At 30.0% G+C, this 68,140-nt stretch overlaps 5 protein-coding genes across 6 annotated transcripts; all 5 read right to left on the bottom strand.

The window, feature by feature from the left end:
- Positions 1 to 16,254: 16,254 nt before the first annotated feature.
- LOC109816914 (transcription factor RF2b) lies at positions 16,255 to 19,096 on the bottom strand. The gene is made up of 4 exons (XM_020382073.3): positions 18,499 to 19,096; positions 17,886 to 18,018; positions 17,152 to 17,236; positions 16,255 to 17,019 (listed from the first exon to the last, which is right to left on the bottom strand). The coding sequence occupies exons 1-4, from the start codon at positions 19,020 to 19,022 to the stop codon at positions 16,652 to 16,654; spliced, it is 1,110 nt and encodes a 369-aa protein (XP_020237662.1). The 5' UTR covers positions 19,023 to 19,096; the 3' UTR covers positions 16,255 to 16,651.
- Positions 19,097 to 24,781: 5,685 nt separating this feature from the next.
- On the bottom strand, positions 24,782 to 28,114 carry LOC109810125 (uncharacterized). Its single transcript, XM_020373511.3, has 3 exons — positions 26,906 to 28,114; positions 26,223 to 26,326; positions 24,782 to 25,168 (listed from the first exon to the last, which is right to left on the bottom strand). Exons 1-3 carry the CDS (start codon positions 27,413 to 27,415, stop codon positions 24,937 to 24,939), a joined length of 846 nt encoding a protein of 281 aa, XP_020229100.1. The 5' UTR covers positions 27,416 to 28,114; the 3' UTR covers positions 24,782 to 24,936.
- Positions 28,115 to 28,430: 316 nt separating this feature from the next.
- LOC109795166 (B3 domain-containing transcription repressor VAL1) lies at positions 28,431 to 36,242 on the bottom strand. 2 transcript variants are annotated; one of them, XM_020354593.3, is made up of 12 exons: positions 35,590 to 36,242; positions 35,336 to 35,477; positions 33,290 to 33,371; positions 33,072 to 33,173; positions 31,816 to 32,402; positions 31,566 to 31,662; positions 31,235 to 31,409; positions 30,908 to 30,984; positions 30,412 to 30,777; positions 30,209 to 30,258; positions 29,682 to 29,749; positions 28,431 to 29,179 (listed from the first exon to the last, which is right to left on the bottom strand). In XM_020354593.3, the coding sequence occupies exons 2-12, from the start codon at positions 35,446 to 35,448 to the stop codon at positions 28,785 to 28,787; spliced, it is 2,112 nt and encodes a 703-aa protein (XP_020210182.1). In that variant the 5' UTR covers positions 35,449 to 35,477; positions 35,590 to 36,242; the 3' UTR covers positions 28,431 to 28,784. The 2 variants fall into 2 exon arrangements, with proteins under 2 accessions (XP_020210182.1, XP_082919959.1); XM_083063833.1 differs by lacking the exons at positions 35,336 to 35,477; positions 35,590 to 36,242 and having other exon boundaries at positions 28,434 to 29,179; positions 33,290 to 33,646.
- A 2,532-nt stretch (positions 36,243 to 38,774) lies between these two features.
- On the bottom strand, positions 38,775 to 39,251 carry LOC109810117 (uncharacterized). The gene has a single exon (XM_020373502.1). The coding sequence runs from the start codon at positions 39,249 to 39,251 to the stop codon at positions 38,775 to 38,777; it is 477 nt and encodes a 158-aa protein (XP_020229091.1).
- A 16,427-nt stretch (positions 39,252 to 55,678) lies between these two features.
- Positions 55,679 to 59,318, bottom strand: C4H (cinnamate-4-hydroxylase). The gene is made up of 3 exons (XM_020379031.3): positions 58,458 to 59,318; positions 57,725 to 57,858; positions 55,679 to 56,551 (listed from the first exon to the last, which is right to left on the bottom strand). Exons 1-3 carry the CDS (start codon positions 59,240 to 59,242, stop codon positions 55,953 to 55,955), a joined length of 1,518 nt encoding a protein of 505 aa, XP_020234620.1. The 5' UTR covers positions 59,243 to 59,318; the 3' UTR covers positions 55,679 to 55,952.
- Positions 59,319 to 68,140: the final 8,822 nt, after the last annotated feature.

Below are 68,140 nucleotides of genomic sequence, written 5' to 3'. Positions count from 1 at the left end.
CTAATAATAAATTTTGGTGTGATATAAATACATTTTTAGTAACCATTATATATTAGTCATTAATATTATATATATATATATATATATATATATATATATATATATATATATATATATTAACTACGTGTATAGAGACATAGACACTTATGTTTAATATAATTGACGTACAAGCAGTTTTGTTCGAGTTCTGCCGTGGGTTTAGGGATCAATGACAGTGCCCTTCACAAGGGATTGTCCCAAATATGGTCATACCAAATTAAGGACGCTGTTGTTGTGGAAGATCTTCTGATGCCATTGTGATGCCAAGTTTTGTTTTGTTTTTTTTTTTTCTATAACACGTGAATCAGAAGCCACGCAAGTATCACAATCATGAAGGGCCGGTAGGGCTCATCCACTGAGCAGAATATATATATATATATATATATATATATATATATATATATATATATAATTTGGTACTAGATATTCATAAAAGAGGAGCGGAATATTAATATTAATAAAAGAAAGAGGAGCTGAATTTTAAAAGAAAATAAATTCGTTTATTAAGGGTTCTATATTTTCAGTAAGAGTCCTTAATGTTTCAAAATTATGGATAATATTCTCATATTCTTCATCAGAGCGCCAATCTTCAATATAAATTAATATGGGAATAAAATAAGAAATTCAATGTAAAAAGAATTTTACAAAAACACGATAATCATGTCTAAAATAATCTTCATACAAATATATCCAAACATAACCATCTTCAAAATATATTATCATTTATACAATAAAACTTACAGAGAATTTTACAGACTCGGAGTCAGGGTTCTTAGCTAGGAAGGAGACTCAAAGAGAGGTAGAAATTTAAGGCTCGGAAGAGCTGTGTCTTTCTCCTCTAGATGAGAGGCCTTTTATAGACAAAGAACTAGACTTTATCTTTCTGATAACACATCTTATACATACACGTGTTATCATCTAAACAAAAGTAGTTACAACTGGCAAACCTTTACTATTTAGGCTGCTGACACAAAAGACAAATACAACTGGCGAATCTTTACTTTAGACCGTCGACGCAAAAGACAAAATACAAAAGCATCTTTTGGGCGACGTGGGAAACAAGGGACCCACGACTTCTTACTCAGATGCCATAATTTTCACAAGTCTTCAGAAACATTCCATCTTTGGTCTTCATCTACAACTGTTGTTAACTTTTCCAAAATGGCTCCTATACGATTTTCAATTTGATTTTTTACCTGCAAAATATCTTCGGTGATTTTCTGCTTGATTTGAACAATCTTTTCATTTGATTGCTACAAATTAGCAAAATCAATATCTTCATTTACTGGAGCTTGAGCCATCTGTATGGTATAGCAGTCTTCAATTTCTTCTTCGTCAGATTCTGTTCCTAAAGAGGACAAAGCATCTATCAATTGTTTTTTCAATAGAGCCTTTTCTTCTTTAGAGGAAGGGAGGTTTTCCAAGATATTCTTTGTAAGGGGCTTTTCAATCTTCGGAATGGGCTGGGCCTTAACTGGTGATTGAAGACCCAAAGTTTTCCATTTCTGAAACCTATCTTCAACATATTTGACTTCGAACTTTTTCCACCAAAAAACTTTGGTTTTTCGACAAATAGATTTTGGATAAGTATCTTCTTTATGCTGGTGGATTTCAAGAAGATGGGCCAAGAGCCAGCTTATGCCCATAGTAGAACAAAATTTTATGAGACGTAGGTGGGGTGGTTGATTTGGGGTGAGGATCTTATATTTTTTGTATATATTCAAGACATTGTCAGGGATTATAGACTGGACTGGGCTTATTTGAAAGAACCAATCTACAAACCAGTTTGGTATTGGAAGGGGTAATTCATTTTTAAAACTGATATACCAAGAGTGTTTAGGGTTTTCTTCTAATAAAATATAGGTCCAGGCCTTTTGATAATCAAAATATGAATATGAAGGAGGATCAAAAGGTCTAGAAAAATTCTTTTCGGTGAAAGGGTGTTGCTTCCAATCATGGTAAGACAACACTTTTGCTATTTTTAATTTAGAATAATTTATTATAGATGGGTTCTTTGAATCTGCTACTGGGGTAATTTTTACGGATCCTGTATCTATTAAAATAAATTGATAAAAAAATTTGTTTTTCTTCAAATTTTCATTTTTTGGTATCCAACTCCAATGAGGAGGAGCTAGACTTTGTACTATTTTCCAGGGATCTTCCTCTTGCCAATGGTCTTCAAGAGTTACCACATGTTGACACTGTTCAAGGATATGAAATTCTTTTGGGATAATTTTAGAGGTAGAAGAGGTGGCTTGTTCAGGGGTATTTGGGCTATGAGCCAATACTGTGAATTTGTTTTCAAGGGGATTTTTCAAGGTATTGGGTAGTTTTCAGGTTTGGGAGGCTTTTGAGTATGATGGAGAGAAGTCATCTATTGAAAGACTAGATGACCCAGGTTTTTCAGAGGGATTGGGCTGAGAGCCCATTTTCTTTATTGGGGTGGACATGGGTGAAGCCCTGCAAAAATTCTCTTGTCAAAAAATCTGGAATTGAATTATTCTTTCCTTTTATGAACTCAATTTCAAAATCAAAACAAGATATTAAACTTTGCCATCTGGCGAAAATTTGTTTCGAAACCAAATTTTTAACGTCTTTTTCTAAAACTTCTTTTGCTGATTTACAATCTATTCTCAAAAGAAATTTCTTGTTTATTAAATCATGCTGAAATTTTTGCATACACAACACAATGCTTAAAATTTCTTTTTTAATAGTACTATATTTGGTTTGACCTAAATTCCATATTCCTGAATGATATTTTACTATTTGTTCAGGATGGGTTCCTATTTTTTGTTTAAGTATCCCTCCATATCCTTGTTCTGAAGCATCGGTTTCTACTATTAATTGGGCCTCGGGATTTGGGATTCCTAGACAAGACAATGATTTTACTTGGGCTTTTACTTCTTGAACTATTTTGGTTAGCTCAGGAGTCCAAGGTTTTGGATTTTTTCTAAGCCTATTATAGAGGGGTTTACATAATATTCTAATGTTTGGGATGAAATCTGCTATATAATTTACACAACCCAAAAATCTTTGTAATTGATTTTTATCTTTTATTTCATCGGGAAATTTTTCTGAAAATTCTATACTTCTTTTTATAGGGGTAATGGTTCCTTGATAAATATCATGTCCCAAAAATCTAATTTTTGTTTGTGCTAATTTAATTTTCTTTTGTGAAATAACCATCCCATTTCTTTTAATTACATTTTTAAATATTTTCAAATGTTTTAGATGTTGTTCAATTGATTCTGAAAATATTAACACATCATCTATATAAACTAGTGCAAATTTTGAATATGGGTTTAATATTGTATTCATTATATTTTGGAATTCGGAGGGGGCATTTTTTAGTCCCATTGGCATTACATTCCATTCATATTGGCCAAATGGTACTATAAATGATGTTTTGTATTTATCTTCTTCTTTTACTTTTATTTGATAATAACCACTTTTCATATCAAACTTTGAAAATATGGTAGCATTATAAATTCTACTTATTAGTTCTGACTTATTAGGAAGAGGGTATCTTATCCATTTTAATACTTTATTCAATGGTTTATAATTAATGACCATTCTAGGTTCTCCCCTTTCTATTTCTGAAGCATTTTGTACATAAAATGCTGCACAACTCCAGGGAGATTTACTAGGTCTTATTAACTTTTTATCTAAAAATTGTTGAATTTCTTTTCTACAGTATTCTAGAGTTTCTTTATTCAATTGTACTGGTTTAGCTTTCGTAGGGATATTCTTTTCCACAAATCCTTCTTCATATGGTAATTCTATTTCAAAATAATTTTGTTCCCAAAATGCAGTAGGAACATCTGAACATATTTCTCTTACTATTTCTTTTTCAATATTTTTGAACTCTTTTTTAATCTTTGAATCTTGCAATTTTTCTTCAATTTGTTTATATTTTATTTCATTTTTTAAATATTTTATTTGTTCTGTTTTTGCTTGTATTCTTGTTATAAAATTTTCTTCATTTATATCTTTTACATTATGTATTGCTTTTGTTGTTGCTGGTTTTATAAATTCAAATAACAATTCTTTAAATTGTATTCCTTCTGAAGTTACTGTAAAAGGATATATTTGAGTTAAAAAAGGTGTTCCTAAAATCATTTCTTCACTTATATCTGGAGTTAAAATAAACGTATTTTTAAAACAAGTCCCCTTATTACAAATATATGCTTTCGAAAGTTTATATTTTACCTTTAATCTATTAGAGTTTGCTGCTCTTAGGATTTGAACAGTTTTTTCATAATATTGAGTTGGTATTAAACCTTCTCTTATACAATTTAAATCTGCTCCCGAATCTACTAAAGCTGTAAAAGTTTTATGATATGTTTTTCCAATTTTTAATGTAGCTTTTATTAACCATTTTTGCTGTATTATTTTTATCTGTCTTATAACTATATTTTCTTCTGAATTTATTGACGTGGATGGTTTATCTTGTTCAAGGATTTCTTTTATTTGTTCATTTTGTTGATAAGTTGTTTGTTTTATTTCTATTAATTGGGTTTTTATTATATTAATTTCTTCTTTTAATTCATTTATCTCTCTTTGCAAGTCTTTAATATTTACAGGTTTCTCTTTTATGGAAGTTTTCTTTAATATTTGTGAAAAATCATATCCACTAAATTCAAGAGTCGTAGATTCTTCATGGATTTTGTCTTTTAATATTAAATCTTTTAATTTACTTAGATATTATAGTTTTTCTTCTTCATTTGGAAGTTTTTCTACTATTTCTAATATTAATTTTGTTTCGGACGTAATTACATTTATGCTAAATGAACATGAACAAGGATTTTCCTCACATTCACATTCACTTTCTTCTTCACTACTTGTGCCTATATTATCTATATATTCTTCACTACTATATATATATATATATATATATATATATATATATATATATATATATATTCTGAATCGTGGTGTTTGTACAGAGCTGGTGAGATTTTGAAATGCAGTAGTAACATATAGGTCACGCAATACAATATCTTTTAGTGATGAAGTTCAAATACTATATACAGAATTTTAAATTTAATTTTCATTGTTATCATTATAATTTTAAAAAAATCACACGAAAGTTGAATTGTTTTAAAGAGAATCTGAATTACTGAAAATAAATAATAATCTTTTATATAAGTCAAGTGCATATAATTTTGTAAAGATAATAAAGTTGATTAAATTCCTTTACTCATAATAATTAGAACTTGAGATTAAATATCACTTCTTTTGTTGCATTATAATAGTATAAACGATTTATATTTCTATTAAAAATCTTTAAAAAGGATAGTGGTTGTCTAGTTAGCCCTCTCCTTATCTTAATCTAAACTTTTTGTTAAAAAAAAGCTTATAAGTACTATAATTTCTTTTATTTTATGTTAAAATTTGAAACACTTATCCTATTTTCTTTAACTTGAGACCTAGATTTGTCTAGGATTTAACTTATATTTGTAAAAAGTTAACTTTAGTCTTTAACTCACATTAATAGGTAACTTACAAATTTTTTGTTATTATTTTGTAGTTGAGAAGAAGGTTGGAAAACATTGAAAAAATTAAGTGACAATTGGTGAAGATTTAAGAGATAAATTTTGTTTTGACTAAGTTTCCACATTTAGTCTCTCAACCTGACATAGAGTCATTTGAGTAAATTAAACTCTCACATTAAGCATGGAAAATTAAGGTTGAGCATCACAACTTTAAATGTCATTTTCTTATTATTTCAAGTCCTATGTTGAGTATGAGGGCTCATGTTTATTGCTAGAATTACTAACATGTCGTTATTGAAATGAGATAAAAAGTTTTATGACCTAAGTGGGGGATATTAAAAAATGATTAAATAACCTTTCTTGGAGAGTGTGTGACAACTGGAGAACTCTTCTACCTTCAAAATCAAACTTTTATTTTCTTCATTATTTATAGTGTTTTACATGTTTATGTAGTTAAACTCTTTGAGTTTGCATAAACCTAATACATTCTCATGTATACTTTCTAAGTTATCAATCTCAATTGTTATTTAGTTTTATTGTTTTATCTTCTTTACTTAATATTTGTTATGGTTTGATCTCCTTTAACTTGAACTTTAGATTTTAAAGTGATTGAAAAATACTTGTGGACTTTTGAACTAAAGTAGAGTAACTAATGGTACTTATCTCTAGGAATGGGGTAAATGTCATTAATCTTTCTAAAGCTCTTGTTCTTAAAGTTGATTTCTTGATTAAGTTAGTTAAGGAATTGATAAATTAATCAAGGAACTTAGATTTCAACTTTTAGAAAATTTAGGATTGGTTATACTTGTGAGTGATTGATAAATTCTGAATTATAACTATAGTTTGAACTTGTTTATAAACATGAAAGAAATGTTTAGTGAAGTTGGACCCCAACATCTTTTATTATTGTGTTAAAATTTGTTTTTGCATTCTTAATATTTGTAAAAAAACTAAAAAAAAGATACATTTAAGTACTTTATTTCCTATAACCAATCAATATTTTTATTTCTAATAGTTCAGTTTAGTATAATTAGTGATTTTTTGTCAAATGTTATATAAGTCCTTTAAAAAATAATACTTTATAAATGAATTTTCAAAAGTATATATTGAGAGATTAAAAAAAAAAAAAAAAGAGCTCTAGTACTTTAGTCTTTTTAAGCTTCGTTGTGCTTGATTTTGGATAATGAATTTTCAAAAGTATATATTGAGAGATTAAAAAAAAATGAGCTCTAGTACTTTAGTCTTCTTAAGCTTCGTTGTGCTTGATTTTGGATAATGAATTTTCAAAAGTATATATTGAGAGATTAAAAAAAAATGAGCTCTAGTACTTTAGTCTTCTTAAGCTTCGTTGTGCTTGATTTTGGATAATGAATTTTCAAAAGTATATATTGAGAGATTAAAAAAAAATGAGCTCTAGTACTTTAGTCTTCTTAAGCTTCGTTGTGCTTGATTTTGGATAATGGTCTTGCATGGACATTAAGGACACAATAATTTTTAAGGTTGGCAAGAAAATTACGTAATCCACTAGTATTTTAACATTTACGATTCACATGATAAATATTTATTTTTATATTATTAAATTTTATAATAAATAAATATCTGAATTATTTTAACATTAAAATTTAATAAATAAAAAAATTAACATATAAAATATATTTTAAATTTATAATAAATAATATATATATATATATATATATATTAATTATGATACAATATTATTTTTAACTATTAATAATATCTGCTAAAAATTATTAAACTTTAATTTATAATCAAAAAATAAATAAATAAAATAGATAAAATATTAAAAAATGTCTAGAAATACTTTAGTTGAAAAAATCACAACTAAAAATACTCCCCTTTAAAATAACTATTTCTAATTTATATTAATTATTTTAATTTTTTAAGAAAATTATGCTCAAAAACACTTCTTAAAAAGCAAGTTTTAATGTGAAGTTGTGAACATATCCCACCATAATTTATTGCCCGATTTATTTATCATATTTAGTCTCGATTCTAATGTTTTATGAACCCTATATGATATAATAGATAAGAATCCATTATATATAAATATTTTATAATTTAAATACGTATTATATATCAAGATAAACATATAATCTCAATGAAGTTATTGAAACATGTGAAATTGAAAATTAAAGTTTATAATCTTAACTCTTTAAGTCCTTTAAAAAATGTTCATAAATATTTTTTTATTATATATTTTTATTTTGTTTTAAAATGATACATAATTTTAAATATTTATATAAAACTATATATATATATAACATAAATTTTAATTTTAAAAATTGACTATCTAATCACGTAATCTTAACTTCATTCCTGAACGGAGAGTTTATCTTATTCTACTATTTCCTAAATATGATAAATCGTTTGATAAGAATATTATATAGAACTATCATACAGATTCTTTTAATTTTTTTTTAAAAAGAATGTTATATATTTAATATAAAACAATTGTTTAAGAGGACCGGCAATATACAAAGATAATTAATATGTACCTTCATATAAACCAAAAGTATAACTAAGTTGTAACATTTAAATATAATAATAATAATAACTTATAAATAATCAATAAGTTGAAGTGTTAAAAAAAATTATTAAGAGGAGCATTTTTTTTGCTGGCGAAAAAAAAAAAGAGAAATACTTTTTTATTCATAAAATTTGAATTTAGTACCAATAAATTTAGAATAATTTACACACACTACCTAAATAGTTGATCTAGTCCCAGAAATATAAAAGATAAATATATTTGTTAATAAACTTATTACCATAAGTGATTCTGATTTGAGAAGATATGTATATCAAAGTATAAGCAGTAACATTTAAATGTAATAATAAAAATTTAGAAATAATTAACATGTTCATAGTTTTAAACTATATAAATTAATATATTAATTTATTAATTACATGAAATTTAGTAATTCTTTTTAGGAATAAATCTATATAGGAGGAGAATTAAATTTTGATAGGTAATATATTGTATTTATCAAAGTTTGAGTTGTAAGAAATTAATTTTAATTAATTACTTTTTAAGAGTTAAGTAAGATTTTGGGATGATAATTTTGTTTTATTACATGAACGGTAGCTATTGATGTTTTCTTCTCTTAGTTTTAGACAAGTAAATTTGTATTTATAAGTAATATTTAAACCGGTATTGACTTTGATGAAAAATATTTAGTTTGATAAAGCATAAATATGAATATAGATACAGATAATATTCAATTTATTAAAGTAGATAAGAGGATGAAAATATATATATATATTTTATACGTCTTGTATTTGTATTTAACTGTCTTAACTTTAAATTTCTAAAAACTTAAATTCTTTTTAGAATTTACTAGAGATTTTTGTAATTCTTACTCTATTTTAAATTTATGTCAAATAAATATTAATTAATGTAATTTCATAATTTTTATTTTATGTTAAAATTTCTATTTTTTTAATATATTTTTTACATAAAAAATAATTAATTTCTGAGCAGATACGAGTATGTCTTATACTTGATAGAGACGGATATGAGATACAAATTTCATACTCATCAGGTATGACAACAAATATGAGAACAAGATATAGGACAGAGATATTGAAACCCGCATTCGTTCCAACCCTTTGCCATTCCTAGATGAACATAGAGTTGACTCAATATATTGGAGGTCTAAAATAAATTCTAAAGTATGTCTTTTTAAAATTAATAATAATATTTTTTAATAAAAAATAAAAATATTTTAGATATGAATCTTAAAAAAATAATTATATTTATATATCTTTTAAAGATAGACCTTTAAGAGTAAAATTTTAAGAATACAAAAAAGGACTTTAAATTATAAATATTAAAAAAATTATATAACTATATTAATGTAAGATATTTTTTTTAAGGAGCAAAGTGTGACAACTGGGATCGCGACGGAACGGCAAAAAATAAATTGAAAAATACGAGTCGCCACCAATGTTGTTTTTAAGGAAAAAAACATTGGGAAAACCATAAAATAGAAAATAGTCTACGAAAACCAAATTTTTGAGTTCGGGAGTCGATTACGTGTGACGAAGGTATTAGCATCTCACAACGTTCGTCCTAAGACGATTACCTTTAATTAATTAAACTAATTATTTATAATTTATAAAATATTTATCTCACTAAAATGCTCAAATATATTTTATTTAACTAAACTATTATTGTATATATATAGAAAAATGTTAAAATTATTATTGTTATATAAAAAGGAAAATAATATATTTTTTATTTTTTGGCTCGACAAGATTTAGTTCTTGCTCCTACGTATCTTTATGTGTAATGAAGAATCAGAGTCACGTAATTCTTTGGTAGAAAATATTTGTGTGTTGATATTTTTTAATTAAATTTTATTTTTGTTAAATATAGGATTCTTGAACTGTCTCAGCTCATTCACCCTAAAAATATAAAATTAACTAAGGTGTACACCAAAGTCAATTCAATAAAATTTTAATTATAATTATTGCTAGAGATGTTATGATCTTAAAAAAATTCTTGGTTGGACATTTTCGTTTTTGGAAAAAAAATTTAAAGATAAGTTGTCACAACTTGTACTTTAAATTCAAAGGTTAAAAAGATGTCACATCTATAGTTAACCATTCCTCCAATAAAATTTTTAATACAATAATTTTAAATATTTATATTGAATATTGTAACACTATATTTTGATATTTAATCATATTTTGAATTTAAATAAGACTTTAAGATGATAAATAAACTTCTTAAAATAACAGATATTATTAATAAAAAATAAAATAAAAATAAATAAATAAAAAGAAAGTGAGTTCGATATATTCACTATTCTTCGCTCAAGAAGTGATAACTTGTTAGTTTCTCCTTTTGAGCTCCCTCTAGTCCAAGGTGGAGATGTGTGTGTGTGGGTGCCCTTTGGGAAGGGGAAGGGCCGCTATTTATAGACTTTCAGGAGGGACCGGAACGGCCCATTCTGAATCCGGAACGGCCCGTTCCGGGGTTGCAATTTTACTCACAACGACCATTTTTGGAACAGGCTGTTCCAGTTTCGGAACGGCCCGTTCTGGACTAAATTTTTTAGGTATTTTGGTAGTTCGGGAACGACCATTTTGGCCTAAAAACTATAGGTTTTTTTTGAAAATTGGAACGGTCCGTTCCAATTTGGGAACGACCCATTCCAGTTGTGGGAACGACCCGTTTTGGGCCAGAAATATTAGGGCATTTTGGAAGGCTGGAACGGCCTGTTCTAGTTTTGGAACGGCCCGTTCTGGACTTCTAAAATCATATGAAAATTACTAAATTACCCCCCATAAAATATAAGAACTGAGGTGTTACATTTGGCTTCCATATTTTTGTCCTTTTTTATTCTTTCTTGTACATACCATTTTTGCTATTTTTTTTAAACAAAATTAACATTTCTCGGACGAAATTGGATTACTACACAAAGCAAGAGCCTCATTAACCTTATGCTCGAGCCAACTCTAGATGAATGTGAAAAAAAAACAAAAAATTACTTCTACCTATAATATTTAATATAGGTAAAATTTAATTGCTTATAATTATTTATTATAAATATAAAATCTCAAAAGTCATTAATTCGGACAATGAATCAGAATTCAAATATTATATAATAAACACCCATAAGAATGAATACTATCATATATATATATATATATATGTCTGTCCTACCATAAACGGTAGAAAAAAATTGTATTTATATTATTTGTCAATATTTGTTAATTTAAGTTACTCATTTATTATCCTTAACAAATTTTATCTATGAACAAAATTGATCTTGACATTTCATGGATTCGAGGCGAAATAATAAGTATAAAATTTTACATACAAATATTTTAAAATATAAACATATATAATATAAAATAGATATATAAATGATTTAATTAAAGCTTAATATATCATTTGATTTATGAAGTTTTTTGAGAATTTTTAATTAATTAGGTCTTAAACACAAAAATTTATAATTTGTTTTTTCATTTATTTATAATTTAGTCTTTACGATTAGAGATTCGTTTATAATTCATGATATTTAATTTGACATATGTTTCCTTGTACACACATAACCATATTAGATTGCTATTTAATGTCACCATTCATGTGTATTAGGTTTTAAACATCATTGGTTAAATTTTTTTGTTATTCTAGAATTGTTATGATTAAAGAGATAATGAAAATTCTTATAGGTAGATTAAAATTTGCTAAATATGTATGATATGAAATAATAACTTGAGGCAACTCTATAGGTATAAAAATATAAAAAAAAATGTCATATTTTACGAAATATAAATAAATATCTAGTTTTAAGGACTAAACTACAAAAACAAAAAACAAAAAGATAAATGAGTCGATTACAATTTTTGAAGTTTAGAGATCTAATTAAAAATTTTCAAAAGGTTCATAAACTAAACAATGTATTAAATCTTTATTTAAAAATCACATGTTTTATTACATTAAAGAAATAAAAATTATAAGTCTAAAATAGATATACTATATTTTAAATCAATTTACTTTTATACTATCATTTATTATAGAGTATTATATAAATAACTTTAAACACCAAAAGTAATGCATCTCCAAATTAGAAGAACAAAAATAAATTGAGAGACTAGAATCAAACTTAAATTTTTTTTAGAGGGATCAAAAACATATTTTATTATTTTATAAATTTAGTACATAAAAAATTAACAATAAAGATAACATAACATTATAATTTTATCACTTTACATTTAAATAAAAAATAAAAAATGATAATTTTAATTTACTTTTTTAAAATAATATAAATAATATAAAAATTATAATACACTTGTATAGTTTAAAAATTTGAACTCCTCTTAATCATGAGTCTTACATAGTTGCACCTGCAAACAAGATCCAAAATCGACCCTACTAGTAAAGTTTTTCGCCATCTCAATTGATCACCACAAGTGTCATATCATTGGTGGTGGATTTAGGACCTTGGATTAGTGGATACAATTTATTTAAAAAATAAATAAATAAATAAATATATATATATATATATCAATACAGAAATATTACATGAAAAACACTTATTAAGAATGAAAATAAACTAAAAATAGACCAAAATATAAAAATAAATTAGCCTATACAAAACAAAAATTAACAAATAAAAAATTAGGATCAAAGTGGGTAAAAATATAAATTTAGAAAGAGCAAAAGACTTATAACTCAAATCACATACATGTATTATCTTAAAAGTTAGGGGATGTAAATACACTCCCTCAAATGCATGTAAGTTCATTATCGCATATTAGTATCTCGATGTTATTTGTTCCACGTCAACAAAATTATTAAATTCATGATTAAACTGTGTTCGATTGAAATTTTAATAATCAAAATCACACACTTGTAAAAAAGTAAAAATGCATTAATTTTTTTTTTTTACAAAAGTAAATTATATCATGAATCTTGAACTAATATCCTTATGGTAATAATGTTAAATTAGAATTTATCTACCATATATCTAATTATAAAATTTGTAACACCTCCCAACCAGCACATATTCAATGTGTTTCTTACCAACAGATCAAATTTCCAAATTTTAATTAAATCTTTATCTTTTTTGGTATTATACCAAAATAGAGAAGTCTTTGAAGAGTGATAACGTAATATTAGAAGTTCATGGGTTAGAGACATGTGCTATATATATATATATATATATATATATATATAATACACAAGCAAGTGCTATAAACTGGAATCCAGTGAGAGTTTTGGAGAGGCACTAATAAAGTTGGTGCAATGATGAAGAGCAAAGAAGAGAGGGAGTTGGAGAAGAAGATCAAGGAGGCCAAAAAGAAGCTTGGTGAGCAGAAGGAGGAGAACAGGAAGAAGGAGCTTCTCCTTCGCGTGTTTCAAGTATATACTGAGACAGGTAATTTTCTAGAGCTACAGAAATTTACCCCCAGTGAGCTGAAAGAAGTTTTGGAATTGATTGATGTGCATTTGAAGGAAACTAAGCAAAAGATAGAGGACTCAAAGAAGAATGAACCCACTGAGGACCAAGCCACAATGGTTGATGATGGAGCAACCGAGTGCAAAGGAAATGAACCTGTGGTTGTGAAAGGTGGGGAGGGCTTGGAGATGATCATGGAAGCTGTTGATGAAACAAAGATCAAAAGAAATGTTTAATTAATGACTTTATCAATGGTATGGTGGGATTAGTTGTTGCAAATGTGGTGGTGTCAATCTCCATAACAAATTACCCATTTCATGTGTGTGTGTTTTTATTATAAGTTTCGTTGTTGGTTTTTTGCTGTTTGGTTAAATCCATGTTGTTTTGGTGTTTTGAATAAGACAGTATCAGATAATACTGAAGGGTTCAAATCCATGTGAATCCTTAAGAAGGGGAGATTTCTTTTCAATACAAATTTCATTCCTTGGAGTTGAGATAAAGGAATCTCGAAGAAGACTAATAATATTTGGTTGGAGTCATTGATACCATTTTTTCTACTAATATCACCTTGAAGAGAATTCAAAGCAACATAATCATTAGAAACATCAATTTTTATATTGATCGTCCAATCACATCACTAAATTTAGGCATCAATCCTGCATTAAAATAGATGAAAAGCACACTAGACAACTATCCAATTAGCAACCCAAAATTGCATTTGTTTTAAGATTCCTCTTATGAGCCTAGGCAAAGGACCGCGGGTTACCTACATTAATATGAGAAAGAGTGTGAATAATACACTCTCTAATATATTTATCATAATATTCTTATTTTTATTGGCTAAAATTTATTGAAAATTATAAAATGAGAAAGTATCATTAAATAAAATGTGAAATCCACCAAATTTTATATTTTTCAATAAATTTTAACTAATTATAAATAATGTATTTTAAAGTATGTTAAAGAGTGTATTGCAATCATATAAGAAAATAGAAAAAGAAGAACCACATGAAAAAAATTATATTTTGCAATCAAGAAACACACATCAACTGCACCTCCACGAATGAAAATTTGACTATAAATATCTGGATTATAGCTTCGTCTGCACCCAGTTTCTTCACAGTATACGTTGCACAAACTTTGGATTGAAACCATTCCTAATTTCAACCTTAAGAAGGAAGGTTTCGTCAACCAATTCTAAGATTTCTTTTGGAATTTCAATTGCACCAGCAAACTGTAAATATTTCAATGAAAATTTAGAAATTTATGATTAAAGTAATCAAAAAAGCAAAAAATCATATACACTTAGAATAACATAGAATAATATGGTATACTTTATCAACTAATTTTACCGATGCCAAGCATGACCTCTGAAGGGTCGGACAATTTGCACAAAGTCCTAGATTCTAATATCACTGTCTATTATACACGCAAAAAAATCTTGTTTTGGTTAAAAAACAGAATCTTATTTAAGTACACAATTGATAATTTTTTTCATGTACAGAAATAAATGATGTCATGAATCATGAATTATAAGCCTAACGATAACAATGTTAACATATGATTTTATCTTGGATGCATCAACAGCAAAGTTTCATAACAGGTACCAACTACTCAATATTGCCTTAATTGCTTACATTGCAGATTCCTTGATTAAAGAAATTTGTATACGTGGGTGGGCTGAAAGTTTTTCAGACCAACCCATACAGTAAAGGTTATTTACCTAAATCTTGTCAACCCCCCTCTTTCACTCACACCTAAAAATATTATGCAAAGATGGATGTAGGATCAAGATATAAATGTTCATGCCACTACCAATGTGATATTACTGATAGATATCATGTGATTTAAACATGTGGTTAGAAGTTCAATTTTTTTAGGTCTGTATATATAAAAGAACATTTGTTAAAGGATATTAACATTTTAAATAAATCTCAGTACAAGTCCTTAGTTCTCCAACTAGAGGATACCCAGTTCCCAGATTCACAAAAATATGTACAAGTGGCTGACAGAAAATAAAGATGAATAAGATATGATTGCGGAACTCAACTGTTACGTGTAGGAAAATATCCAATCATTCCGTTAGGAATTTTTGTTTTGCTGAATGGATGAGACAATAGATTGCGACATTTTGTTGAATTCTACTAAAGTCCACATGCGTGTGAAAAAAGAACCTCTGCCTCTGGCATGATTAACGCTGCATGTTCAAGAAGTTTTAGCGTGGCCTAATATCACGGAATTTTATCCTTCAACAGAACAATCCAACCTATCAATGCTTTTTCATACCACGTAAATAGCAGAATTGACAATTCCATTTTTAATTGTCTTGCGTTTTTGTTTAACTCGGATTAATTATATATTATTATACGATAGTAGGGCTAAATACAAATACATCAATGTTCCACTTTCTACTTACCATATTATCTTCTCACACTCGGCTTTTGAATTTGATTTGAATATATCGTTATGCTTGACCAACATGTACAAGCCACCACATCACCTAATATAAGATTCATCGTTCCATGTTGAGAACCTCAGATCAGAATCACACAATGTAGAGAGAGTGAGGGAGATTAATACAAGGATAAAGATTTCAATTAATTTGTGCATCCTCCATTAGAGTTGATAAAATCAGAGGAGAGAAACTAAGAAATGCCAGTTATTCAAAAAGGTCTGATCTCAGAAGAAGCTTAATAGTACAATGTCGATACGTAACAAAATCTCTTGAATTTTACAACCACTATGAATAAAACTAAAACTAAGTAAATAAATTATAGAAAAAAAGAAAAGAAAAAAAAAAGAGTCCATATTGGATTATCAATGAAGTGAAACACGACAATAAATCACACAGTTTACATGCTATCTTTTAAACGATGATACAAAAGACGAGAGGATCCATGTATATCCCAACATACAAAGATACAATGAGAATGACCCTTCATTCCCAAATTCAACCGCCCAGAAATACCAAATGCCATGCGGAAACATGATTACGTGAACTTTCCAACAAAACCCCAAGGGTGCTTGCCCTTTGTGGTGAGCACCCCTAAGAATAAATAGTTAAGTAGTCCTCATTCCTCAAATCTGAATCATGAAATAAGGTACCTTCATTAGTTGACTAGATGTCAACACTATGAACAATGAATGGCATGGATAAGTCAGCAGGTCAAGCGTTTTCTATCAAATTCAAAATGTGGTGCTACTTTCACTTGCAGAAAGTGAGGGGCCTTCAGACTTCACGAGAGTTGATCCTTTGCTACTAATGTCAAGACCCTGGAAACGACCAAGCTGGTCATTTTGCAATATTTCTGAAAGTGGGTGAGAACTTGTTTGATGCATTTGATGAGTTGCCATTGTGGATGGGGAATGACCAAATGGTGGCATCTGGATATTCTGGTGACCAGGAGGACCTGATTGTGGCGGGATTGGAACAAAATTTGATCCTGTAAATGGCATCTGGTGCATTCCCAGATTAAAGGATTCAGTGTGGCTCATTATCTCACCAGTAGCAACCTTAAGTCTCTCAACTTCCTTCTTCAATGCTTCATTAAGAGCTACAACATATCAGAAGCTAATTTTAGTATAATTAGATAAGCATAATAAAATGCTTTAAAAGTTTCATTAAAAAAAAATAAAGCAGTAAAGCACATATTCTCAATGTATCATAAGAAAGTGACTATGGTTACCATCACGAAGCTGTGCTTGTTGCTCCATAGCTTGCAGACGGAGCTTAAGCTCTGTATTTTCAGTGCTCAGGCCCGTTGTGTCCCTCTGGTAAAGAATCAATAAATATTTTGAGTCATATTCGACATTCCTATTCAACCACAATAAGTTTGTGTATGGATAGAAACTAAAGTCAACCAGGGTGAAGCCTCAAAAAGCAAAGCACCATTATATTTACCACAAATTACCAATGTGATTAAGTAAAATTCTAGAAAAAAAAAAAGGAGGAATTCCAGAAGAGAATACAAACAGAATGATCCAAAATGTAATATTTTTGTAATTAAATTCATTAAAGATATCTATGGATCAAGGAAAATATCAAAATATTTGAAGGTAATAAGCAAAAAGACAGATGGATCTCACAATGAAAATATCTCTGAAACTTTAGTCTTTAATTGAGCCATATGACGACGTGGTGTAATCCATGTAGCCAATCCCACCTAGTGGGATAAGGCTTTGTTGTTGTATAACCAAAGACAGAATATAAAACTATAACCCACACGCAGCAAAAAAGAACTCGGGTAGTATACTAAAACCAAGTTGAAGCAATTTCTAGGACACTTCCCGTGTAAATGTAATGATGCAGTCGAAGTGATTGCACCAAGCAGCATCAGGAAATCCAATCAATTAAACAGGCCTACCCTGTAAAATGGAACTTCTAAGAGTACTTGAGTTTCATCCATACGTCAACACAAACCTGGTACAATGTCAATTGGGCAGAAAGAGTTGTGGCTTCCGTTTGAAGAGTCTGAACCTTGCGCTCAAGTTCTTGTATATATCGTGCTTTTCTCTCTTTTGAACGAGCAGCAGATTGCCGATTCGCAAGTATTCTATTCAATATTCACACCACCACCACCATCAGAAAAATAGTATACAAAAATCAAATCCACAGCAATTACTGAATGAAACAAGCATATAAAATAAGTCAACAAGGCTTTCATAAACTAAGGGGGTGTGATCGGGTAAATTTCTCCTCAAACACATCAATAGTAGGAAAATAAATTAAATAAACTAAAATTAATTTGTAAAAATTCTCTACAATTAACGTCTCAAATCTTATTTTTAATTTATGTTCAAGTTAATTTTAGCTAATAAAAAAAACTTATTTTAATTTTCTTTCCAATTTTATGAGAAGAGAAATTTATCTAAAAATGGCGAACTAAACTAAAAACTCGAAAAGAAACTAAAATGAAAGCTGAAACGGAGAAAACCCTATTGTTTATGAATTTACACGTCACATCAAAACCTAATTAACCACTCGAAACCAAAATGAAAGTAGAAGATGCATTTTCGCGATCGAAATTGAGAACCTCTTGGCACGCTTGGGATCAATTGTCCATAGCTCAGCTAACTTATCAGGAGGCATAGCTTTCTTCGCTTCCATAATTTCCCCGAACGACGAAGAACCATCGACTGAACTACTGTGCCGGTGCCGCGGCCTCGCCGGACTCTTCTCAAGTTCGCTGTTCGGATCTGCGCCGTTTCCGCCGCCGCCGGATCCGTTGGCGCCGCCGAACTTGCCCACGTCAATGTACGTCGAGAACAGGTCGTCCTCCGATCCGATCTCCTCCATGCTCGCCGTCGACGACCCGCCGGCGAACGGATCGGACGGCGACAGGTCCATCATGTCGTCCGGCAGCCGGAAACTTACCTCGGAGTGGGCTCGCCGGTGGTGAGAGCCGCCGGGGCGCGGGAATAATGAGGAGGAGGAGGTGCCGGCGGCGGCGGCGGTGGCCGCCGTGGACGGCGGCGGACGTGGTAATTGGGATGCGGCAGTGGCATTGTGAGGATTGGGATTTGGATTGGAATTAGGGTTTGAAGATGGATCTTGCATCTGTTCTCAATTCCTATTCGTTATTTTGGTCCGATTACGCATCACGAATGTGTTATCTTCCTTCTTTCTCTACTTTTAACAATTCTGCTACATACAAAAATTAAAATAATAAAATAATAAAATCATACAGTAAGAAATGTAGAATGTTGTCGATTTTTATTTTTAATATAGTTAAAATTCTATTAAACATGATTTTGATTAGTTGATAATATAAAATATTTTATATTAACAATATATATATATATATATATATATATGTATATTCATTTAAATAAAAATAAATAGTATTTACAAGCAATATAAAAAATAAAAAATAATTTCTAATTAATTGAAATTATAATTTTTATGTTAATAGAATATTGAAAAATTCTTAAAATAACCACCTTAAATAAGTGTGTTAGATATTTAAAAAGTAGTTAAAAATACAACTAGTTAAAGGTCATGTTATTGATTAATAAAGAGTGCATTACAATTGAACTTATTTTAATGTTTTAATTACTTTTATAATTTTATAAATTTCCTTGTGATCCCCGCCTGGTTGAAATGAAAGCGATATGAAATAAAATAAAATATAGAAATTTGTATATTATATAGTATGTCTTGTTGAGGGCCCAAATGCTATTTATTTCATTGTGTGCGAAAAAGTCGTATTTAATTGGAATCATAGTATTTTTTTATATATAGATTTATGATTTATGTACACCTTTTTCAAACATCACGTAGCACCACATGCACAATCATGTGACTCGGTTGAAAAGGTCAAGTGATATGTCACTATACCCTGCGCGAATTGGTGTTTTGACCTTCGAAAAGACTCTTTTTATAGCTATATTTAAGTGTGTAGGTGAAGAAGTTAAAGCAAATATGAATTGAATGTTTTGATTAATTTATTTTTATTTTTATAAATATTAATATTTCAATTTTTAATACATGATTAAAAAGACATGGAATATTTTTAAAATATGTTTGTATTTAAATAAATAGATTTTCACTTCACTAGTATTCATTTTCATTTTCATTTTAAAATGATGAATACATTAATCTTTTTTTATTTTTATGAAATACCTAACATTTTTAATTTGTTAAGGCATTGATTTAGAACATTGAAAGAGTTAGATAATTGGTGGCATGAGGGATGAGGTTGTGTTTATTGCCAAAATTTCATTAATAAAGTGTATTGTCTACTAAATGCCAACTAACTTTTTAGTAGTTTTTATTATATATGGTTCAAAGAAAAGTTTTCTAACTTATTTTCTAGTTTTAAAATTGCAGTGTGAAGTCAAGAACGATTTAATTTAATAAGTAAAAGTATATTCCAATTTGTAAAATGAGTGTTTTTTTTACTCATCAAAATTATAATAATATATAATATCTTATATATTTTATTTCAAACTCTCAACACTAAACGGATTCTAATAAAATGAGTGTTTTGTGTATTTTTTAAGTGAAAAATAATTTTTAAAGGCGTAATTATATTTTAACATTCGTTTTTTAGTTTGTGTGATTTTAGTTTTCTCTGATATAGTTTGGGTTTAATTTTTAATTAATATGTACTTTAGATTCAGGTTTTTTTTTTTATAAAAAAATTAACGTTAGATAGAATTAATTTTGAATTGTTAATTATAGTTTTTTCTTCAACAATTGTTAATTATAATTGAGATATGTGCTAAAATTAATCTCAAAAATAAATTTTACATTAAAACATACAGTATCTTATAGAAGAAATAATTAGTTATGAATATAATGTTTGTTAAATAAATACAACTAGAAGTGCAATCAAGATATACATGTGTCAATTAAATTAGACATAATGATTCTGTTTAAATACAAGTTTAGAAATATTTTTATATAAAAGTATTTTTATGAAAAAACATTATTTATTTTCAATATAAAAATTTTCAAAAACTTTTATAACTTGTATGCAAAGAGGCCCAATTTATAAACGGTTGAATTTATTAAGAAACTACTTATTAACCAGTGATGGAAACTTATAATGTAACAATTTTATTTTGGTTAAATTACACTTTTAGTTCTTTTAGTTTTGTCAATCTATAATTTTAGCTTCTTTATTTTAAAATAGAAATATTTAGTCTCTTTATTTTTAAAATATAAAATTTTGATCCCATCAAATTTACATATATTAATAATTAAGTTTTAAGGTTTACTTATATTTAAGTGATATAACATTTAGAGATAAAAAGATACTAAAATAATGTAAATAAGATTTATTAATAAAATAAATATCAATCACCTCATTAAAATAAATATAAACAAAGATTTTTTATATATTATTTTTAAAATTTTAATCCTTACATTCGATGTCATTAAATATTATGTTATTTAAATATTGCCAAGTAACTAAACAACTTAAAATTTAATGATAAATGAACATCAAATTGATATAAAATGACCAAATTATTATTTTTTTAAAATAGTGAGACTAAATATTTTTATTTTAAAATAGAGAGATCAAAATTACGAATTGACAAAAATAAAAGGACGAAAAATATAATTTAGCCTTTTATTTATCAATTAAAAAAATTAGTTACATTTTAGTTTACATATTTTTCTTTAGAATTTATATTCAATTTTCTTTTCATTATTTTAATTTTCTCAAGTTTAATTTGATAATTTTCATATAAATAAAAGTGCATTTCAAGTTCCAATTTCTACCCAAGATGAAATCATGTGTATTTCATGAATTTGTTTGAATATAAAAAATTAAATTTAAATGTCCAGAAATATGTTAAAAACAATTAGCTTAATTGAGATGTGTAAAACCTAAGTAAGCTACTTGATTTAAATCATGTTAAATAATGTATAAGATACTTTAATTGAAATGTTTAGGTAATTCATTAGTTAATTAAGTTATTGACTATGCCAATGAATTGGAACAAATTAATGTTATTACTCAACCCTTGCAACCAATTAAGCAAATAAGATGTTCATCTTGCTTCATTAGTGAGGGGAGGTGGGGGAGGCTACAACATAGGAGGAGTTAGAAGGAGGTGGTCATGAAGAGAAAGCCAATGACGATGACGACAGTAAAGGAGGCTGCAACAAAAAATGAAATAGGTTTTACAAAAGCCTAACCTTATAAGAAGGTGGCAAAGAGTTCCATTGAACTTTCAAATTCTACATAACGCAACAATGACATAACATGCATGCAAAGCTAAGGGTGTTATTATCAAAAGTGTTGTTGGACTTGGTTGTTGAATTGACCTCTCCCTTGGAAGAGGAAAAAAAAAAGGTGGATCCTTATAGTAGACAATGCATCAAACGTTAAAGGCAATGGATCGCCCTAGAAGGTTCAAGCATAGTCCTTATAAAATAATCTTTATGCTTCAAATTTAATATTAGTAATAATTAAGCCAAATATGAAGCTCTGATCGCCGGAGTGAAATCATGAAAACTTTCAATTTAATAGAGACTATGATCTATGCCCAAATTTTTTTTTTTTAGCTTGCCTTTTGTGGTTTTTCTATATCTAAAATTTTGATTTTGGTGTTCCTTGGAGGTTGAGTTTGTTGTTCTCACAAGTTATTGCTTTCTGCTTTCAACTGATTTTTTTATATTATAAATAATTAGTTGAGAAAAATAAATTAAATTAATTTTAAACTTAAATATATTTCTAACATTTATTTTGTTTTTGGTTCTTATAATTTTTTCTTCATTTTTTATCCTTCTAAAATTTGAATTTTTTTTTTAATTTCTACTTGTATAATCATTTTTAACTACTTATATATTTATTATTATAAAGTTAAGTGACCATCTCAAGTAATATCATACTTGTTTGTTATATCATATTAATATACGTATCATACTTCTTAAAAAAATTATAAATCATTAAAATAAATGTTATTTTATCTAGCTTAAATGATCATTAGAGAAAAAAAATAATGAATTTAAATTCTAAAAGGATGAAAATAAAAAATATTTTATAGAGATCAAAATCAAAATTTATTTATTTTACAAGACAAAAAATAATGTTTATAAATTTTAGAGGGATCACAAATATTTTTTTTTATAGGAATCAAAATTAAAACACATTCATTTTTTAGAGATTAAAAATATATTTAACCTTATTTTAAACATATTTTAAAAGTTAAAAATAAAATAAATTAAATTAAAACCACGATGAGAAATTTGGATGTCTAATCCCGTTTCTCAACATTAAAAAAAAGGCACAAAAAATTAATGTACATAAATCGGATTTGGAAAGGGGGATCTTTTACTTGCATAATAAAATGTGTTGGGTTAGAAAACAAGTTAATATAGTACATATTTATTTGTTTAATAAAAAAATAAAAAAGTCTAAATTGTAAGATAAGAAAATGGCCATTTTAATACACAGTCAACAAATCATTTTGAAACATAGTTTCTGAAAAAAGTTGTTAAAACTTGAAAGTGATCCAAAGGCCCAATTTCATGCAAGCAAACCCATCTCTTTTTATACTTCATTTTTTTTAAATTAAACAAGTTAAAAGATAAATAAAGAAATCAAAGCTCAACTAAATAACGTGAGACTTGTGATAAGAAAATGTTAGACAATTATCATGTACTACAAGAAATATTACATATAATGACATACAAAAAATGTCACTTTAGGTACAATATATGTAAGTATACGTTTATTTGACATATAGTTACACACAATTTTTAATTTTGAATGAGATTTAACAACATATTTTGTATATCACTATAATTTATACCCACACTTTTTAATAATATGTCAACATATATTTTAGTTATTATATAGATAAAAGTAATTTTTAGTAACATGTATAGTATTATTATAGGATGTGTCACTATATGATAATTTTCTTGTAGAGATGATGTTGTTACAAGTATTTTCTGGGATAAGCCGAACTTTTATCCGGAAAAAAGGAATTTAGATCAATGTTAACGCCTTAGGGCAATTTCCCCACCCAATGATAATTAGAGGACAATTAACCAATGTCATATTCATCCACATGTCTCCCAATATAGATGAGACCTAGATGTAATTAAGGTGTCTCGAATATTTTAGCATATTCTATGAGCATGTTGTCGTTACTATCGTATTTCTTTTTAATATTCTTATCCCCATCTAGTCATACATTAATCTACATCTTTTTGGGGCTATAGAGATAAGATTATGAGAGAACGAGAACATTATGACGATACAAATTAATCTCCATGTGCTCAAGTATAGTACCGATCGACAATAGAGATAAAAAGTCCTTATTATACATAAGGGTTTTGGATCTCTTACCGTTTTGTCAAAAGCAAATGATGATGTTCAATGTATCTCTATCTAAAGTGAAGATGGACGATGAATCTGACACTAAATAGTTTTATATTGGAGATCCTCTTATCAAAATATTGATACCCTCCGTTTAATTTTAATGCCACCTTATTGTTTGGTCGGAGTAACAATTAATGGCTTCAAAACGAAAAAATATTAAGTATTTATGTCTTAACATAGTACTATATTATATATATTTAAGTTTTTTTAGGCAGCTATAAACTTTTGATATACATTGAACATTATTTATCTTTCAATTTTATGTCTACATAATGTAATCAGGCTTTTCTTAGCATTTTGAAAAATTAAAGAGTCTATTCATATGCAAGTTTAATAGATTTTTTTTTTATTAAAAATAAAAAATATTTTTAATAAAAACTCTAAGAAATATTTTGTTTTGTTTTGTTTTGTTTTGTTTTTTTTTTTTTTTGTGGTTCTTACGCGAGCTGTGTGATAGAAACATAGGGAGCTATTCTTTAATTAGGTCTATAGATATATACTAAAGAAGACATGAAGAAAATGACATATTAAGCTTTCAGTAAAAGTAAATGAAGGAATTAAATTAAACAAAAGAAATTGTGAAAAAATATCCAAAAGGAGGAACTGATAGGATATATGATTAGTGTTTTATAAAGGGAGGTTGTAATGAGGCGAGAAAGGAGAAAAGGAAGAGGACATGACAAAAGAGTGTTCATTGGTAGCAATAGCATGATGATGAGGACTTGGTGATCTTGTGCGAGTATGACCATGCCTTCCGCTCCTCCTTGGTCCTTTCTCTGCACACTTGAGCTCAACCTGCTTCAATGTCTTTGGATACCTCCAACTACAGCACCCTACCTCCCCTGCTCTTTCTATATACCTGCATGTTTGTGCCACATTATAGCAGAAGAAATTAATATCCTTATTAAGATCATTAATTTCAAGTTAACTATAGTCTATATGTTACATATGCATGTATATATAAATCTATAAACTGCTGACGAATTTTTTAGAATGCACCACTCATGTAATATTACTTTTTTGTAATGATTCTTGCAATGTAATATAAGAGATATTATTGAAAATAGAAATATGAAATAAGACGAGTGATGTGATGGAAGGAGACAAAAAAAAAATGAATTGTAAAATGTATTGGAAGAATTTGTTGTATATTGCTCTGGATATACAACAAATTTGTTTATTTATTGTCTGTGGGGACTATGCGCGTAATTTTGATAGAGACAAAGTGCAGATGTATTATTTGTTTATTTATTGTCTGTTATAGAAATAATTAACGAGACGGCAAACAAAAGCCTAAATGCCGTCTCAAAACGTAGAGATTATATGTATATAATAATTGGCTTATAGCTAATCAAATGTTGGAGAAGAGAGAACAAGTCAAACAGATTAAAATATATTCATAATTTATTAATTTAATAATAAAGAAATCAAATGAGACAGCCTGAGAGAATTAAACACAACATCTTTTGGCAAGGAAAAAATCACTTCATATCTTCGTATGGCTCTTCATGGATCTATCTTTGGGTGGAGGGTGCTTTCATTTGGGCAGTTATCTGATTTAGCTCTTACATTTATGTTGAATCTATGACTACCCCTTGACCCTTGTACTCAAAAAAATTAATAATATTATTCCTTTGCCTATTAAGATATATAAAAAAAAAACAGGCCAATTTCATTTAATCTGTACAGATATAATTTTCAGTAAACATTTTGTATACATAATTCCTTTCACTATTTTTATGCCAGAAAAGATGTATATAGTTAATTAGTTAGCCCAAAAAAGTTACAATCTAAAACTTAAAAGCGAGTAATGGATCAAACGAAACTTGACTATTTATTCTCATCTGCTACTCAGTTCAAACACTAGATAATTTCCCTTTTTTTAAAAGTAAAACAGTGAATAAAATCGTTACCTTTGGCTGAATCTCAATCCAAGGCACTCAACACACTTTCTTCCTTCTGCCATCTCCCCCATTCCCGTTTCTACACATTGCCTGCAATAAACCCTGCCGCACACCTGCATGCACCAGACCAGAATCATTATATAAGCAAAAGGATTGAATGATTCAACTATATCAAGCTCTCTCTCTCTCTCTCTATATATATATATTATGTTATATATTAGCCATTACAGGTCCCATATATTCCTATAATGCATTTCATTTTCAGTAACTCACACATTCATGTAGATAGATAAATAGATTTTTTATGTATGGATTAACTAATGTTTCCAAAACTCAAATATTCTCAACCTTGTATTGTGTAACTTGTGTTGGTAATGGTTGGTGGTCACTTGACAAGGATTAGACTCATATAGAATAAAGACGCGAGTTCAAATTTCTCTTATAACATTGATGAATGTTGATGGATATATAAGTATTTCTGTATATACAAGCTTAGAATAACTTTTTTACATGGGAAAAATCTTTGTTTATTTTGAATAAAGAAACTCTCAAAAAATTCTTTTAAATTTGTATTCTATCAGACTTTTAAGTTTTGAGATGTTTCTTAGTTCTAGTAGTTCTCACGACTCAACTTACCTCAACCCTCAACATTTATGGTTAATTAAGAAGAAAAAAAAAACTTCAGTACGTACCAGGCATCTAGTCCGGAATATATAAATATAGGTATTGCAAATTGCACAAATCTTAGAGTGAGGAATCCCTGGTCTGCGTCGTCGACTACCTCTTCCCGAAGCAACACTGATGCCATCAAAGCTCATGCCATACCCCACATGACCATCTCCACTGGCCATGCATTGAGGACTTTGTTGCCTTTCTGCACCACCACCACCACCACTTGCATGACTAATAAAATGACCAGAATGACCCCATGGTGTGTCACCATGAGAAGAACGTGCAATGGCAAAGTCTTGTACGTGATGGTGCTCATGGTGTTGACCAGAACCTTGCAAGCCTTTGGTGAAATCAAGACTAGGTAGTTTGCCCAGTGAAGCTGTTGTGGGTTTTTTCTTCTCTGATGTGTTCACCTGTGCCAGGTCCTTAAATGTGAGGTTAACGGATTCGTCTGGGATTCCTTGGTACAACTCTTCAAGATCTTGTAACATTGGCTTTTCTTGCATAGATTTATTTATGTGATCACCCATTACTATTCTCTAGGTTAAGGATAAGATGAGATAAGGCTATGCTTAGCTTTGAGCCTATATGACAGGAATATTTAAGGAAAGGGTGAAACAAAAAGGGACAAGGGTTAGGGTTGTTAATTCGATCCTATTGGAAATAACGACGACCATGTGTGTCCAAGGTTCCGTGTTTTGTGGCCGGTCGAAAAATACATAAGATGTCATGGTAGAGTACATTAGATTCAAAGTTCCCTTTTGGTTGTTGCTTTTGTCTATGAGATATATCCGATTACTCGTTTGAACCATTCAAATGTAGGGCTAGGCACTATAAAAAATTTATATTTTGGAGATGAAGTTGATGTGGAACTGTGGAATCTCCAATTCTTACCAAATTAACTATTTTAAGAGGATATATATCAATTAACAAATTCAGAGTTTTTTTGCTCCACAAAATAAACATAATTCATGCAAAGATTGAGTGCCAGAAGTATTCAATTTGGAACAGCAATATTTTAAGCTATCAAAACTGACACTCAACTGCTCGTTAATATATTTATTAGCTCCGCTCTTCCAAACTCGCGCTCAATCTTTTATCATACGAAAGAATCATCATAAACTTAAAGTCAACAAAATTTATCTCTTTTTTTTTCTTCATCAAATTAAAAGGTAGGGTGTGCCGAAATTTGTTAAAAGTTGAATGTAAGAAAATATTGAACGAGTGTTTAAATTAATGTTTTTTAAAAGAATGATTTTAAAGAAAACAATTTTTTTTTAGAAAGTAGAGAAGAGTTGTTTCTTATAAAAGTGAAAAAAATTGCTTTTTTCCTTTTAAAAAATAGTTTTAACAAAAAAAAAAACTACTCATTTTATTTTAAAAAAATACTTTTTTTAAAAATTTGTTTTTGAAACAAACGGACCCGGACATTGACCGTGCGTTGGAACTTGGACTGAGTAAGAAATTTACATGCAATATGATGATGGCTACACATCCTATTTTCATTTTCATAAAAAAAAAAAAACATTGTTAAACTCATATATAAAGAAAAGGAGAAAGTTCAAACAAACAAGAGTAAAAAATTTTACACGCTTAAATGTAAGAACAGAACTATCTTTTACGACCCTTTAGAAAAGGAAAGCAAACTATATATACTTTGTTTGCATAAGGAGAAATGAGAAATCTAACAAGTATTAACAGATATGGTTCCGACCTTGACTGGATTGAGAACAATAACTTACCTCTTCTATATATCCAGCTTCGAAATAGAAGATGAAGTAAAGAAGACTAATCTAAACCACGGTTGAGAGTTAAAGTTTTAAGCTATTTAATTTGGTCCATATATTATATAATATTATATTCCGACCCCCTAGAGGGTAGTATATATATGTTATTGTTTCATGCATCCACCTGCATGTCTTCGGGATATGGATGCGAATTGAGATCTATTTGATCTCTGGGTGCACCATTTGTGTCTCCTTCATCCCGAGCGAGAGCATCATCATCTGATTGGCCACGTTTCCTCTTACGAGCCATGAGGGTGTTGCACCTGCGCTTCATGGTCACGCAGGCAATGCATGTGCACGTAGGCTTGTGTTTCCCCTTACCACTTGGGGGCTGGCTGCATACGATGCAGCTGCATCCAAGACGGTGCCTCGGATGCTTCGTGGTGGCTCCAACAGGCTCAACAAGGTCATCACCCAAAGCTGCAGCGCTGGCTAGTGCATTCAAGCCATGAGGCTCATGTTCTTGAGCTGTGTCAGGTTTTCTTATGCTTCTTCGCTTTTTTAAATCTGGGGAAGATCACATACAGACAGAAAAATGAAGAGTTATTTATCTAGTAATTACCAAGGTTAAATAGAATACAGAAATTGAGCGAATTTGTAAACATCTATTCCACCAAACTAAAAGGATTACTACTTGGTATGCAAAAAATCTATTATTTCAAGAGAATTACCCTGCCATCCAATCACAAACTAAGATATGATAAGTTTGTTGGCTTTCTAAAATAATTATACCAATGTCTGATTGATTCACAACATATTAGTAGAAACTACACGATTTCCATATATAAGTAAACAGTTTTGGAGTATGAATGTAAATTGCAAACATAGAATTTACAAAGCTATCAATCCACCACCCTGATAAAGTTTAAGAATGTAAAAACTAGCATATGCTTCCAACACTATGAGCATTCAATCAATTGTACAGTAGCGTCAAACCCCTTGTGACAAAGTACAAGACAATTTGTCTAATGCAAAGAATATATAAAAAAAATATATAGTAGCATCATACCTTTGCTGGTTGTCAGAATATTATCTAATTCCTTTGGACTCATTTCCTTTGATGCAGAGTTTAGAGATCTGAAAAGTCATTGTCAATAATAAGAACCATGGTATTAAAAATTATTGTATAACTACTTTTTAAAATTATTTATTTAATCTATTCCACTTACAATAATGATAAAATTGCAATTACCTAAGAGTTCTAGGGCAAAATTAACAAAAGAAAGTCATTTAAGGATAATCCTTTGCAAGTTACAAACAGTCAAACAGCGATTCTTAAGGACAAACGGTTTTCCAAGATTGCACTGTGGTATTACAGCTAAAGCAGAGATTATGAATTTATTAAACAGAAGCTGGATCATCAATGGATAAAATAAATGGATCCAAAAAAGTACGAATACCATCATCGTTTGTCTGAATAAATTTGAAGGCAAGATCAAGCTACATACAACATATAAAGCTGCTAGTGGACAATCAAGATTTTCTACTGAATAAAATACCAAAACAATGTTAAATATGCACTGTATTTAATCTTACCCTAATGGATGTGCATTGATTGCAGTTCTCTTTCCAAAAACCGGGGGTTCCTTAATAAAATCAAGTCACAAAGATTGATTAGCCAGCTAACAGAAACTTGAATATAAAGCTCCAAAGTCCACACTATATCTCAGACCATATTCACCTTGAATTAACAAACCAATATAATAAAAAGATGCACTGCCATGAAGAGTCACACTTACCTCATATTCCTCAAATTCTTGATCCTCAACTTTTATAATACCTGGCTTGACCTTAGGTGGCGGACTAAGCAAGTTCTGTGCTTCTTCCAATGTAACTCTCAACTCCGTAGCGTCATCATTAGGTGGGAGCAACCTCTTTGGCCCAGTAGTTTGAGTCATCCTCTCTGAAACTGAAATTGGTGGCAGCTGCAACAAATCATTGTTTACCATGTCACAATTTTCAGTTTGAAGACTAGCAATGCCCCAACGCAAATGTTCTGAACATCCATTTAAGAAAGCTTCTCTCTTCCTTTTCCAGTTCAGGAGAAGATTATGATAACTACTTCCTGAGCGAAGATTTGCAGTTGCACCAGATAAGTTTGCTTCCTGTGTTGAAAAACCATTAGATTAGAGGCATGGCATCCTGATTCAATAATGACATGTTTTCTAAAGAAGAGAATAACATAGATGTATTATCTAAAGAAGAGGCAACACAGTAAAATGGAAAATAATTCACCTGTGTATCTGTAGAACCTGATGCCCTTCTGAAACCGAAAACATATTTGCCTCCAGGATGCATCTGACTAAATATCACTGGCAAAAAGAAAATCAAATTAATCCATGGTAACTTCAAATTTGCAAGATATATTAGTTTCCCCGTGTATATATGCCCTTAATCACTACATAGCACACAACAAATAATGTACAGGGAAACAATAGGGTCATACGCTGAAAACAATTACAAAAAGTTTATTGCCATGAAAACACATGCACCGTTGATAACATTTAGACATAAATCAGATACCACATAAACATTTTGAACACCAATGAGATGGATGTATACCAGTATCACCAGCATTTAATTGCAAGGCCTGCATGCAAGGGGTTACTCCCTCCAACACATACATTCTACTATTGTTGTTAGGCCAGAATCTGAACTGAAATATCCACTCATTTCCCATAACATCTAGCATCTGCAGAGGAAGACCTTCTGACTGTGTAATAGGAGGAAAGTAAACCTGAAATTTATATGCAAAATTGTCAGATCAGATGTGGTTCAATTACCGGTTGACGATATATTTCTTTTAACAAAAAAATAACTTAAAAGAACTGCATAAACAGAGTCCAATGTGCACAGACAGATAGAGATAATGATTAAATTAACAAAGGCATACCTCAGCACAGGATTTTGGGAGAACAAGACGACCAATTCGACTAGCATCACTGGAACTCAGTGTCTTCTCAAATAATGGCACTACAATAGACTTCATACTGTGATAATAACATCAAGGGAAACCGGAGATGAATCAACCTTATGTTAATGGTCAATGTAGATGACTTGGAACAGACCAAATCTACTACTATATTGTAAACATTTATAATGTATCATACGCTAAAATGCTAGTTAATATATATAAAGGATACCACTCCGACAATTTCTCCAGCTCATGATCAGTCATCTTTGGCCAGTATCGAGAAAGTAACAGACTCTTGCCAATCCCATCAGCAGGTGGCCTGGCAATGCGTTCCTGAGGAGGAATCAGCCCTTCCATTTTCATGGAGAGAGACCTTTGGCCTTGATGAAAGGGAGAAGACAATGCTTTACCCTCAAGTCTCTCTTCCAAACTCTCTAGAGCAGAAGTCAGGACAGAATTTCCTGATGAGGTTCCTATAGAAATATTCAGTGGATGTGATTTGTCCATACTTCCAGTCACCCATGTTGGTCCATTATTTTCTGATGTAGTTATTGCTAATGAATGGCTAGGCGGTTTCATCACATTTGAAAATCTTGTATCATCTTGCTTGTTTAGACCATTGCATGAATCTATCACCTCTCTTTCTGATTGAGGCCAACGGCTGGGTTCACTAGCTTCGACAATTCTACACAGTTGCACCATTTTTCCTTTGCCAGCACCATCCACCATTAGTCTACCGTCAATATGTTCAGTGTGACGATCATTTGCATTATTTTTTATTGATCTAACAGCATTGAGGTTTTCAGTTGCCCGCATCTGCAGCAAAACATTAAGTTATAATATGTCTAAGTGGAGCCTCTTCAAAATTATTGCTAATTAACTACGTCTCACACAATGTCAATCAAATAATGAAACAACTACAGTAACAGGAGATCAGGGCACAGTAACACTAAGAAGAACAAGTTAGCAGAAACAATTTGCTAAACATCATTAGAGAAAGAACTACATGACAGAAGTAGAGACAGGTCCAGAAATTAACAACTACATTATAATAAATATGGATTTTAGTCTTCAAATACATAATTGAAGTCACATTTGTCTACTTTTTATAGGCATTAGGCAATATCAAAAGTTGTACCTCACTGGTAACGGAAAAGGTTATTAGTATTATTGTATTAACAGGCACTACGTTTTCTGTTTTATAACACACAACATTTTGAAGGCTATTAGTGACATGTTTGCATTTGATCCGTATGATTTCAATTTTCAACAATAATATTCTTATATTTGCAACCACTCTTGCAGTGAATAACTAATAAAAATTTACGCATCCAAGCGCAAAAAGTGCAATTCCAGAAGTACAATTTCGCAACAATATATATAGATAAACTAAAATATATATAGATAGCAACCATTAATTACAATGGAAATATACTATAGGCTTGAAAATCATTCTTTAAAAATGAATATTGAGATTATCCTAACCAAACGAAGTTGGGAAGCCTGTGCACAGGTAACACAATCTATACCGCCAGAATCACGGTACTCAAACAAAGACCTCGATACAATGCATCCACAGTGGATAGGCTGCAAACAAAGTCAGAGTGTCAAACAATATACTTCGAAGTCTAAGGAGAGAAAGGCAAGACCTGTATAGAATTTAAATAGAAAAGAAAAAAGAAAAAATTATGTTATCGCTTTACCTTGCCGCAATCGTTGCACTCTCTCCAACCAGCTTGATGCTTGTGGAATGTTTCACAGAAAATTGAATTGGCATAGGCAGATCTACAGCATACAGAGCGACACATTAAGAATTTCCATGCAGGAAATAGAACAAAAAAATTAACTATTATTAGCAAATAAGCATTGGAAGATTTAGAATATAAAAAAAGGGAAGAGAAAAGCATAGGTAGATTAATATTGCAAGTAGTTGTGACACAGCTTGACAAAAAAAATCAAACCTATGTTCCATTTCAATTTGAAAATAACTATATATGAAGAAGATCCTCTACAGTGAACGTGCACTCTAGAGAGTAAACGGTGCCTTGACTTTTTCATCATCCGTTACCACTTTACTGTACCCTCTTAAGTGCGCCATGCACTTTATTATAGGAGTTGAATCCAACTTTATATAGATGAACAAGACATTTCAAAACGCATACAAATACCATCAAGGTAGAATTTAATAAAACAGAAAACAAATTAAGAAGAATATCAAACTATAAGAATCATTTACAACAAATATCAGCACGTACGTGTTCAACTGCATAAATATACACCATATACCTATTTCATAATTCTTATTCCCTGCAATTACATCTTAAATTAACTACCTTAAAAGCTCAAGCTGTTTGGTTAAGGTTCATAAATTGTTTTATATTAAACATGCCCCCTCGTGCAAGAGGCCTTTGGACTTTGAGGCATAGAGTAATGGACAAATATCTTACTTAGACATAGAGGCTAAAATATAAGGTTATAAACTAACTGTGCCCTAGAGTTTAAGTTATCAGGCAAAGGCTTCTGAATGACTTTGCATCTAAGAAAAAAAAAAACACTTTCGTTTATTTTATCTTTAGAAATAGGGTTTTGTTAACATTAACTCTCAGGATTATTTTAAGCAGCTAACAAAACACTTGTTATATCAGACATACAAAACTATAATAAATATCTTATTTTCCAATAAAAAACCTTCCTCGTTTAGTTATTTAAAATAACCCTGAGGGCCAATGTTAACAAAACCATTAGAAAATACCCAAATCAGCTACATTGATCCCCATCCTCAAAGAAAAACTATTTAATTGTTTCTATTCATACCCTGGCCTCCAAAATACATCACCAATCATATTACGAAATGTTTTGAATGTAACATATAAAGTAACATATAAAGCCGAGAAATATGCTCCCATTAGACTTTCGAACACAGTATCTCACACTTTAATCAGTGAAACGTGAATTGTTTTTGAAAAGAATAGAAGAAAAAAAAATCTGGTTTGACTTAATACTAGAGAAGTAGCTCACTAGCTCCTTTAATTACATTAACGAAGAACTACAATCATTCACGAATAACACAATCATTATTATTAGAAGACAATGCAACTAGTCACACCTGCATAAAACCATAAAATCTCGAAAAGAAAAGGCGTTGAACTTTACTTATCCAATTTGAAGTCATAACAAGACCCAAGTCAAAGCCCAAAATCATCCAAAAAAAAATGTCACGTCAAAAACCAAAGTTATATCGTAAAATCAGGATTCAGCTCCCCTAAATCCCAGTTGATGATAGTATAAGAAAATGTAAATGTGTTAAATATCATTCAAATAAGGTTTTAAATTGTAGACGCGGTAACAATTTTGTCATGTTCTTTGATATTGTAAGAAATTAAGGCGACTCATGCGGCGACAATTTGGATAGTAATTCGGTAGCAAACACTCTAAAAACCTGCAAAAATTATGGTCACATAATGTCTTTTAAAACATTGGTATCATCGATGGATCTCATCAACCTCCATGAATGATAAATCATCACATAGATCAAATCATCGAATCGGAAAAAATTAGGTGTTATCGTATAGTTTTATATCGGCTAAGTTTACGAATCGGAAATAGGCGAATTTGAATCGCTAACATTTGTCACAGGAAAAATCACTTAATCATGCTCACTTTAGAAAAGTCAAATCCATGAAGTCACCAAAGAAAAACAATGGAATTCCAGCATGAGGGAAAATAAAATTAAGAGGAATCAAATTTACCCGCACTCCTCGCAGAGTCTAGCAAATCCAGCCGATCTTAGAGGCCACCCTTGCTTCCATTCACGAGAAGCGTTATCCTGGCACCAAATGTTCATGCAAACCTCAAACTCCATTGCACACCACCCTCTGCTGAGTCAAAACCCTAAAAAAATACAGCAAAATAAAAAAAACAAAAAAAAAACAAAAAGAAAACACAGTAAATAAGTGTATGGCCTAACGGTGGAAATGAACGAGAAAGGGACAGAAAAACCAACCAAGAAAACTTAAGAACAGCGTGAAGCTTTGTATGTGGTGGTTTCTGAGTGCTGCAACAACCATGCAGAGGATGGAGACGTGAATTAATGTTGGTTTTTGAGAGAGAGAGAGAGAGAGGGAAGAGGGTGTGAGTGAGTTTAGTTTAGAGAGAGAAGGTGCATGCAAAGTGAAAGGAGGTTTATATAAAGGGTGCATGCACGAGACCGCTTACCTTATTAACAGGTCTTACCTTATGACTCCATTTTGCCTTCACTTCACACTATGCCTTCAGGTTGACTTTCACTCTATAACGCCTCCTCCCTTTGGACTCCCACACTCACCAATTTCCGTTTAATAAATACTTGCAAATTTTTTCAAATATATTTTGGACATAATTGAAAAATTTACAAAACTGTAGCTCAGAAAGAATGTGGTTTTCGGTATAAGAAACTGTAGCACACAGGAAAAAAAATGTCAAATAAAACGCTACAAGCTGTTTTGATAAAAGGGAATTGGTGATGCAAAGAAAATATCTTCTCTCACAAATCATCATTTATAGGAAATTGTTGACTTACATAATAAATAAGTTAAAAATCACTAATAAATCGTTGATGTAAATAATATTAGACATATATTTTTTAAAATTTTGAATTCAAATTTTATGTATAAAAAAACATAATTGAGACGAAAGACTTCATTAAAGTGGTCAGTCAAACTCTTCAACAAAAAATAATCATTGATGAAAATAAAATAAAAGTTCATATTTTTTATATATGATTATTTGTTGAGGATCTTATATCAATTAGTGGTAAAGTCAATAAAAAAAATATATAAGTGAGATACAATTCTCATTTTACGTACAAATCATTTATAAATATTCAATCTTATAAATTTTATATTTAAGATCTTTAATTCTTTGAATGTGAGAAAATGTGTTTTGAATTTCATATTGTTCCGGCCAAGGGAGCGTCTAGGGTTCTTCTCCTAGGTCAGGCCTCCAAAGCCAGAGCATTTAAGAGTGAAATATGTCGTCATAACTCTAGGATTTTAGGTTTTATACTTTTCTATTCATGGGCCACCTGGGCCTTGTGAGTGCGAGGATTTCCATAACGATTTTCCTTGAGAATATTTGATTATCAAAGATAGGCTTTTCATCCTTGATTCTCGGACTAGTCCAAAGGGTGAGACCCACTCGGACTTTGACCGACCATACCCTGACCGATCTCATCATGGACGAGCACACCCTGGCCGATCTCACCATGGCCGAGCACAGCCTAGCCGATCTCACATCAGCCGAGCACATCCTGGCTGATCTCATCATGGCCGAGCACAGCCTGGCCGATCTCACCATGGCTGAGTGCAGCCTGGCCGATCTCACCATGGCCGAGCACACCCTGGCCGATCTCATCATGGTCGAGCACACCCCGGCCGATCTCACCATGGTTGAGCACAGCCTGGCTGATCTCACCATGGCCGAGCGCACCCTAGCCGATCTCACCATGGCCGAGCGCACCCTTGTCGATCTCACCATGGCCGAGCACCCCCTGGCCGACCATACCCAGGTCGGGCTAACTCACTTGGTTGGATAAGGTCGGTCTTTTCACCGAGATAACTCCTGTGAGGGTGGTCGGGTCATATTCTAATCGGGCTCACCCGTATTACAAAATAGGATCGGTCCTTTTCCGAGTGACCCCTCGTGGCAGGGTGACGTGGGTCTCGGTCCTTTTTCCCACGCCCATATCGAAAATAGGCCGAGATGGTACACTTGCCTTCCAGCCCTGAGCCTAAAAGGTGAAAGGGCTTAAGCAACCGCTCCTATGAATCGTATCGGAAATAGGCCGAGACGGTACACTTGCCTTCCAGCCCTGAGCCTAAAAGGCGAAAGGGCTTAAGCAACCGCTCCTATGAATCGTATCAGAAATAGGCCGAGACGGTACACGTGCCACGTGGCGGCGCCTGTTACCAAAGTTAATAATGGGGAGTTGGTGGATCCTCCCGAGGACGATTAAAATTGTTGGTTATTTGTAGTCTCTTTACTTTCTAATGAACTATGCTCTATTGTTTGTTTTCCCCCTTTTGTTATGAACTATGCAAGACTTATTATTTTCAATTATGCCCCTGTTTTTGGAGATATCGAGAATGGATTTGCGAGAAATTTCTAAGTTAAAAACTTGTCATATTTGAAAAGGCAGTCGCCTACACGCCGATTTCATACGCCGACCACGAAAATGAGTGAAAAAATTTCTAAGTTAAAAACTTGTCATATTTAAAAAGGACATCGCCCATACGCCGATCTCATACGCCGACCTCAAAAAATGAGTGAAAAAATCTCTAAGTTAAAAACTTGTCATATTGAAAAGGCAATCGCCCATATGCCGATCTTAATGATCAATAAGAATTTTCTGTAAGTGTAAAGTTGAATATTTTGAATCGGGTAATCGCCGATACGCGGATCACGATAGTGAATGAGAATAATTTTCTGAGTTTAGAGTTGAAATACCGAACCAGATAGTCGCCGTTATGCCGATCGCAATAATGAATGAGACATTCTAGTCTCCTTAAAAATTAGGAAAGTAATTTCGAATTAAAAAATATTGTTGAACGATGAGGTCGTCCTAATTCTGATATCATGAAGAATAGTTCAAATAATTCTGAGTTTAATATTGTTGGTGATCAATGAGATCGTCCGAATTCCGAACTCTTTTAAAAATGAAGAAAAATAGTGGGGGTCTTCAAAACGCCGACCTTATGGTTAATGAGATCCCTTCCGAGTTGGTCTTCGAATTATTTATACTCGCCCAGTCGAATTTTTACCGATCAATCACGAGTTTGGTCTTCGAGTTATTTATACTCGCCCAGTTAGATTTTTACTGATCAGTCACGAGTTTGGTCTTCGAGTTATTTATACTCGCCCAGTCAAATTTTTACCGATCAATCACGAGTTTGGTCTTCGAGTTATTTATACTCGCCCAGTCAGATTTTTACCGATCAATCACGAGTTTGGTCTTCGAGTTATTTATACTCGCCCAGTTATATTTTTACTGATCAGTCACGAGTTTGGTCTTCGAGTTATTTATACTCGCCCAGTCGGATTTTTACCGATCAATCACGAGTTTGTTGCCTTTAAATAACACACCTGTCGATCATGGAAAGATAAAAGAGATGGTATTTAATAAAATGGGAATTATTGGTTAGTGGTGCCTCGTTATAGGGAATAAAAATCTCTTGGGACGACCCCAGCTTCTCGGCTTTCAGCTACCCTTTTGTTGATTTGTCCTTCCTCCGTCTTGATGTGACTTAGGGCGAAAGCTCTCACCTCCGACATCGTTTGACAATTTGCTCTCTCTAGCGCGATGTCGAAAGCACCAGACCTTAGCCCTTTCTGAAACGCAATGACCGCCATCCTTTCATACAAAGACACTATCCTCAAAGCAACCTCGTTGAATCTTTGCAAAAAATCCTTCAACAACTCCTCGCGTTGCTGTTTGAGATCAAACAAGTCTGACGTGATCGGCGGTTTCTTTTTGTTGGCTGCGAACTGCGCCATGAAAAGCCGGCTAAAGACGTCGAAGTCGGTAATTGATCGGTCAGGAAGACCACTAAACCAATCAAGGGCTACTTTTTTGAGCGTGCCCATGAACAACTTGCAGTGAATTTCCATGCTCCCACCACAAATCAGCATTTGTGCTCGAAAATCCGTCAAGTGTTGACTAGGATCCTGGGTTCCATCAAAAGGTTCCACCTGGGGGACCCGATGATCCCTCGGGATGATCTCGGCCTCTATAGCCTCCGAGAAAGGTCAGAAATCCCTAGGAACTTCCATCATGACATCTTCCTCCGCCGTTCGGGTATTGGCCGTTATCATAGCCTGCATCTCATCCGCTCGCCTCCTGATCTCCTCGTTTTCTCGCTGGATGGCCTCTTCCCTTTCCCTAGATCGCACATTCACCTCTCTCAAGTTGTTGATCAATGCCATCATCTCCTCCATGGTAGGGTGTTGTGAGTCACTGTTTGATGTGCCACCTCTTGCCATAGCAAAGTGTAGGTTCTTCCGTATTGCTTGGGGCGTAAGAAAAGTTTCACCGTAGTCCCACGGTGGGTGCCAAAATGTTCCGGCCAAGGGAGCGTCTAGGGTTCTTTTCCTAGGTCAGGCCTCCAAAGCTAGAGCATTCAAGAGTGTAATCTGCCGTCTTAACTCTAGGGTTTTAGGTTTTATACTTTTCTATTCATGGGCCACCTGGGCCTTGTGAGTGCGAGGATTTCCATAACGATTTTCCTTGGGAATATTTGATTATCAAAGATAGGCTTTTCATCCTTGATTCTCGGACTAGTCCAAAGGGTGAGACCCACTCGGACTTTGGCCAACCATACCCTGGCCGATCTCATCATGGCCGAGCACACCCTGGCCGATCTCACCATGGCCGAGTGTAGCCTGGCCGATCTCACCATGGCCGAGCACACCCTAGCCGATCTCATCATAGTCGAGCACACCCTAGCCGATCTCACCATGGTCGAGCACAGCCTGGCCGATCTCACCATGGCCGAGCGCACCCTGGTCGATCTCACCATGGCCGAGCACCCCTTGGCCGACCATACCCAGGCCGGGCTAACTCACTTGGTTGGATATGGTCGATCTTTTCACCGAGACAACTCCTGTGAGGGTGGTCGGGTCATATTCTAATCGGGCTCACTCGTATTACAAAATAGGATCGGTCCTTTGCCGAGTGACCCCTCGTGGCAGGGTGACGTGGGTCTCGGTCCTTTTTCCCACGCCCATATCGGAAATAGGCCGAGACGGTACACTTGTCGTCCAGCCCTGAGCCTAAAAGGCGAAAGGACTTAAGCAATCGCTCCTATGAATCGTATCAGAAATAGGCCGAGACGATACACTTGCCTTCCAGTCCTGAGCCTAAAAAGCGAAAGGGCTTAAGCAACCGCTCCTATAAATCGTATCGGAAATAGGCCGAGACGGTACACATATCATTATAATGGTAAGGTTAAAAAAAGTTTATAACTTGGGGTAATCATTATTTTATAAATTATTTTGTAAAATTGAGTTAAATTTTATTTCACATCAATAACATGGTAACTTAAAAAAATTTAAGAAATCAGGCTACATTTCACGACTATATATATTAATTTACTACCGTACATAATTAAAACAGTGACCGTGGTTGAACACGTACAATTTCTCTATATTTTGTTTTCCGCTTATTTTCTTATATTTTTTTTATTACTAATACTTCTCACTTTTTATTTGTTGTTTTAGTGGTTGTATTATTATTATTATTATATTATTTTATATTATTAATTGTTCTAATATGCCTAAAAGTCCCACATCGCTTAAGAGTCGAGGCTAAGGGTAGTTTATAAACATTCTTCTTCCTTAATCCACCGAAGCATCTTTTCAAGGATAAAACCGTGACGGCCCAACGAACGCCAAAGCGGACAATACCTCGGATGCGGTGACCCTAACGATAATCGTGGACTTACGGTAGGAACATTAATTAAATATTATATATATATAACACAACTATTTCTAACGTGAAATAAAACATTCTGTAAATTACGATTTTGGTAACAATTATGTAACAATCTTATTAATAGTTATATAGCTCAAATAGACACGACAATACATGTATTTATATTGACTTTTTAATAGATAATAATCATAAATTATATGAATAAATATGACACATAAAATTTATGATTATATAAAGAAGTCGTTTTAATACATGCATAAATTAAATGTCAAACACTTAATGCTAGTTTTTCTTAATCTGTTTGAGGATCTGCCATCAAATCTCACTGGCTTAATGGAGGATCAGCATACTTCTGGGTATATTGTAATTACACACATCAAACTTTGGTCATCTAATAAGCCGGTTAAAAAACCATTATTCAATTGTACTAAAAGAAGATTTGGCTGTTACATGGATGTGCCTACATTACTAGAAAAATATCATTTTTTTTACAATTTTTTTTTTAAAAAAATATTTACAGATTTTTTTTGGTAAATTTTCTTATAATAATAATTTTACAAAAATATTTGTAAATTTATTTACAAAAAATAATTTACAGAAATTTCTTACAAATTTTTTTATGAAAAATAATCCACAATTTTATTTTATTTTTGCAAATTTTGCTACAATTTTAATTATCATAGAAATTTTTTTCCATGGTCAAAATTTGTAGAAAATATTGTAAGAATTTTATCTTGTTTCTTGTGAATTTTCTTATAAAAATAAATTCGCAAGTAATATTTATTAAATGGTAGAAAATTTCGCAGGTAACTTTTCTTGCAAATTTTCCTGCCAATCTTAATTCGCATGAAAAATAAAAAATATATATAAATTTATAAGTTTAAGAATTAAAACAATTAAAAAGTATCTAGGTTGGGGCAACACTCATCTTACAAGTTGATTTTGTATGATTGAGTGTTAGACATATAATTTACATGCTTCAGATAAATTCATTGTAAACATTTGAAAGTTGAAGAATTATTAATAAAAATCCGAATAGTAATTTCTTTTTTTTTCTTGCGAAAAAATTTGCAGGAAATTTCACATGAAACTTTCCTGCGATTCTTTTTTTCGCAGAAAAATTTTCTATAAGTTTTTGCAGAAAAAATTTCTTGCAAATTTTAAAATTCGTAGAAATATATTATCCACGAAGGTATTACCTAGAGATAAAATTTCGCAGAAAAATTTGTAGGAACAATGTTTTTTACGAATTTTTATGAAAAATTCACAGGAAAAATCGCATGTAATAAGAGAAATTCTAATACTACTAAGTGATGTATTGTTTGATGCTTTCAAAATATATCCTCAAGTTTCAAGCTAGTTTCTTTTTTTAATAAAAATAATATTAATATGAAATATTTATCGCTTTCACTAATCTTCATTAAAATCGTGAGCATATATAACAAGGATATTTTCTTTCAACATAATTTATTTCATACTTAAAGTTAAGATTTAAATATGAATATCTTAATTAAAAGGCACAAGTTATTATCATTTATGTCAATTAATGTAGATTACTTTAAATTAATTTAAAAATATAAATAATAGACTACAAAGAATTAATATATATATATATATATATATATATATTAATATCAAATTTTAATGACAACAAATATTTATTCATTACTAATATTGATGTCACTAAATTTTACACCGACGATTTTGAAAATTACATGTGAATAAAACTATTTTTTTTTTAAAAAAAACTATCATATCATCAATCGATCACAAGTTAATTTACAAGTTTAAATTGCATAATTGGAAACAAATGACTAATGTCATTTAATTTTTGTTCCGGAGTTCACCTTAGTTAAACATGTTCAATACAAATAGTTGTTTGGATCTAAGCAAAGTAAATGGGCCAAAATCCATAATAAAGAAAAAATATGATGAGAACTGTTTCGTACAAAGCACGAGATAACACTTGGGTCAAAAGAGACGAATCAGAAAGGGGCCTTGACCCCCTTTTCTTAGGAGAGTTTCATAATATGTAAAAAAAAATTTTCCTGTAATATCCACCGTCGATAATAGTGATTAATCTCCTCACAAGGCAGGATTCGATCTCCTGACCTTGCTTAAGCGTGGATCAACCCCTATCGCTGAACCACTCGCTTGGGGTTAATATGTAATACTATTTTCGGTCTTTTTATAAAAATATAAATTAAAATATAAAATATACTATAACTTGTTTCTTATAATTTTAAAAGACTGGAAATAGTACAATTTAGTGTGTTGAAAATATAGATTTAACCGGAAGTTTTTACAGGAAATCTTCCATGAACACAATAACCAATACTGTGAAGATTACCTCAACCTATAATAGGTTCATGATATATACACCTCCTTTTTTTTTATAAGTACACCTCCTTTTTTTTTTAAAATAATTAAAATTTTAAATTTTTTTTAATTTTTTAATTTTTTTAATTTTACACCCACAACATTTTATTTAGTAAATTTTTACATATCTTTCGTCTTTTTTTTTCCTTTTTTTTTTTTTTTCAATTTTTACATGTACTCCCTTACCTTTCCTTCACCTTACCTATTTTAGTAGCATGTGAAAATTGAAATAGAAAAAAAGTGTGCTGAATAAAAAAGAAAGTAGCAAATTAAAAGTTAAAGGTGTAAAATTAAAAAAAAAAATGACAATATTTTATAGTTTTTAAAAAAATAAAGGAGGTGCACTTATAAAAAGGCTCATGATATATACACCTCCTTTATTTTTTAAGTACACCTCCTTTATTTTTTTTAAAATTATAAAATATTGTAGTTTTTTTTTAATTTTCTAATTTTACACCTTCAATTTTCAATTTTCTACTTTCTTCTTCTTTTTCACACACTTTTTTTTTATCTTTTAGTTTTCACATGCTACCAAAATAGGTGGGGTGAAGGAAAGGTAAGGGGGTGCATGTAAAAATTGAAGAAAAAAAAAGGAAGATGTGTGAAAAAAAAAAAGTACTAAATTAAATATTATAAATGTAAAATTAAAAAATTAAAAATATTTTAAAATTTTAATTATTTTTTTTTCAAAAAAGAAGTGTACTTATAAAAAAAAAGGAAGTGTATATATTATGAACCCCTATAATATAATACAATCCCAAAGGCCTATGTAAAGTAAATGGGCCATAATTCATTACAAAAAAAAATTATGATGAATAGTTGAGTCCAAAACATGAGATAATACTTCGGTCAATAGGGACGGATCCAGAAGAGGCATTGACCTCCTTTTCCTAGTACTAGGAGTTTCATATATTTGTTAACAAATATGAAATACAATTTAGTATTTTCTAAAACAGATTTAACCGGAAAGTCTTTATGGAAAACCTTCAATAAATACATAGAAACCAATATTGTGAAGCTTCAATAAGCCTTTACTTTGTATAAACTTTAACCAATATTGTGAAGCTTCAATAGGCCTTTAATTTGTGTAAACTTTAACTAATGTACTATTTGAAGTTAAATATTTAAATAATTGTAAAGGAAGAGAAAAAGAATCAATCCCTTTAATAGATTTCTAGATTCGTTCCTATTAGTTAATTTAAACTGAAATAAAATAGTAAAATAGGTAAATATTTTTCATAAAATCAAAATAGACCTCGAGTCTTGCATATTTTATCTAAACTTATCTCAAAATATTTTCATACACTTCGACTTTATTAGGTATTTTTATAATAACTATTACTACTCTTCTAAAAATATTACTAGATTTAACATAATCTAAGACAGGTCAAACTAGCTTAAAAATATAATGTAGGTTAGCTTAGACTAGACTAGATCGATTCAAACCGTTTGACAACTTTAAACATAACACACGATAAGGAATCCTTATGACAAATGGAATAAATATAAGGACACAATATTTTATCTCAAATTTTTAATTAATATAGTTTATATGATGGAGGACCAGTATGTACATTTAAATAAGCTTTAGATGATAATATAGAGTGTTCTTAATGCCAACTTAATTAAACCTCAAATATCCAAAAATATAAGCTACCATATACAACTTCCTAAAATATTTAGGACACATCTAGTGGTATACTTTTTTTGATGTCTAAAACCTAGATAAAATTTCAAAAGTTTTGAATTATAATCTCTTCTTTCTTGAAATTTTCTTTCAACTAATTCTCAACGCCATGTGAATGTTGATTAGTTATTGGTAGTTAGTTTTAGACTTTGTGTAAACCATGTTTATGAAGAAGAAAAAAAACTAACTCTCAATCTTGTGGTGTAAAATATATGTTGCTAATTTTAATATTTTTATATGAATAATAATGATATATAGGTTATAATTTGACATGTTGAGAAAAAATGTAAAATAATAGTTGATGTAATATAACAAATAAAAAGAAGTAAGAAACGTCCAAATAGGTGTTTATAATATAAGTATTCATATAAGAAATTAATTCATTATTTAGAGATGGGTTTAGACATCACTCAATCACTAAAATTGACTTAAATATTATTTTTAAGATAAAAAAATAATTAGTCATTATCTATGATTATTAGAAAATAAAATGTAATTAGAGACCCAATTTTCGATCTCTAAAAGCCTTAAATAAATATTTATCTAATTTAATTAGAGACCAAATACATAGTCTTTAATTCAATGATTAAAGACTAATTTTTTAGTCATTATTAATTAGTTGTTGATTTTATTTGAGTTAGAGACCAATCTCTTTTAAATGTTAATTTATTAGTCAATTTTTTTTATCTTTAGTTTAATATCTAAGATTAAAATTTTGATATCTAGCTAACTAAAATATTTGATATATAACTAGAAAATTATTAAAAATTATTATATTCTTTTTTAATGTTCAATAAAATGATATTTTATTTATATAATATGATGAAATAATAAATAATTTATAAATATTAACTACTATAATATAAATTAGAGATTAAAATAAGTCAAATTGCTCGATAGGAGAGTCTATATTCTAAACTATATTAGACCTAGGCCAAGACTTTATTATAGAGAGATTGGTCTCATAATATTGAATATACCAATACTATTTATATTTCTATGAAAGGGAATAAAATTATGTAATTTTAAAATTCAGGAATAAAAATTTTATGTGTGTCTTGTTGGGTTGGGAGAGTTTAAACACTGAGGAACATATCAACTCAAAATCTTAAGACATTTAAATAGGTGAGTCTTTCTCACTTATATATTACTAAATATGTCTAACTCTAACTACCAAGAAGTGTTGGAAATTGTGAAGAATGAGATTTAAGAAATGGAAGAAGGTGCTACAAAGGCACAACAAGCAGCTTATAGAGGGTCGAAGAAGAAAGATTGTAAAGCTCTCTTCTTGATCCATCAATGTGTGATTCTACAAATTTTGAGAAAATTTGCTCAATTAGTTTGACAAAAAAAGCTAGGGATATTCTACATAAAACTTATGGAGGTGTTAATAAAGTGAAGAAAGTGAAGCTTCAATTTCTTTGAAGGCAATATGAGTTGTTGTCCATGAATGATCAGGAGTTCGTAGTTGATTATTTCAATTAAATTCAAGCTCTTGTTAATTTGATGAAATCTTGTAATAAGAAGTTTACAAATCAACAGATAATAGACAAGACATTGAGTACTTTGACTCCTTGTTTTGATCATATTGTGGTGGCAATTGAGAAACCCAAAGATCTTTAGACAATGAAGGTAGAGGAGTTGCAAAATTTTCTTGAAGCTCATGAACAAAGGCTAAATGAGAGGAGGAATGCTGAAAAGATTCAGGAAAAAATCTTGATGGCTCAAACCAACTACAAGAAGAAAGGTGCAAGTGGTTAGAATAAGAAAGGAAAAGGCAAGCGGAAAGGTGACAAGAGTGGTGGAGTTGGGGACTCATCAAATGGTCAAGATCAGTTTTACACTAAATATGATCGAACCAAGTCTTCAAATAGATGACAGGATTATCTAATTCAAACATTTTAGGAAAAGAATAAGTTTGATAAGGAAAAAATCCAATGTTACAATTGCAAAAATCAGGGACATTTCGCAAAAGAATGCAAAAGTGGCAAAGGAGAAAAGGGAAAATCTGATGGTGACGCATATCTTACTTAAGACAAACCACAAATTCTAATGGTTATAACTCTAAGTCTTGGTATCTTGACACAAGGCATAGAGACTGGTTACTTAATTTTAATGCAAGCAGCAAGAATAAGGTGAAATTTGCATATAATAATACCATTACAATAGAGGGAGTGAGAAAGGTTATGATCAAGAGGAAAGATGGAAAACCTATATATGTGACTATTTTTGTATGTACCATCAATGAAGACCAATTTACTTAGTTTGAGAAAGTTGTTAAAGAAGGGCTTTTCAATGAGTATAAAGGAAAATCATATAGAAATATTTTATTTGAAGTAAAGATTGAAGGTAAAGACTCCTTAGTCCAATAACAAAAGATTCACAATGAATTTGAATGTAGAAAAAGTGCAATGTATCTTAGCCACAAATATTTTTGGATAAGAGGTGGCTATGACATTGGTTGATAGGCAAAGTAGCCATCAAATATGGTGCTGGAGAATATAACTTTAAGGAGTTTCATAATTTATTTTTTTTAGGAAAGGTATTGAACATAAAATAATTGTGCCCTATGCCCCTTAGCATAATGGATTAGCTAAAAGGAGGAATAAAACTTTTCTTTATATGGCAATGTGTATGTTGAAAGAAAATGGAATGCCTAATTGCTATTAGGGAGAAACGGTATCTACTGCAACATATGTGTTGAACAAAATGACTCTTGAGGAAGGATGGAGTGGGCATAAACTAAGTTGGAGTTGCTCTATTGTTTTACTAAGTTACAAGTTGCAGATATTTTTACTAAGCCATTGAAGATAGATAAATTCAAGAAGTTAAGGGAGATACTAGGAGTTTTGTCCTTAGAACATTTGAATTAATGGAGAATGTTGAATAGTGTAATTCAAATGTATGGTTTGCATGTATCATCTACATGTTTAATTTATATATACATATAGAATCTAAAGGTTTAGCTTGTATATATAGTCTGTAGGTATCATTTGTATATCTTAGTCTGTCAATGTTATATATTTGTATCAACTGTTAATGTACTCTATAAATACGTGTTTGTATTATTGCTCATTAATAATAAGAGATGAGTAATCATATGTAATACATAAATGTGAGAGTAAATTTTTTCTCAACTCAATTTTCATTCTCTATTATTTATTATGAGTTTGTATTTTTTTTTTTTTGCGTGTGATCCCTAACATGTTAAAGACTAAAATATAAATGGATAAAAGTATTGATATCATGAGTAATGTTTGTTAAACAAGTTTTTTCCTTTTGTAATTTGTAGCATTATTTTAAGCAAACAGTATATTATAATTGGGAAGCTTGGACAAAGAAGAGTAATTTTTAACTAGGAAGGAGAACTATTTACTGAACTCAGAGATGTGGTGGTTTCTATTTCCCACTTTAAAAGATAATCAAATTATTGGATTTTGAAAGAAAATAACTTTGAAGTGTATTCAATTTGTTTTACGCACTTTTTATTGGGAAAAATCAAAGTCCCACGTTGACTAAAGATTAAGCAATTAAATAGTATATAAGTGAAAAACAACTCTCACCTTACAATTCAGTTTTGTAGGGTTGAGTTAGACTTAAATCTACTATTCTAAGATGGTATCAGAGCTATCCTAGATTCTTAAAAATGGGTTACCTACCATTGATACATGCTCCATAGGCATGAGGGGGTGTATTGAGAAAAAAAAAAACTCAAGTCTCGCCACCAATCGTAGATCATTAAAAAGGGTCATTCACCATTTATCCACGTACCAAGTCCAATAATACTATGGCAAAAACCAAAATCTCACGTCGACTAGAAATCGAAATAATGAGTCCAATTAAAGCTAGTCGTCCTATTCCATTGAGATTGAAGGGATTCGGTCACATGTATTGGTTGAGGTTTGGGCTGTGTATTGTGGTACAAAAATTGTCTCCTTATAAAACATTTTTTCTTTTATAATTTCGACCCTACTTCATATTTTATTTTATTTTGTCTCAATTAATTTTAAAAGCAAAGAGAAACATGTTTAACCCCTGACAAACAATTTGGTGCGCACCACGATACTCTTTTATTGCCTGCAAACTAATCTTTACAAGTTAGATGAATATTTTCCAACTAGTGTATGTTGGTCCCAACGGGTATGAACTATGATGTTTTGTGGAACCAAAAAGAGAGGGGTTATTGTGTTCAGCAAAATAAAATAAAACAAAAATGTAGAAATATAGAGTTTTAATCGTGTCATTTTATGGCTTTTGTTACGGAGAGAACAAGTTTTGAAATTTTTTTGTTTTATACATAAAAAATAGAGCAAAATAAAACTTATGATATTTTTAGCACAATAGCTTTATTCTAACATTATCATTCATGGTGACAATTTTCTTGCAGCAGATGAGAAACAAATATGGTACTGTAATTCTTGTAATCCATAAAGTATGGTGTCGTCACATTAGCCGAGTAAGACTATATTAAGTACTTAACAGCGTTAATAATGTATTTTTTTTTTTTTGAAAAGCAGCGTTAACAATGTATATTTGATTGCATTTTTTTAATATTTTTTATCTAAATGTTTTTTCCTTGATAGCCTTTTTTTTTCTTTTATTTCGTCCAAAAATGAGTATATGATATGATATGGTAAATTCAATAATAATTAATAAAATGGATTATGATGTAATTTTATTATGATGTGAAATTGAGTTTAATATAATCCTAAAATATTAATTTATAAAATAAAATTGATGTCATTTTAAAAATGCAAGCTTGCGAAATTTTAAAACTCAAATCAAATTAACCCAACTATATATTATCATACTCATTTCCAGTTACATCTTGGACCAAACCAAACCCAATAAATGTGCATTAAATTTTTAGTTGGCATATATATTAACAGAAAATAATAGCTGCAGGAAGCCTTAGTCTCGTCAATCTTCTACCAACAGTGACACTCTTCCAGCTTTTGCAGAGTGTATTTACTTTTGAAAACTTTTATAGTCGAAATATTAAATTTCGAAGTGAGTATAATACTTATGCACGAAAAAGACTTTTATATGAAAAAAAACATAATTACATGAAAGAGATTCACATAGAAAGACTATTGAAATTTAAATATAAAATGAATTCCACCTCAATTATAATTGGACAAGTTAAATAATATAAAAATAAGAAGGACCTATTTATAAGGTTTTAGGTATAATGTCATATCATCTTCACTTTATGTTTTACTCTATGTTTTCCAATTTTAACTCGTGTTGATGCTCGGTTTGGTAAAGAAGCACGTACCATGCACTTGCATTGAATGCCTTTGGTTAAGGTCATCTTCGGTGGGTTAAGCAATCATACTTATCACATCAGCATGAAAATTAATGTGTGAATTGTTTAAAATTTACAAAATTTACTTATATAAACACGGATTCTTAAAGAAAAAGGAAAAAATAAACTGATATAGCAAGTAAGATTGCTTATAAGTAAGCTCGCTAGAGATGGCCTAATAACATGTACTCTATCTGATCAAAATTGAGCATGGTTCCGAGCCACAATTAAATATTTATTATATTCGTGATCATGATGTAATTAACCAATCTCTAATTATCGTTTGTCACAATGAAGTGAAAACTGCTAAAATTTCAGAGCATGTTTTGAAAAGAAATTAATAACGTGCATAATTCCTAAGGAAATCAAGATACCTGGATTGATGATTTTTTGGTAGGAGCTAGGCAAATAAGTGATGATGAAAATGTTATTTATTATTTGAAAGATGCCCTTACAGCTGTGTCAGGCAGTGCAATTGCAACGAGGGTTGGATTAGAGCCTCAAATTTGAATGATGGAGATGGACAGCTACCAATCTCCAATGTTGGAATAAAAAGGGGCCCTGTGAGTGCAGCAGAAGAACTGAAGAAGACGTTTGTTTCCCAGTAAATTAAGCAAGAGTGTTTTTTAATAGTGTAACTAGACTATGACAATGCAAGACTTGTGCTGGATAAGAAATAATGGCAGTGTGAGTTAAGCTATCCACTAATCATTATAGTGCAATTCATATATTATAACTTCATTTATTTTAATACACAAATAAAGTCTACTAGTAAACTTATAAATAATATAATACAATACTAAATAATTTTTAAACTTTATAAAAAATTATAAATTTAGCAGTTGAATATCATCAAATTTAATATAAATCATGAGTAATGGAGTGAAATAATTCTATAAAAACTTACTCAATGACTAGCTTACTTAACATGTTGTGACTTATGAGTTATAAAGAAGAATTCACTTATTCTAAGAGGAGGGATTCACTTTATTTAATAACCCATAATTTATATTAAATTTTAATAATTAAATTATTAAATTAAAATTTTTTATTGAATAAATCAAACTTATAATTTTTTGTAAAATTTGAAAATTACATAATATCATTATTTAGATTCAAATATGCGTATAATATATTTTTATAAATATATACTAACTTGAATTAATGTGGTGAAATATTAAATAATTTTTAAATTTTTATAAATGATGATTAACATGTTTATTGTTATTTTTAATATATTTATTACATTTTAGTTATTTTGAAAATTTTATATTTTTAATTTTTAATTAATTTGAATTTAATTTTAATTTTTATAAAATAATTCACATCTAATATAAAATAAAGTTGATATGCTTTGATTTTAAATTTTTATATATTTTTATTCTTCATTGAGTAAAAATTTATTTGTTTAAGTAATCTTTTTTATTTTTTCATTTTATAATATTATTTATTAAGCTCAATTATTAGAATAATAGCTTCTTATTATATATATGTACTTTTTATGATGAGAATTAGGGTGGACTACTTTTGCAAGTGATCTACCTTGGATTACTAATTTTATTTGTTAGATAAATTTAAGAAATATGATAGTAGAGTGCATTGGACTTTTTGGCCCAAATAAATTAAAAATTAAAAAATATACGAAATAAATTAAAAAAAAAATAATTTATTATTTTAAGTGATTTTTGTTATGTGGCATAGTTGTTAAATGGTACAAGAAAGACAAAAGTTTTATAAATGGACAAAACGTGAATGGATGGAGAACGAGACCCTTTGTTCCATCTATTTTCTAATGCACCTGTCACGTAAGTTTTTGACTAACCTGATGTAGGGGTCCTTGCGTTTTACTTGCCTTTTAAATGGTACATAAAGGCCCATACTCCATCCATGTAATTTCCTCTTCTGCACGTCATGTTCCCCCTTTTCCTTTATAAATTCATTTTCACCCTCCTCTCTCATTCCGAACCTCTTTCTTCCCTTACTCTTGTAAGTTAATTTTTTGTTTATAATTTCTTATTTATTTATTTGTGTTTTTGAATAATTTTTGTGTGTTATTTTACAGGTTAGATAACTAAATTTAATTTTATCTTTATTGTTGCAAATCGGTTACAAGTAAATATATAATTTTTATTTTTTTAAAATTCATTATATATTATAAATTTAAGAAATATAATATATGCGTTTAAAATATATATAGATAATTATCCATTAATTTAAAATAATTGTTAAAATATATGAAATTAAATTATCTTTAAATTTAAAAAATTTAAAATCTTAAATTTAAAAATTATATAATTTAAATTTCATAATTGAATATATGTATTTAATTGAATATTATAAATGTGTCTATTTTACTTGAATATGTGTATATATGATTTAGATATTTAATTGTTAAATGATTGAAGACAATTTCATAAATTAATGTGAATATTTTAGTAATCATTATGAAATTAAATTATCTTTACATTTAAAAAAATTAAAAAATCTTAAATCTAAAAATTATATAGTTTAAATTTAATAATTGAATATATATATATATTTAATTAAATATTATAAATGTGACTATTTTTACTTGAAAATTTATATATATGATTTATTTATTTAATTTTTAAAATGATAAAAGATAATTTTAGAAAATAATATAAAATAATATAGATATTTTGGTAATCATTATGAAATTAAATTATCTTTAAATTTTAAAATCTCAAATCTAAAAATTATATAGTTTAAATTTAATAATTGAATATATGCATTTAATTGAATATTATAAATGTGATTATTTTACTTAATATTATAAATGTGGCTAATTCAAATAATATTAATAGAATTTAATTTTCTTTATACTAATATTGTAAAAAAAAATTACACTAAACCAATTAGAGCTCGTAAAAAAGAATGGTTTTTAAAAATAATCTAGTTTATACCAATCAAAAAATTTATTTATTAATAAAAAATATCAAATAATTTATTTTATATATTAATTTATAATTGGACAACAATGTTCATAATACATGCCTAAATTATTTTTTCTGAGTTGAATTTCTAAGTTCATATAAATATAAGGCAGCCTTTATTATTTTTAAAAATTTATCTATTTTTTCGTTTAATAACTTACTACAAATTTAATCAAATTATATTAAATAATATATTTAAACTCAATAATATATATATATATATAGGGAGTATATCAAGTGAGAGGGAATTTATTATGAGTGATGAGAGGGTTAAAATATAACCTTTAGATTAATCAAGTGAGTGAAAATTTGAGGTTTAATCAAGTGAGAGGAAATTAATCTAAGGGTTATATTTTAACCCTCTCATCTCTCATAATAAATTTCCTCTCACTTGATATGCTCCATATATATATATATATATATATATATATATATATGTATATATATATATATATATATATATATATATATATATATATATTCTCTAACGTTACATAGATGGAGAGGGACTCTCATGCGCCATTTAAAAGACAAGCAAAGTATAGGGGATTCTTGCATCATGTCAGTCAAAAGTTGACGCAGACGTAATAGGTGCGTTAGAAAATAGATGGAGTAGGGGGTCCCCTGCACCATTTAACAATTCTGTCACATGGCAGAAATCACCTAAAATGAAAAAAAAAAAAAAATTATTTCATGTATTTTTTTCTTTTAATTTATTTTGGCCAAAAAGTTGAGTGTATTGTCTATACCATATTATTTGGCCTCTTTGTCTCCTATTACATGTATTACTCTCGAAGTGCTATTGTCATTGTGCACTGCCACCAAAGGCAGTGATACCACTATTTTTTACCCTCTTTTACAGTTCTCTCTCCTTCTTCTTCTACACCTCTTCTATGGATTTGGCTTTTTATTCCATGTTTGACAAAAAGGAAGATGACACATCACGACCTAATGTAAAGGCAACCATCTACTAGGAATGATAATGTGGGTTGAACCTAATGGGTCAACTTACTAACCCACCTATTTTTAATATGTTGGGTTGAATAGGTAAACCTATATTACCCACCAACCTACTAACTTAGTGGATTAACCCATCAATTCTCTTTATTTTGTTTTATACTCTTAAAAGATAATTTTATAGTGAATTTATGTTGAATTGGTGCTTTAATTTTGTAACTTAACTTCTTTTTTTAGGTAATTAGTTTCATTTTATATGAAATAAAAATATATTATTTTAATCACATATTTTTTACAAGTATATTTTCATGCATAGTCTTTTTTTTAATAGAAATATGTTTTACTTTGGTCATTTGCATGAATAAGTATAACTCTTTAATCAATTTTACAAATAATAATAAAATTATAGGTTGAAATGATAATGTATATTGAAATATTTTAATTGATATTAAAAAAACTAGATGGGTTGAAGACAAGTCAATTTTTTAACCCATCAATTCATTAAATTGGGTCCACCTGCTAATCCACCATTAAGTGAGATGAGTTACATTTTTCAACCCATTTTTCTTTGGTGGTCCAACCCACCCCACCTTGCTTCTTTGGAGGGTCAATTCACCCTATCCCACTTTAGCTAGATTAACCCAATTTGACACCCCCCTAACAACAATATAGCTAGATTAACCCAATTTGACACCCCCCTAACAACAATATAGAGGCTTGCAACTCAACATAAAGGAAGCAAGTGATTAAACTTGACGATGACACGTGATTCAACACAAAAGGCATGATTCAACTCAACCAAGTTCAATACAAGTCTTTAGTGACACTAATTTTCTCGATCATGTTTGATCTATGTTATAGTGATTGTAGATATAGTTGCAATGATGATGACAATGAATATGACAGTACTTTGATAATTATTACATCTATTTTTTGTGGTCGGTGATGCACTAATTTAAAAGGTTAGGAAAAGATAATAGAAAATAATGTTAATTATAATATATAGAAATAATAATAATTTGCATCCATTTTAATCTAAAGGCTCATAATTGTAATTTACGGAGGACCACCCATGAAGGTGATCAACCTTAAAACTTGTCAAATATTTTTTACCTTTCATTTTATAATATTTTTCTACTATTTTATGTTATTATTGTAGTAATATTTTTTTAGATTACAACACATGGTTAATTTCTATTTTCTTTTATATTTCATCATTTTGTTAGTACTATTGTTTATCGGTAGTGGATTATACAGTATTAATTATTTTTGAAGTTTGAAGCAATTGCAAATTAATGTGTATAGAGCAATTAAGTTATAATAGTTCCGAAAGAGAAAAGATAGAGAGAGAAGTGTAGGTTTATTACAAAATCATATCTCAAAACCACCACTTGAAGTTGAGAGATTTACAATGGGATGATGATGACAACACAGAAACATTACCTACCCATCCTTTGCAGGCTTATAGGAACAACAAGAAGCCCATATTGATTTTCATTCAAGCATTGATACAATAGGCGTAGCATTAAGAAAGAGAAAGAGAAAGAGAAAGAGAAAGAGAAAAGAAAAAAATAAAGGGGATTGATTGAGATGAAGAGGAGGATGGATGTGGGGCCTAAAACGACCTTGGCTTTGCAACAATGGTGGAGTGCTTGAGTATGTGCAAGCTGAACTGGCCTCCTTTTTCACTAGTGTCGATCTTGTTGAGGCCAGGAGGAGGCAAGAGGTGGAAGTTTTGGACCAAACGGCCCAAAGTGATGCCGAGAATGGGCAAAGCGAGAATGATTCCGGGGCAGCTCCTTCTGCCAACGCCGAAGGGAAGGTACCTGAAGTCGTTGCCATTGGCCTCCACATGGGCCTCCTCCTCGAAGAACCTCTCGGGCCTGAACTCCTCGGGCCTCTTCCAGTTGGCGGGGTTGTTGGCCAGCCACCATGCGTTCACCAGGATTTTGCTCTCCGCTGGGATGTCGTAGCCCCCCAGCTTTGCGTCGTGCAGGTTCATGTGGGGCACCAGCAGAGGGATTGCCATTCTCAGCCTTAGAGTTTCCTTTACCACTGCTTGCAGGTATGGCAGCTTCTGCAGGTCTGCCTCTGTCACTTCCTGCCCTGCTCCTACCACTCTCTCTATCTCTTCCCTTACTTTCTCTTGAATCTCTGGGTGGTTCACTAGCTCAGCAATGCCCCACTCAATTGACCATAGAGTTGTCTCAATTGCTGTTACACAAAACATGTCAAAATTATTCCATCTTAATCATACTTTCCGCAAAATAATTCAACACCCCACGTTTCTTCTTCTTTTCTTACCTTCTAATCTAAACAAAATAATGTTGGCGGGGGTTTCTCCACCAACCAAATTTAGTCGCCATCGTTACCTACTACTGCCAGAGACTCAGTGATCACCCAACTCATTTCAATCTCATTTTCACTCTATTATTTTTAATAATAAAAAAAATCCCAATTTAATACCTTCTAATTATTTAGAAAAGTCATCTAACTTTTTGTAGTAAGAAGAGTCAATATTAGTTTCTCTGAATCTCACTTTAAAAATATAAATATATATATATATATATATATATTTACAAAACTAAAAAGATAAGAACAAGTCTCCGTGTAAGGTCAGACGTCAGGTTGAACAAGTTGACAAATTGATGAGATAAGAATGAGCCTCCTACCAAGTAGTTGGACCATCCAAGTGACCCCTTATTCATTCAATGAATACACGTTCCATATATAACTACGTGTCTCGTTTTCCCCCCTTTAATAAAATGAGAAAAAATTACTAGAAAAATTCTTGTGCGCTTATTTAATTAATACCGTTACGTTTGGTATTTTACATAAATCAAAATCAAAACGACGCAATTTTTCTTTATGCATGTTATAAAATCAGAAATCAAACCTTGGATAAAAAATATTAATTTCCATGTACTACTTGAGGGCTTTTTCCATTGAATCTGTATCTAAACTCACTCTTTTAGTCGTGTGGTATAAATAATTTACCAAAAATTTGGAAAAAAGAATCTGCCAATTTCTTATTTTAAAATAAGATGTTTTCTATAAAAGGGCTGATGAAAGTTGCGGTGCAGCACCATATACCTAATTTTACCAGCAAATGACTTTACCGTCACTGAAAAGCTAACAACATTAAAGTGACAGGTATAAGTACACATGTCCCAACTTTTATTTCTTCTAAAGTTAGCGTAACTATATATATTGTTTGATTTAAATTAAATCATGAATTTCTTTTCTTACTCTTTTGGTTGTCCGGCATCCTATCCAACCACCTTCTTCTAAGATCTATTATAATCACTATTTTATTTGCATTTGACCAATTTGTGGCACTAGGACATTAATTTCTTTGGTGATAAAATAGAAGGCAAAGCATCTTACCGGCAACGTTGATGTTCTCGACAATGTAAAGGACGTTGTCTTCGTTGATCTCGCCTTTTTTCTGAGCATCCAAAATGTGGTCAATGGCGCATTTAAGTCCATCGTTGCTGGTACTCTTCGTGCTTCCAAGCTTCCTGTTTTAATTCCCATTTAATTTAATAATTCATTCGCTATAAAACAATCTCTTCGAATAAAACAAACTTTACTTTCCGCTCTAGTTCAAATCAATTTTATTCTTTTTATATACCTCTTCAATAGTTAATTGAATCTCACGTTGTAGAATAATCCACGTGGACAAGACAAAAAAACTGGTTGAGTGAAGCAATGGAGTACCCAAATGAAAAACTAGTAGGAATGAGACAAATGAATCGGTGAAATCAACTCAAAAGAATCATTGGGAAGTACCAAAAAGAAAAGGAAACAGAAAACAAGTGACTGAGACTGAAGATCCAGAACACAAAAAGGAAAACACAAGTACTAAAAATAATAAAAACATGGGATTGACAGAAAGAAAAACATTTAAATTAATTTCCATAACATCTTATTATTTATTTTCCGTTAATTTTTTTTTATTATCTGAAAAAGTTATATAAAAGTGTAACCGTCCAAAATCTTAAAGTTAAACACATTGTTAGTTTAATTAACAACGTAAAAACTTAAATTGAATAGAAATAATTCGTAGTAATAGTAATATTAAAGAAATAATAAGTTGAATGAATGAATTAGGACTTACTTCCTCTCGTCAACGAAATAATCCTTGAAAAGCTTCAACCTGGTTTCCTTAACCTCCTTGCAAATCTTCAAGTAACCCTTCAAGAAGGGTCTCAAGATGGGAATAAAGTCTCCATAGTTGTATTCAAAGCTCTGCGCCAAGCGACTCCTCTCTCCATTAAGAGCTCTGAGCTTCTGGAAAATGGGGTCCTGCTCGCTCTCGAAGCGGCGGTCGAACATGATGCGGTACATGTTGTTGTACATCATGAGCTGGAGCCTGCGACGGATGACGGTGCCGGAGACGGCGGCCTCGGGGTTGTTGCGGACGTCGTGGACGACGGCGGCGGCCTCGGCCTCCCAGCCCTGGCGGTACTGCTGCACAACCTTGTTGGTGAAGAAGGGGACGGTCATGATGCGGCGCATCTTGCGCCAGTGCTCGCCGTAAACGGTGAAGACCATGTCCTGGCCCTTCCCGGTGAAGATGTCGAACACCACGTTGCGCGTGCGGGACCCGAACTCCACGCCCTGCGTGTGCAGCACCTCTTTTGCCAGCTCCGGCGAGGACACCACCACCAGGTTCCGCTGCCCCATGCGGAGGAGGAAGATGTCGCCGAACTTCTTGGCCAGGTCGGTGAGGTTGCGGTGGTTGAGGTCGTCTCCCACCTGGAGCCAGTTCCCGAAGATGGGGACCGGAAGCGGCCCCGGCGGCAGTTTGAACCTCTTCCCGCGGAGCTTGGAGAGGGCGATGGCGACCACCGCCGCGAGGAAGAGGCCCAGGAGGGTCTTCTCCAGCAGGAGGAGATCCATTCACGTGGTGGTGGGTGTGAGAGATGAGGTGTATGAATGTGTGTTTGTGTGATGATGTTATTTGAAACAAGTGGCGGGGTGTGTGGAGCTTTTATAGAGCAAGTATGATGGTAGCTCCAGGACGGGTTAGGTGGAGCTTGTGGTTCTTGTTCGTCTTTTCTTTCTTTCTTTCTTTCTGGCCCCCACTTCTCAATCTCTCATTTATAATTAATTATTATTATTATTATTATTAGTATGTTACAGTCTATTAATTTTAAATTTGACCCTTTTTAAATCTATCCAATTTATTAAGTTCAGATGTTTTGGGCATAATCCATTTTATTATTAAGTTAAATTATTACATAATCATCACTTGCAGAATGGAAAATATGGGGACTATTTTTTGTTTTGGTAGGTGAGATGTTGAGAAAAATAGAATGAATTTATATGTTTAAAGATATAAGTGTATTTGGAAATGAAGAAAGTGTTTTGAGGGTAAGGGGGTGACGGCATTCAATTACGCTGACTTTGAGGGGTAGGAAGAGGAGCGCTTGTAGTAGGTGAGGAGGGGTTGGTAGCTGGCCCATTTTTTTTATTTATTTTTCATATATAATATAACTATAAAATCAAATTCTCATCTTCTTAACCAAAAATATAAATAAAAACAACTTCTACTTGTCCAACTCCATTCACTCTTTTTCATCCATACTGTAACAAACCTTCAACAAGTTGTTTAAATTTCCCAACCATTTACTTTACTTCCGCTAATTAATCCTATCACCGTCTTATATATATATATGTATATAATATTCTTTATACTTTTTTTATAAGATTTTTTTAACTGTTAGTTACATTAATTATATTTTTTAATGAAAATTTGTTCGTTATTTTTAATTTCTTATTTATGTGTTGTTAAAAAATCTTATTTACGTTACTTATTTAATGGAGTATATAATGTGATATTAAGTGGTTGTATCGAGAATGCTTCCAAAGGCTGCCACACTAATACTATTACCAAAACTGGATATAAATAGTATCCGCCAATCATTGTGAGAAGCAATTAAGTACTGAAGAGAAGATGAACGGAACTGAACTAGTGGGGTTAGTGGCAATGAAAAATGGAGCTCATCTACTCCACCAAGTCTTTATATATTTGTCAAAAGGAGTCCAATGTCATTTTTATATGGTACGTCTTTCCACTCAAAATGTTTATTTTCTTTTATTTTGATACATTTGGAGGGGGTTAAAAAAAGTTATTTTCTTCTATTCACCAAAAATATATTTGTTTATTTTAATTATGAAAATATTTTTATGCAATTTTTTCTTTTTATGTTAATATATCAATTTTGATATATTTATTTTTCATTTATTTTCAGTAATAATTTATTTCATAATATTACGGAAATTTAATAATGATTACTGATTATTAAAATATTTTAATCTAAATTTTTCTTTAATTTTGATATAATATGTGCAAAATGTAATAGCTATTAGTATTAATTTTGTATGTTTCTTTCATGTAAATTGATTAATTTTATATTATTTTATTTTATTTTTACAATAAACATTTATATAAAAATGTTAGAAGAAGTTTTAGACAAAAAAGAAGTTGAGAGTTTTGGAAGGAAAAGAATTATTATAGAACTTGTTTCATTTTTAGTATTAATAGATAGATATAGAGTGATATTAGCATTGTTGGGAGTGGGGATGTTTAATGTTTAAATATGAACCAAAGTAGTTGGCAGCAGCCACCGCCAAATATTCAAACCCACAAAATAAATAAATATAATATTCAATCCTCGCCTTTCAATTTCAAAAGTATATTCACACAAACAATTTATTAATTTTAAGATAAACTCATTAATAATTATTTTAAACATACAAAAAAAAATTCTCTTAAATATAACTAACTTTTAATTACTTTTGACTTTTCTAAAATATTTTTCTTTTATGACTTTTTAGTTATACTTTGATATTTATAACTAAGATAATTTAATATTATAGAATTAATGAAATTCAATGTAAATAATTAATTTCTTTAATATATATAAAATAAGATGTTTGTTAATTGATATTCATAACTAAGATAATTTAATATTATAGAATTAATAAAATTTAATACAGATAATTTAACTTCTTTAATATATATAAAATCAGATATTTCTTAAAAGAAACTTATGTCGCATATTATCAGGAAAATTAGTTAGTTGCATTATATTTTATTAATTTCATAATATTTACGAATTGTTCTCGTTATAAATATCTAAAAAGTAACACAATAAAAAAGTTATATATTAAAAAAACGACATTTTAGAAAAAATATCATTAATTAAAATAAAAGTAATTAAAAATTATTTAAATTTAAGAGAAAAATATTTATTTTCTCAATTATAATGTAAAAAAAGTATTTCCGGACAGCATTTTAACATGTGAAAAAAATTATTTATTTAAGTTCCATAAATAAATAAATTCAATTTAGATTCTTATAAATATATTAATTTTGTATTATTATTTTTTCTACTCAATATGATGAATTAATGTACTAATTAATTTTTTATTCATCAGAATTATATGATTATCTATACAATTATTATTATTATTTTTTCACAGCTACATTTTTCTCAAAAGAATTAATAAATCACGTGATCCATCCATATCAAAACAAAAAAAAGAATCACGTGATCCGTAATTCTGATATCGTAATTTATATATAATCTAAAAACGTGATGGTTTAAATTATAAAGATGTGTAATATTAAAATATTATAAAGATGTAGTAATTCAAATAGAAAGGAAATAAAATTAAATTTTTACCATGAAAAATAAACTTGGTGAAATGCTTGAAAATTTGGTAAAATTAAAATTAAAGTAGACATGTTTTCCTTTTATAATGTTATTATAAAAAAAATGCAAGTTACCTATGTCAGAGTCTAAAAGACTTCTTTATAAATTATATTAGTAATAGATATTGAACCATTTACCTCATCGTCACAAATAAGAACTTTCAGATCACTACGAGATGTGATTCGAGATATTGCGACATATAATTGGTCATGTGAAAAAACAGGTTGTGGAAGATAGATGACAACATGTTTCAATAATTGTCCTTAACTTTTATTTATTGTCATGACAAAGGAGACATTTATTGGAAATTGTCTATGTTGAAATTTGAAAGGAATTCTCTTATATGATGGAATTAAGGACAATCAAGGAATAAAAACTTTTTTTCCAATATTGCTGCCTGATATCACTTTTGCCTCCAAAACATATTTATCCAATTGAATTATCATAAGTCTAGTTTCATTATACAACCTAGAAGATTGATCTATATTTCTCAACAACATTATCGGAACACCAACTTTCAATTTCACCTCATGATTTAGAATTTCAGAAACAGTGATAATATTAAGGAATTCAAGGGTATAAACATCATTAGGTGTACCTAATTGCCCTTTAGCAGAACATGTAACACAAAGAAAATCTAGGATTTGCTGAATTGTAACCCTTTTGCACTCTCTTAGAATACCACATCATTGCTCCACATTCTTGGCACTCACAAGTAGGATCACCAATATCACAATAAATTATTTATTATTATAAGAAAATAATAAGCTTTCATGTAATAGATTAATGGTTAAAATATGAAACTTATTATAAAATACAATATTGAAGACATATAATCGGTGGTGAATACATCTTCATGTATATCATCAATGACTACATTTTACTTTGAAGTTCTGATTAATCTACCATTATTCCATATTAACCTTTGTGGTCCTTTCCCTTGTGCATGGTTATTATGATTTGATTCACATTCTTCGAACATGTCATCAAATTCATTGTTTTGATTTGATGTGCGATTTGCTCTTTGGCTAGATAATATCTTAACTACAAAACAACAAAATAAAAAGATAATCAAATAAGAAATGGAAAATATAAACATTATAAAATTAAATAATATAGTTATATTAAAAGAAATAAGACTTCATAAATTACCATTTGTGATATTTGACAATGGAGATTGAGTAAATTATTCTGTCATACATACACATTTTCTAACAACTCTATTTAAGACAGTGTTAGATCGATGTGCATTATGTGTACTATCATTGACTGAAAAAAAAAACTAACCTTGTAAATAAGTTTTTCCATAAATAATTTTGAGAAATAAACAATATATAAAAAAAAATTGGTTAGTACTAACCTATTAATCTCACAGTTGTTACATCAGAAGATTGAGACATATTACATCGACATTACATAGGTACAACTTTACCAAATAATAGTTTATGTCCAGTAAAAGAGGGAGAAACATTTTGACTGTTGGCGCCTAGTAATAATGATACAAAAATATGAATAATCATTAATTTTCAAACATATAAATAGAATGAGACATTTTTTACAAAATTTAATTTTACCATTAGTAATATCCAACAATGGAATACTACATAATTCTACTTGATTAGATGCACTTCCTCCAATAAAATCATTTGATAATGCCCACGGAAATGATCACTTAAAATATTATTTCTTGCAATTGTAAAATACACACTCATATATTAATTACATTTTAAAGTGCTTTATATAATTAAATACTTTGACAGAAAAATATTTCTTATTGTTAATATGTAATATTGGGATATATTATCACTCGTCATTGGTGACATTTGAATGACACACTCTGACGCATTTACTACGATTACAATATTGAACATCTTCATCGAATGATTTTGAGTTATTTTGTTTTTTTTCAACATTATCATACATAACACTGCTTGTCTCTAAATACTCAAAATCTAAAGAAACTAAAGAAAATGTTAAATATCTATTATAAATAATTTATAATGTTTAGCATTGAAAGAAAATTTAAGAAGTTCAACTTGTCAATAAATAAAATTATTTATTTATTTTCTTAAATGACTCTCGCTTGGGAACCAAATCTAAAAGGACAATATTACTAGGAGGGTATGTAGTGTACTAATAGAAGCCAAATGTCCACCTATTAAGTTCCCTTTTTCCTTTTAAATTAACAATTAAAACCTTCCAAACAACCATAAAGAGTTATACAACAACCCTTTGTCTTTTCAATATGAATCAAAACCATAAACATTTAGAAAATTACAATTTGGCATGTAAATAAAAGGTTAGATAATTTAAAAATCACCTGCATGGTATATGTTTGGCAGTAAATAAATGAGACAATGAGATCTTTAACATTGAAAGAGAAGAAAAAAAGTTATATTAAGAGAAGAATAGTCACAGAGAAATAAATATATATACAACAGAATTTTTCAAAAAAAAATTTCAGTACATGTATGAGACATAGCATGTTCAGCTTGGATGGTGATTAAATTTTAGAAACCAATAATTACTCACGGTATATATGATGCAGTAGATAAATCCATCAATTGAATCATTTGTGTGTTCAAAGAGAGGAAAAAAAAAGAATAACATTGAGAGAAGAATATTCAAAAAAGAAGAAATAAAAAATAAAGAGAGAATAATAATATTATAATAATGTATTTTAATAAAATACTTTAAATAAATAACATAACACATACCTCTTTTAAAATATAAAGTGTCTATCCTCTGTCATATAAATAACTCTGTATTACCTGTGACATAATAAAAAATGAACAACTTTTAACATAACAATCTAAATATAATGGGACTTTAGTATTTTAATATTAAATACCTTTTAATCATGCGCTATAAGAAACAAACACCAAATATTCATCGAAGAAAGCAAAATCCACCTACTTTTATGAATTGAGTTTATCTAAAAAATCATCCACCAAATGCGTAGTAAAGCCACCCTCCAAAGTTTTTTGTTTTGTTACTTTAAAGCAACCAGCAACCAAATGCTTTAATTATTTGATGTGGTAGCGATTATTTTGGCTTATTTGCTTTAACCGACTATCACCAATCAAAAAATATATTAACCTTTGAATTTTTTTCTTTTTATTTGTGTAACATTTTAATTTTGTAGTAATTGTTTGATATTCATTTATTTTTTTCTTTTTACTTGTGTAACATCTTTACTGGTAGAAACCTTAGCTTAATTTTTAAATCAATAATCAAAGTATAAAATCTAATTATTTTAAAAATAATTATGGAAAAAAAACTAAAAAAATTATAATATTTGTTTAAAAAGAAAATGAGTAAACACATAAATATAATTAATATTACAATATATATTTATATAATATTTTTGAATAATTATAAATTAGTTTTATATTTAGAAATTTTATAATAAATTTTAAAAGCTAAAATTAATAAAATATGAAAAAATATTATTTTTTTTATAACATATATGATTGGTGTACATTTATGTTCATGGTATTATATGATTGAGTTCAAATCTCGTGCAATATTTCTCTGCTAATAAAAATTATCAATTGACATTAAAAAGTTGTAATCAATACATAAGAAGTTATGTATAAATACTTTTCATTAATGTTAAAAAAATATTATCAAAAGAAAAAATTGACAGTAATTAGCTTAAACAAAATGATTTGTACATACAAAAGTGACGGTAAGTTTTTTCTAAAAAAAGATATAGAGTTGTAGAATTTGGTTAAAAAGAAAAAATTGAAAGATTTGAATCACACTAATTTCATTTGTTTTAAAAGAAGGTTATGATTTGAATTATAATAGGTAAAAATAATTATAAAAAAAATAAAGCGAAAAAATACATTAGCTTCTAAAAAATAACATGCATGCAGAAAAATTTACCGATGTCTTTACTAAGATCATTGACTTGTAATTGATTATGAAAACAATATCTTTACTAATCATATTTTATTTTTGTGAAGATGAAAATTTCAAACTGAAGCAAAAACAAAAATTATACTATCCAACAATAAAATTTATAACTGTTATAATTTATGGAGAAAAAAAAACCTCTTCATCCACCAAAATCATCTCCAAGAAATTTGTTTGCAATGGATTCTTAAACTCTAGCAACCTTGACAATCTTATTATATGAACTCTTATCTTCTAGTCAATTCTCCCCGCTGCAATGTCCTTTAGTAATGTAAACCTCTGAGCCATATCCTTTAAAAAGAAGATGAAAGTAAAAAGGATAAAACTTTTAATAATATCTTCACTAATCATATTTTTTTTGGTGAAGATGAATATTTCAAACAGAAGCAAAAACAAAAACTACACTATCCAACAATGAAATTTATAACTGTTATAATTTATGAAGAAAAAAAATCTCTCCATCCACCAAAATCATCTCCAAGGATTTTGTTTGCAATGGATTCTTAAACTCTGGCAACCTCCACAATCTTATTATACGAACTCTTATCTTCTAGTCAACTCTCCCCGCTGCAATGTCCTTTAGTAATGTAAACCTCTGAGCCATGTCCTTTAAAAAGAAAATGAAAGTAAAAAGGATAAAACTTTTAATAATATCTTCACTAATCATTTTTTTTTTGTGAAGATGAAAATTTCAAACAGAAGCAAAAACAAAAACTACATTATCCAACAATGAAATTTATAGCTGTTATAATTTATTGAAAAAAAAAACTCTTCATCCACCAAAATCATCTCCAAGGAATTTGTTTGCAATGAATTCTTAAATTCTGCCAGCGTCCACAATCTTATTATACGAACTCTTATCTTCTAGTCAATTCTCCCCGCTGCAATGTCCTATAGTAATGTAAATCTCTGAGTCATGTCCTTTAAAAAGAAGATGAAAGTAAAAAGATAAAACTTTTAATAATATCTTCACTAATCATATTTTTTTTGGTGAAGATGAAAATTTCAAACAGAAGCAAAAACAAAATCTACACTATCCAACAATGAAATTTATAACTATTATAATTTATGGAAAAAAAAACTTTTTCATCCACCAAAATCATCTCCAAGGAATTTATTTGCAATGGATTCTTAAACTCTGGCAGTCTCCACAACTTTATTATACGAACTCTTATATTCCAGTCAACTCTCCCCACTATAATGTTCTTTAGTAATGTAAACCTCTGAACCATATCCTTTAAAAAGAAGATGACAGTAAAAAGGATAAAACTTTTAATAATATCTTCACTAATCATATTTTTTTTTGTGATGATGAAAATTTCAAACAAAAACAAAAACAAAAGCTACACTATCCAACAATGAAATTTATAACTGTTATAATTTATGAAAAAAAATCTTCTTCATCCACCAAAATCATCTCCAAGGAATTTGGTTGCAATGGATTCTTAAACTTTGGCAGCCTTCACAATCTTATTATACGAACTCTTATCTTCCAGTCAATTCTCCCCGTTGCAATGTCCTTTAGTAATATAAACCTCTGAGCCATGTCTTTTAAAAAGAAGATGAAAGTAAGAAGGATAAAACTTTTAATAATATCTTCACTAATCATATTTTTTTTTGTGAAGATGAAAATTTCAAACAGAAGCAAAAACAAAATCTACACTATCCAACAATGAAATTTATAATTGTTATAATTTAGGAAGAAAAAAAAACCTCTTCATCCACCAAAATCATCTCCAAGGAATTTGTTTGCAATGGATTCTTAAACTCTGGCAGCCTCCACAATCTTATTATACGAACTCTTATCTTATCTTTCAGTCAACTCTCCCCGCTACAATAATGTTAGGGCTACTCGAAAACCATACAAGTCGAAAGCTACATGTATGAAGCTACTCGAAAGGAAGATAATAATCAAACACCTACCAGGAACGTATTAGGAACCGTATTTGTTCATGCTCGAGATATGATCGAAAAGAAATTGGTCGAGTAGAACAAAGATGTACTCGAAAAGAGTAGAGAGGTTACTGGAGATTTCTTGTGCAGTTGCACCAAGGTGGTTATTAAAGAACGGATCGAGGAAGTAAAACATGTGGGGAGAACGGTTGTGGGAAGTTACATTTTAAGCCCGCGTAAGTGATGTAGTGGACAGTAGTTA

Source organism: Cajanus cajan, chromosome 9 (genome assembly GCF_000230855.2).
Source record: "Cajanus cajan strain Asha chromosome 9, NIPB_CcT2T_4, whole genome shotgun sequence".
Taxonomy (NCBI): domain Eukaryota; kingdom Viridiplantae; phylum Streptophyta; class Magnoliopsida; order Fabales; family Fabaceae; genus Cajanus; species Cajanus cajan.
The sequence above is the reverse complement of the archived record's forward strand: the minus strand, read 5'-3'. Positions and strand labels throughout refer to the sequence as shown.

What these genes read in the sequence shown, in the direction of transcription:
- C4H (XM_020379031.3), bottom strand. Translation starts at nt 59,242, where the DNA reads ATGGATCTCCTCCTGCTGGAGAAGACCCTCCTGGGCCTCTTCCTCGCG. An exon ending in TATTTCGTTGACGAGAGGAA is followed by an intron (nt 57,859 to 58,457) that starts GTAAGTCCTAAT and finishes GAATTAAAACAG; the next exon opens with GAAGCTTGGAAGCACGAAGA. An exon ending in CGAGAACATCAACGTTGCCG is followed by an intron (nt 56,552 to 57,724) that starts GTAAGATGCTTT and finishes TTTGTGTAACAG; the next exon opens with CAATTGAGACAACTCTATGG.
- LOC109810125 (XM_020373511.3), bottom strand. Translation starts at nt 27,415, where the DNA reads ATGGGTGATCACATAAATAAATCTATGCAAGAAAAGCCAATGTTACAA. An exon ending in TATTCCGGACTAGATGCCTG is followed by an intron (nt 26,327 to 26,905) that starts GTACGTACTGAA and finishes TGGTGCATGCAG; the next exon opens with GTGTGCGGCAGGGTTTATTG. An exon ending in GGATTGAGATTCAGCCAAAG is followed by an intron (nt 25,169 to 26,222) that starts GTAACGATTTTA and finishes ACAAACATGCAG; the next exon opens with GTATATAGAAAGAGCAGGGG.
- LOC109816914 (XM_020382073.3), bottom strand. Translation starts at nt 19,022, where the DNA reads ATGCAAGATCCATCTTCAAACCCTAATTCCAATCCAAATCCCAATCCT. An exon ending in GATCCCAAGCGTGCCAAGAG is followed by an intron (nt 18,019 to 18,498) that starts GTTCTCAATTTC and finishes AATATTGAATAG; the next exon opens with AATACTTGCGAATCGGCAAT. An exon ending in CCCAATTGACATTGTACCAG is followed by an intron (nt 17,237 to 17,885) that starts GTTTGTGTTGAC and finishes ATTCTTTACCAG; the next exon opens with AGGGACACAACGGGCCTGAG.
- LOC109795166 (XM_083063833.1), bottom strand. Translation starts at nt 33,493, where the DNA reads ATGCTTTTCTCTTCCCTTTTTTTATATTCTAAATCTTCCAATGCTTAT. An exon ending in AGTGCAACGATTGCGGCAAG is followed by an intron (nt 33,174 to 33,289) that starts GTAAAGCGATAA and finishes CTTTGTTTGCAG; the next exon opens with CCTATCCACTGTGGATGCAT. An exon ending in ATCAATGCACATCCATTAGG is followed by an intron (nt 29,750 to 30,208) that starts GTAAGATTAAAT and finishes ATGACTTTTCAG; the next exon opens with ATCTCTAAACTCTGCATCAA.
- LOC109810117 (XM_020373502.1), bottom strand. Translation starts at nt 39,251, where the DNA reads ATGCTGATTTGTGGTGGGAGCATGGAAATTCACTGCAAGTTGTTCATG.